The 70479-nt window shown below is 42.9% G+C and overlaps 2 protein-coding genes and 4 non-coding genes across 9 annotated transcripts; 5 read left to right on the top strand and 1 right to left on the bottom strand.

Annotated features, from left to right (window-relative positions):
* Window positions 1-19459: 19459 nt before the first annotated feature.
* Window positions 19460-19531, top strand: TRNAD-GUC (transfer RNA aspartic acid (anticodon GUC)). The gene has a single exon. It is a non-coding gene; the product is annotated as a tRNA-Asp (tRNA).
* A 161-nt stretch (window positions 19532-19692) lies between these two features.
* TRNAD-GUC (transfer RNA aspartic acid (anticodon GUC)) lies at window positions 19693-19764 on the bottom strand. Its single transcript has one exon. It is a non-coding gene; the product is annotated as a tRNA-Asp (tRNA).
* A 405-nt stretch (window positions 19765-20169) lies between these two features.
* TRNAW-CCA (transfer RNA tryptophan (anticodon CCA)) lies at window positions 20170-20241 on the top strand. Its single transcript has one exon. It is a non-coding gene; the product is annotated as a tRNA-Trp (tRNA).
* Window positions 20242-26814: 6573 nt separating this feature from the next.
* Window positions 26815-54695, top strand: TMPO (thymopoietin). Of its 4 annotated transcripts, XM_086480094.1 has the most exons (11): window positions 26815-27120; window positions 39028-39154; window positions 40828-40986; window positions 42536-42636; window positions 49183-49302; window positions 49407-49502; window positions 50061-50171; window positions 51040-51129; window positions 51218-51283; window positions 51440-51534; window positions 52794-54695. In XM_086480094.1, the coding sequence occupies exons 1-11, from the start codon at window positions 26881-26883 to the stop codon at window positions 53083-53085; spliced, it is 1497 nt and encodes a 498-aa protein (XP_086336220.1). In that variant the 5' UTR covers window positions 26815-26880; the 3' UTR covers window positions 53086-54695. The 4 variants fall into 4 exon arrangements, with proteins under 4 accessions (XP_086336220.1, XP_086336231.1, XP_086336227.1 ...); XM_086480105.1 differs by lacking the exon at window positions 49183-49302; XM_086480101.1 differs by lacking the exon at window positions 51218-51283.
* Window positions 54696-60350: 5655 nt separating this feature from the next.
* SLC25A3 (solute carrier family 25 member 3) lies at window positions 60351-69751 on the top strand. Its single transcript, XM_086480086.1, has 8 exons — window positions 60351-60400; window positions 60550-60703; window positions 64531-64652; window positions 67236-67415; window positions 67518-67699; window positions 68436-68608; window positions 69187-69297; window positions 69416-69751. Exons 2-8 carry the CDS (start codon window positions 60556-60558, stop codon window positions 69574-69576), a joined length of 1077 nt encoding a protein of 358 aa, XP_086336212.1. The 5' UTR covers window positions 60351-60400; window positions 60550-60555; the 3' UTR covers window positions 69577-69751.
* On the top strand, window positions 67884-68123 carry LOC147416373 (small nucleolar RNA SNORA53). Its single transcript, XR_015184260.1, has one exon. It is a non-coding gene; the product is annotated as a small nucleolar RNA SNORA53 (small nucleolar RNA).
* Window positions 69752-70479: the final 728 nt, after the last annotated feature.

Below are 70479 nucleotides of genomic sequence, written 5' to 3'. Positions count from 1 at the left end.
TTTGTCAGGTACAGCATTAGCATATAGTGCCCTATAACACATTTGCAACATAATGAGGCTAATGAACACAGAAATATTTTAACAACTTCGTCTATTGTGCTTTCACCCTTTGATAGATAATTGCCATAATGGAGCACTTTACTATTTTGATCCTGTAAAGCATGAAGTCCCATTACAATTGTACACTAATCAGGGCTGTCTATGCGTCCTTGCTCACATGAATAACTGTTTACAGACTGTTCCAAAATACTTTGCCCCATGCTTTCTCTTCCTGTGATTTCTGCTACTTCCACCTCCGTTTTCCTAATCATAAGGTTTTAATGTAATTTACTGAAATAAAACATTAGTTTCTTCCTATGCCATACATCTCAACCCCCTTAAAACCTCTTCAAGTGACCCAAGGAGGGGAATGGAGAAGGAAGTTTTCAGAAATAATTTCATAGGATCGGAGGGTAATGCAGGTTGGAAGGGACCTTCAGAAGATCTCTAGTCCAACCTCCTGATCAAACAAAGGTCAGCTATGGGATCAGACCAGGTTGCTCAGGTATTTATTCACTCAGATCTTGAAAACCTTCAGGGATGATGACTGCACAGCCTCTCTGGGCTCCTGTCCCACTTCTTGGCTGTCTTCATGGGGAAAATGTCTTTCTTTACATCCAGTCTGAACCTCTCTTTTTTCAACTGAAATCCTTTATCTCCTGGCTTCCCGCCATCCACTGCTATGAAGATCCTGACTCCAGCTCCTCAATCACCTTCTTGTAGGTGTGTGGGAAGGCTGCTTTTAGGTCCCCTGAAGCCACCTCATCTCCAGACTGAAAAAGCCCCCTTCCTTCAGCTTCCACTCATGCGGCAGGGCCTCCAGCTGACTGCCATGGCGATGTTTTGCCGAACTTGATCGAGTTTATTGGTGTCTTTTGTTTTGAGGAGCCCAAAATATATACTATCTGGGTGCAATCTAATGAATACTGATGGAGGGAGATAAACAATTTCTTTAGTCTACAAGCTCTGCTCCTGTTAATACAGCTCAGGGTGCTTTCTCTGCTGTAGGGCACACCACTGTTCAGCTTTCTGACTGCCAGTACCTTCAGGTCCTTCTGCATAGAGCTCCTCCCAGCCTGTCAGTCCCCAACTTGTATCCTTGCCAGTAGTTTGTCCTTTCCAGGTGTAGGACTTTGCACTTGTCCCCATTGAGGTTCATAAGGTTCCTGTTGGTCCATCCCTCCAGCCTGTCAGAACAGCAGCCCAGCCCACAAGTGTATTGAAGAGCCCCCTCAAACTCGTGTGATCTGCAAACTTGATGAGGATGCAGCCTGTCCCCTCTACAACTCTAGAAACGCAATCTGAGGGCATGGCTGGAAATCAGTACAGAAAGATACTGCTGGGAAAGGTGTGAAGAAAAGTCATGGGACTGAGAGAAGATTTTAAACTTTGAGATATTCATATTTAATTATTATGTTTGGGACTCCTAAGAGCTACATGTACAAGGGGGCATGGCAGGATGATGGACCTGTTTTTCTGAGGAATTACATATTTTGCTATGTTATTCTGCAGATTTATAGCATTTCAAGCAGGTGAAGTCTGCACCAAGAACTGCTTTGTCTTAACAAATCAGTAAAATTGCTTGAGGAGACGATGAGCTCATTGTTCTTAAGGAAACAAGCAAGACTGTATTTTCTGATCACTTCAGTCTTGTGATGTTTATTTCAGTATCATGGACTAACACTTCAACTCTGTTGTGACCCTTCAGGAGCTCTTACTAGAGGTCATTTGTCAATTATTTTTGTCAATACTCTGGTTCATACACCTCTTTCTTCTCATTAACCATCAGCTTAGCCTCTCCCAAGTATGTTGGGAAGATGATGCAGAAGATTTGGGAAGCTGAAATTTGTATTTGCAGAGAACCATCTCCCTAATGTTTTCGTTTCAGAAGTACTGTGGCAATACAATTAAAAATCACTGGCTAGCGACAGAATAAATTTCACAAAATGTACTTAACCGATATTTCAGTCATGGAGAATTTTCTTATGAGGCCTCAAGGTGTCATGGTTTGTAATGAGAGATAACATCTTTTATTTTTGCAATTCATATAGCTGGAAAAAACTGAGACATTTTCAGACAGTGTAAGCCTTTCTTTTGGTCTGAAATCGTGTTGGCAGAAGACCCCCTGTTGTTGCCTGATGGAGGTATTCATATTTAATGACAAGTTAAGTGTACTTCATTCACATCTTTGACTTATGACACTCAGGCCTCAGATCTCCTCAGTGTGTGTTTCAAGTTAATATTCTGCAATAACACTGCTTTGAAATAATTGAAGCTTACCATCATGTTGTTAAATCAGTCCTTTCTTAATCTCTCTCTCTCTTATGAAAAGAATGTCATCCGTTATACTTGAAGACCAGGAGTCTCCATCAGGAAATCGTATAATCATTCAGACCGAGCAGTATTCACCCAAGGGGAGTGGCTGGATAGTTTGACTAGAGGTGTATGTTAAACCTCTGTCCTGATGTCCTTGGTTTTTCTGAACTTTTTTGCCCACTATCAGTTATTGACTAACCCTGTGCTAGTTTCAGCACATGTAATAATGGTGCTTTTTTTTAGTCTTGGTGTTTTCTCCTTCAGTGGCTGAAACAGGACTAACAGAAACTCTCCATTTCAGATGTCTTAGCTGCAGAGAGGGAGGGACAAGTTACAGAGGCATGCTCATGACCTGGAAGCAAGTCTTTACATTGTGCTAGAGCAATAGGCGCAGCTGACAATGTCTCCTCACCTGCTCTGTAGCTCATACAGCCTTCATGACCCTGCCCTACTGTCAATTATTGTAAATCCTGTGATAAACTTTTCCTGCTGACACTATGTTTCTCCACTTGTTTTATAGTGCCCTTATTGAGTATCTCTCTAAGGGTCCTGAATACATCATCCTTTTGTCTGGGGATCTGGCAGCAGGGCTTGGGGCCAAGACAGAGCCAGCACAGCCCCTTCCCACTGGTGCCCGTGGGGAGAGGCCCCCAGACAGCACCACAGAGAGGCCCTGGCCGGACATCCCAGGGGTGTGTCTAACCCCAGAGCTCCTCACCAGACCTGATCCTGACTCACATCTGTTGGCTGACGTCCCAGCATGGCCTTGGTCCGTCCCCACACAAGTGCCCAGTGCCTGCGGCTGAGGCTGCCCCAGTGTCCCCTGGCTGCCCTGCTCCTGGCTGGGGTGGTGGGACAGGCCTAGGCTGCCAAGCTCTGCCCTGCCACATCCCCAGTCCCCACGGGGAGCCCCCAGCACCCCAGCCCCAGGGAACCACCTGCCTTTGTGGAGCAAGGACAATATTCACTCAAATACAGCTTCTTATCTATATTATCTTATCTGTATATCTATATCCAGCCAAATACAGCTGCTGATCTGTGTTGCAGGGATGGCTTTTCTATGGAATCCACAAACCAACTGATTCATAGAATCGTAGAATCAAAGAATAGTTGGAAGGGACCTTTAAAGGTCATCTAGTCCAACCCCCCTGCAGTGAGCAGGGACATCTTTAGCTGGATCAGGTTCCTCAGAGCCCCGTCCACCCTGACCTTGAATGTTTCCAGAGATGGGGCTTCTACCACCTCTCTGGGCAACCTGTTCCACCATTTCGCCACCCTCAGCATAAACATTTCTTCCTTATATCTAGTCTTATATAAGTCTAAATCTGCCTTCTTTTGATTTAAAACCATTACTTGTTGTCCTATCACAGCAAGCTCTGCTAAAAAGATTGCCCCCATCTTTCTTATAGCCCCCCTTTAAGTACTGGAAGGCCACAATGAGGTGTGTCCTCAAAGCCTTCTCCTCTCCAGGCTGAACAATTCCAACTCTCTCAGCCTTTCCTCACAGGAGAGGCGCTCCAGCCCCCTGATCATTTGTGTGGCCCTCTGGGCCACCCGCTCAAGCAGGTCCATGTCTTTCTTATGCTGGGGGCCCCAGAGCTGAACATGGTACTCCAGGTGGGGTCTCACCACAGCAGAGCAGAGGGAAAGAATCACCTCCCTCGACCTGCTGGCCACACTTCATTTGATGCAGCCCTGGATACAGCTGGCCTTCTGGGCTATGAGCACGCATGGCCGGCTCACGTCCAGCTTCTCATCCTCCAATACCCCCAAGTCCTTCTCGTCAGGGCTGCTCTCAATCCTTTCATCCCCCAGCCTGTAGTGATAAAGGGGATTGCCCCAGCCCAGGTGCAGGACCTCATACTTGGCCTTGTTGAACCTCATGAGTTTCACATGGGCCTACTTCTCAAGCTTGTCCAGGTCCCTCTGGATGGCAGTTAATTGAATGATTGAATTATTGAGTTCCTGTTCTGCACATTAAGTCTTCAGATACAAATTTCACTTTTGATGGAAGTTTCAGGTTCAGTAAAAGCATATGTGTCCTTAGCCACCGCAAATACTGTGCATAGGATTAAAATGTATTTACTGCCATCTTCTCATCTTAGTTCTCCATGGCCATCTCCAAATACAAAGTCAACTGCTGCTTGTGCCACATGCTGCTGTAAATCCAACGCTGTTGGTGATCTGAGTCCCACCATTCTGCTCTGCTCTGCTGTTAGCAAATACTGCTTTACTGTTCACCTTCTTACTGCTGGTTTCACAAGACTGAGTTCGTTCCCAGGAGTTGATGCATTCTGTGCAAGCTAATAACATAAGGAGCCCTTAAAACTAAAGGCTCTTAAAACTAAACTGTAGAACTGTCAAATATTAATGTGAGGTTTGCTTATTTGGTAAATCTTACCTTGCTGCCTGAATTTCACTGTCAGTACAGTGCTACAACCTCTCTCACCTTCTGCACTCATGGTAAATGCAGCTCCTTGGTGATCTCTGTATGAGCTGTAGTCCAGGTCTGGGGTCCTGGAAAGAAAAAGATGCAACAATATTGCATTGTAGCTCTTATCTTCCTTGTCCCTGCATTGAAATTAGGCCCTGACAGGCACTGGCAAATGCAGCACCTCAGCTCTTCCTACGTAAAATGACCAGTACACCCAGCACATGCCCTATGCCATGTGCTTACACCTCTGAGCTCTCCATCATGACAGCTTCTGTATCCTGTCCCACACCAACATGGAGTTTAACACACTAGGTCTGCAGAAAAATGAGAACTTTATAGGACTACTTAAAGAAATGTTGTAAATCAGGTACTCTCGCAGCACACCAGCTGTCTGACTTTCCCATGCCTTCTCCAAACGCCTCCTCCTCTAAGATGTACTCCTCCTATGAGTTCATCATAAATTACTATATCTAGGAGAAACTTATGCTGTTTGCAGAACAACAAAAGTATCCTCTCCCATTGCAGGCTGTAGAAAAGCGAATAGTAGGTATATAAAAGGTCAACTGTTTTAAGGCACTTAAAAAGTTGATGAAAAATCTCTCCCCTTCAGAAAAATCTAGGAACCATAGCTAGAACTATGAAGAACTCTTCATAATAGAAATAATTCCAAGACCTTTTAGAGTCATTCTTCTCATGTTACCTTTTGCTACAAACTTCTTCTCTTTTCCAGTTTATCTATATTTAGAAAGCAAGGAATAGATAGTCATGTAATGAAAGTAAGCCATACCACATCTTTAGTTGCTTGAAAGCAGTCTCATCTATGAAAAGCAGTTCATCTATGAAAATGTAATAGTACTCTATATTTTTACAATTTGCAGAGATGGTAAGATGCATACATCTTTCTGAGGACAAGGCAGTTCAGTGACTCTTCAGTGGCTGCTATTAGGCAGCTGCTGCACAAATGACACTATCACTTGCATAAAACAGTCGGTCCACCAAGCCAGAGTTCGTATGTCCTTTGGATGAGGTCTTTGATGAATAGACTCTCTTATCCTTCATTTCCAATCTATTATTAATAACATTCTCTGTGATCATCCAGACACAAAGAATTAAGACAATAACTCAGTAAGTGAATACCAGAGCTTTAGCTTGCCCAATGGAATAACAGTCATTAAGTTTCTGCCAAAAGACCGTTGCTTCAGACATAATGATGAGCAATTATCATACAGACTTAGAAGGTGTTTATACATAGTATATTGAGTTAAAATATTCCCTTTTCTTGGGAGTTGCCTCATGGTATCACCAAACTTATCAATTAAATTACCTAATGAAACACATTTCAATATAAACCAATCTTCATTCTCAGAGTAACTAAATCTCTTTCTTAATAATATACCAAGAATATAAATAAAAGTTTTTATGTATGACCATCTTCCTGTAGACAAACTTAATGAAAGAAAAAAATGGGTTAAGGTAGATAATATTTCTGTGTTGCTGAAATAATTAAAAACTTTAGGAACTAACTTCTTGGGACAAGGAAGGGGATGTGAAACAAGCAGGAATAACCATTTCCTAGTCAAACAAGCTTACCTTTATCCCACCTGACTTTGGACACTCTAGGCAGCCCAGAAGAACATGCTGCCAGCCTAATACTGAGATGCTGACTCTGTCTCTCTACTGTGTTGTGTTTTAACCCTAGCCGACAACTAAGCCCCACGCAGCCACTCTCTCACTCCCCCGCAGTGGGATGGGGGAGGGAATCGAAAGGGTAAAAGTGAGAAAACCCATGGGCTGAGATAAAGACAGTTTAAAGCAAAAGTCACATGTGCAAGCAAAGGAAAACAAGGAATTCATTCACCACTTCCCATCGGCAGGCAGGTGTTCAGCCATCTCCAGGACAGCAGCGCTCCATCACGTGTAACAGTTACTTGGGAAGACAAATGCCATCACTCCAAATGTCCCCCCTTGCTTCTTCTTGCCCCTGCTTTTATGTTGCTGAACATGAGGTCATATGGTGTGGAATATCCCTTTGGTCAGTTGGGGTCAGCTGTCTCAGCTGTGTCCACTCCCAGCTTCTTGCGCATCCCCAGTCTGCTCGCTGGTGGGGTGGTGTGAGAGGCAGAAAAGGCCTTGACGCTGTGTAAGCACTGCTCAGCAGTAATGAAAGCATCTCTGTACTATCAACACTGTTTTCAGCACAAATCCAAAATATAGCCCCATACTCGCGACTATGAAGAAAACTAATTCTATCCCAGACAAAACCAGCACAACTGACTGTATAGGGAGGGAGTGTTCACAGTATTCCTGTTAGGTATTGCAGCTAGGAGCTAGGAGATAAGTGATCGCAGTCTTCCTGCGATCAGTTATGTGCATGCAGAGTGAGAAGTTGGATGGCACAAGAAGAAGACAAAGGCACAAGAGCCTGCCGAGATGCTGAGGTCTCTGACCAGTAAAATTTTGACAATGTGCATGGCACCCCTGCTGTGGTTGGACTGCCCTGATACCATCACCTGCCCCCATCCTTTCTTTCTACCACATCCAGCCATTTAGGACTAGCCATGAAACTGCCGTCCTTGATGTGCAACTTCATGCTGGTTTTCCTTTCAGAAAGTGACCTGGCAAAGGGAGAGAGCACGCTGCACAGTGACTATCTCTTGGCTGTATCTTTTGAACACATGAAGGAAATGTTGTGGTTTATGGGCTGCAGAAACTGTAGTCGCAGCCTTCCAAATTTCATATCCTCTTTCTGTGAGTTCTGTGCATATTTTCCTGTCTGTGAACATAGCATTCACTGCCTTGTTTCTTCCAAAGCCATGAATTCTCTTTATTTCACTCACCAAAATCTCAGACTAAGTAATCGTTTTACCACAGAGGAAGTTTAAATATGGAACTAGCACAAGGCAACACCCAAATTCTGAATGCATCCTGAAACACAAAGGTATTCAAATCTGAGATATGTATCTATCCACAACATCCTTCTCCCAAATATCTCAGCTGAAGTTCTGCATCCGGTCTCCAGAACTACAGTGCTCTTCTGTCCCTCCCTAAATTGTAGGCAAACTCAGATTTAGATCTAAACTTTACACACAAGCGTGTCTCTAGTTAAGAGAACAGGGGCATTATTAATTGGCTGATTTTTGAGTACAGTTGTTCTTTCACTTCCAAATATAGGGAAAACAGATTGCTGCAAAATGTTTGCTTTCTCTCCTTTGTTTAAAAAAATGCCTTCAGGAAAATATACACTCTAAACGTATTAATCATTATTTACTTGATGGGGAGGGGGGTTACTTAGTAGTAATAATTAACTACTATTAAAAAATACTAATACAATTATTTGTTAGAAGTAACTTTTTAAAGCGTTATGCATCTACATTTTTAAGTCTCTACAGGAAGCACAGTTGCCTTACAAATTATTAGAAAGTGAAAATTTTACCTGCTTTAGCTTCGTTTGCCTCTGATTTTACAATTTGTTGTATCTAAGCAATTAAAACATGTTTTATGGCTTCTAAATACTATCTTCACTCTTCATCCATTTTTTTTGCACTGTACATGCCTCATTAACATGCACCTAATCTAGGAATGTACTAACAGTCAGATTCTCTCATCAGCACATATTGCACTTGACAGTGCTTAGCTATAAATAGTCAAGCTCAGCTTTTAATCATATGATGTAGAGTTATGAATGACTTTCCATTCTTAATGTACAATTTCAATCATTTTTGCCTTTTAAACACAGCTGAAATGTCTTCTATTCTTTCTTGTCTCAGAAGCTAGCTTTATTTAAAAATTGGTAGCTTATTACTGGTTCAACTGATTTTTTAAAAAAAAGGCATTGTCCAAAACTCATGGGTTTTGTAGATGTAAAACAAACACACATTGTAGAAATGTCAGGTAAAGAACTTGCTGAATAATGCAAGACTTCCTCATACGAAGAAAAAAGATTTAGTACTAGTAAAGTTCATATTAAATGTTTTAGAATAACTTGCTGACACTTGCAATATGTTACTTATCTGATGGTATGTGTCTTACAGGTTAAAGAAATGTTCAGAGAACTTGCAGGTGTGCAGAATTATATCAATAGGCCTTAAGAATGCCAAGTTATTAAGCTTAAATATACTAGTAAGTGAATCATAGAAATGCTTCCTTCTGTGGTAGACATGTATATACTGTTCACAGATGTACAGCTCTTACTCAGAATATTGTTGGTTGTGGGGTTTTTTCGAAAACATGAAATAATCTGTCTGAAATAATTCTGAAAAGCCGAAATTTCAGACTCAATAGACCAATTAGTTCATTAAAAAAATAAGTTTATTTAAGTTCTTTTGCTTAAGCAGAAGATTTTGTAGGATCAGGATTTTGCCCATGTCAGACTAGGCAAAGATTCGGTATCTTCAGCTGAATTTTGTCAGAAGTGCAAAACATTATTGATATTTAGCACTGAAGTCCTTTCAAAAAGCTAAGTCTTCATGCTGTTTAGAAAAAAAAAAAAAAAAGGTTCTAAAAAACATCTTCAGCATTTCCTTTTTTATTTTTCTTGAACTATGTCACAAAAGATTGTGGTCCCCTCATCCGTTTAAAAAGAAGAGCCTACACAATTTATTCCAATATGAGTAGTTAATCTACAGAAAAACTTGACTTTCTCTTGTCTTTTCATAGTTTCTAAAATGCTATGAGTAAAAGTATATCAGTGTATCAACCCGAGAATGTTCAGACAGGAGAGTCAAATTAATGAAAAGATACTCTCCCGCTCTGGTTCCAGGCAATAGTCCTTGAACTCTCAGTTATTATTAAGTAAAAGATGGGGTAGGAGCATTCATTCATTTGAGAAACCTACCATGTTCAGTATGGAGGACTTAGGCTGCAGCGACAGGGGACTGGGATACAGTGATGATGCAACTTTAATAATTTTCTTCCTCTCTGTCAGTCTTGCTACACTGAGAATGGGCAACTGCAGAGTTACCCAACTCTGAGCTAGTTTCATCTTTTGCAAAATCCCTAAAATGTGGGTCCTTCCCACATGCATAAACAGGGGAAATCATCTAAGTGCTTCCCCATTTCCTGCTCCTCTTTATCCTTTCTTTCCATCTCTCTCTTTTCTATATTCATTATTAACAACAAATGGACAAAAGCAGGCATTAGCTGCACATCTGGTTCAGCTCTGGCAAGAACTCTCAGGATGCAAGTGGCAACAGCTGCCAAGTGCCTTAATTTCAAAATGGAAATTCTCCTATTAAAACTTTCTGCAGGAGACTGATTGATTTTTGCTGCCAAGTGCAACAGGCCAGTCCCATAGTTAAGACATTGTTGTAACTCCTCTCCTTTCCAAACACATACTAGCAAAATGCTACCCATTAATTCAGTTAAGAGAATATGAGGGAGAGGAAATGAATGATGTTTTCTCCAGCCATTTTGACCCAGATTGCTAGAATTTCATTTTACGAGCTGATTTTGTGTAAGCTGGATTGGATTTTAGAGATATGAGTATTTGTTTCTCCTGGTTTTAATAGAAAAATTACATAAAATAGTAACCTCACATTTCTGCTGTCAAACTAATTTTAAAACAGTTATTTTACTCGACTATGAAGCAGTGCCTTTCAGAATGCCACCAGAGGGAGCCAATGCAATTGCAAACTTGAAATTCTAGTTCTTTTGCAAAAAAACATTCCGGAAAGATTATTATCCTGCAAAATAGTAGATAGCAAAGAAATAAAGATTATTGTTCTGAAGCACAGTGTCTGTGCCTTTTGAAGTAAAAATCTCCACATTCTGATCACACGTAATGAGGAATAAAAATGTAAATGCAAAAAAAAAAAAAAAAAACAAAAAACCAACTGCTTATATTTTTTGCCAAGAATAATTTTTTGCATTATTTTGCATTGCACTGTATTTTAATTGTTTATTGTCACTTTGACAATATCTCCCTTCACATTTTGCCCCACAGCCTTTTTTCATCTCTTTAAATTGACATCTCCCAACCAGTGACTGCAGATCACCAATCTCCCATCCTTACCAACCATGAGAAAGCTGTAAAATAATCTGTGTTCTTGGAATCTGACTCTACCTAGCAATGCACCTGATCTTTTTTCTCTTGCTGCTTTTTCTTTGATTTTACTAGAATTAAGAATCACTTTGGTGATTATCAGGCAATGTGTTGCAGACACACAACAGTGTTAAGCTCTTACTTCAAGCAGCTGTGTTCTAAGCACATCTTTCTCAACAGTTCCTCATTTGTGGTTTTGGCTATTCAACCGACTTTAAATATTAATCCCTTGTTCCAAATTTAAAGTGCACTGTGATTAATTTCTGCTTCTTTTTTTAAGTGTCAGGCTTTTACAATTGAGCAAGATGGTTAACCATCCATCAAATCTTGAACAATCTCTGGTGAATGTGCCCATTTGCTTTTCTCTATCATCAATAACATTGGAAAGGGCAATTAATTTCTGTAAAGGCTTTTTAACATTTTATTTGATACCATCTTCCATCTGCTAAATCTAAAAACTCATCCACTTCCCTTCTATTGCTTGTCCACCCACTGAAAATTGTGTCAGAAGCAAAAGAAGCCAATCCCAGGATCTTCTTCTCCTGGCACGACTGAACAGGACCAGCGGTTCTCTCCAGCCTTCAGGTTGCTCTTTTGCACTCCCATGACTTGGACAAGACATGGGGCATCCTGTTTTTTCTTAAGGATAAAGAGTAAAACAAAAAAAAAAAGGGAGAGGGGGGCAGTGAATCGTGAAAAGAAGGACAAAATGACTGCAGAGCACAGAAGCCAGAAGTAGAAGTAGTAGTACAACACATGGCAAGGATAAAAACCAACTCCTGAAATGAGAATTAAGCCTTACACTGTTTTTTTGTTAGTCACGAGGACCACTTGGGGGTTCTCAAGGTTTCCCTGTGCATGTGGATTACAATGCATCATTGGAGTACACTCCTAAGCAAGGAAAAGAAGTATGTGGTCTCCATGCCATGTGGCCTTTGCATCCTAAGGAAAGGAGAAGGGAGGAAACTATTACCCCATAGTTTTGTCTAGAAAGTGAGCTATTCTTCTGTTCCTCATGCACAATGAAGTAGTAAATGGTGGCAACTGGAGGACCAGGAACCCACAGTGAAGCCAGCGCTACAACAAATTGCTCAAGTGTTGGTAGCTTTGATCTAGTGCTTAGTAGTTAAAATAAATGAGTTGTCAACTTTGGTTTTTGCTGACTATTCTGAGCACTTTTGGTTTTTTAACATTTATCATAATTTTTTTCAGAACATTCGTCAAGTTCTGAAGGCCTTCGCTTATCAAACTCTTGTAGAAAGATTGCTAACAGACATTATAGTGCTCATATAAGCTCCATTAACTCAGATGCCATTTAGAAGATTCCAAACTGTCATTTATTATGCTTTCTACTTAATATCAAATGCTTTCAGAGACAAAATGTACCTTGATGATGCACTATGATGTTTCAGTATCTGCTCACAATGCTGCTTTCTCTCTTGGCTACAGTGTTCTCTAAACTTTTGATCTTGTGAGTCATTAATACATTTTTCAGTGACGCATACCTGTCTGTCATGCTGAAACTTCTCAAAACCTTCACAAAAGCAGCAAAGCATACATAAATCTCCCTTTATACTTCCATGACATGTTGTGATAGTGTTTTCAAGGTGAGGTCAGTTTCCCTTGTTGACTACTATATAAAAACTAAAGTGACTCCTATTCATTCTTGGCTCAGCACACTGACTTTTTTTTTTTTTGCCTAGTGATTTTCCAGTACTACAGCAGTACAATCTGTCAAACTCTGCAAACACCAAGCACTATTCAAGGCCTGGGGCATTAATGAGTTCTGATGTGGGAGCACACAACTTTTTTTCAAGTCTTCTGCAGGATCTTTAGTGTATTTCTAATTTCATACCTATCATAACTACTTGGCCTGCGCTTGTCCGTGATGTCTGTATTGAGTGAGCGTTGGAACGCATAAAAGAAGTTTGTGATGATCAGGTTTCTAAGATAAGGTTAAATTCATTCCCTTATTTATAGCTTTGTAAAACCAATATCGTTAAATAGCTCCCCATGCTATTTGCAGTATAATCAATTTCTTTGTGTGATGCCTTTATCTCATGACATCTTTGTTTCGGATACCTAACTTCAGTCTGTGGTGCTTTTTCCTGTATTACTTTCTGTAGGTATTGCTATCCCGTGTTATTCCTGTCTCCACACTTCATTTTGCTTTATTAGGTCCATGATTCCTTTTTTTTTTGAATGACAGTTATTTACTCCTAGAACTGATATGATGCAAGAGTCAGACCTGACAGTTACATTATAGCCGTATATGACAGTATTTGATTTTTTTCATGTTGGTCACTAGAATTTTCCTTCTTAGGCACTACATGATTGGTCTATTTTGAAGTAAATTATTGACAATTTCAAGATCCTAAGAAATGACGTATTTCAGACCAAGTCAGACCAAAAAAAATTGTTTGGGTCCACTGCAGCCTTTCATCACAGCTAGAAAGTTCTGACTATTTTTGTAGTCATATGGTAGGCATATTCTGCATTACACAGGAATACTCACAGTAGTACACAATCTGTTCAGGTTTTGGAGTGCCCTGATACGTCTCTAAAGGCTTTGCTGCATAAATACTCTTTTGAGATTACTCCGAAACAATACATCCCATACACCAAAAGAGGCGTATTCTGCATACAATCTTGATCAATGTTCTTCCTTTTGATCACTGAATCCTATCCTCTGATTTCTAAGTGGGTCAACTCTTAGTTTTTGTTATACTAAAGTTGAAATTATTCATTAAAACCAGACAGCCTCCACTTTTACAGGTTCAGATTTTCCAGTTTTTTATGGTATCTCTTCAATACATTGGCTGGCAATCCTTTTTGAGGGGAAAAGTGATCAGAATGCGGATTCCCTCTGAGAAGGAGTTTATTCTAATTGGGAGTATCCATCAGATTTAAACCATGCTGTGGGAACAGAAATGGCTAGATTAAACTATTCAACTTTTCTTGCAGAGTGCTCTTTACCTAAACAGAAAATGCAGGTGTGCATGGGCACTTCTTGTCTATTTTATTTCATGATTCATAAGACATAAATTTTCAAGCCCTGAGATTCCTCCAGCAAGTTTTTAAAAGGCTCCATTTATTAGACAGTTCACATGATGCAACACAGAGAGGAAGCTGCCCAGCTGTGTGGCTGCGTTTAGTACTGCATAAACTATAGCAGGCATTCTAATAGGGGAAAGCCCCTTAAGTCCCTCCCCTCCTTAATCCACCAGGCACTGACATAAAATGTCACAGTCCCCTTTACCTTGAATTTCTTCAGCTCTTCAGCTGTCGATTTTACACGGGACATCTGATCACTCATTCCCATAAGTGATGTAAATTGATTTTTCTAGTAACTCCTAAAACTTCATTTTAGCCTGATCAAAATACATTAGCACAGGAAGTCATACAGATCACACAACAAATCCGTTACATTGGACAGAAATTTTATAAGGCCAAAAGCTACAGAGGAAGAAGTCCTGTAACTTAATATGCCATCTGACAACTCAACACACTCTTACTGAAAAGCTCTTTAAATCCTGTGCTGTGAACTTCACAAGGTGAGGGTACAGACAAAAATTTAATGGAAAGTAGAACACAAAGAGCAGATGGAGTGTTGGATATGTGTGAATGGGCAGCAATGAGAGCGTACAAAATAGCTATAAATCAGAATCAAATATATTCAATTTGCAGCAGCTCTTCTGGACTGGGGCATCCTAAAGACCACAGTGAAGGGCTTTGCTTCTCATCTAGGGTTTGTTTTTACATTAATTTACAAGCATTAATTTCTGCAGCTATAGAAAGTTCTTCCCCACCCCCCACCCCCCCAATATAAAATCACAGTCATTGGGCTGAAATGACTTGTGCCATTTTACAGCCTGGCAAGGAGATGAGGGCCTGACTTACTTACTGCTCACAAAACTTACCTGTCAGCAAATGCTGGTTCTGAGGACTGTCCTCATTTCTTGCAGGCCACCTGGATCATTGTGGCAACTACAGCTAGGAGGGAACTGCTGGTGCAAGGAGCTGCCCTAGCAATGTTTTGTCCTACATTTAGCACGTTCCCCCTGCTGACACTTTCCAGATCTCTCCATAAACTGCAGAAGAGGCAAAACCATTTCTGTAGCTTTTTTAATTTTCCTCAGTTTGGACCCCTGACATTTTTCTAATGGTCTTATAGACTTCCGTAAAACAAATCTAAACCAAATGACAGTTGGTTTGCTTTTCCTAGCTTCCTTCATGGACTCTGGTTTCAAAACTCCAGAAGATAACTCTTCTGTATCAGGTCAGGTCTCCAGAAGTCTGTAGTGCTTTGGATGATACTGAGCAGGTGTCACTCAGTATTCACCTTGACTAATCTGAAGCAGATATATTTTTAAGTATGAATATATTTTAAGCTAAGCAAAAGCTACCTCAAGAAAATGGAAAGCAATCACAATATCAAATAGCTTCCTATTTGTATAAACCATGGTCATCAATACAGCTGTCTATGTGAAAAAGAAAGCTTAACATATTTAATAGAAGGTATCATTTTTGGACTATGGTTCAACAAGCAATTTATACTGAGAGATGCCCTGGTGTAAGAGGCTTGATCTGGTTTAAGACACTGCTACATGGCCAAATTTTAAGTGGCTACTTCAAATCAGAGATTGTACCTTGACTTTGTGCCCGTGTTACCCATGAGCATGTTGCTGGTGTCCTGCATTGCACTGTGTCAAACCCACTGCTTATGGACTCCGGGATGCCAGCGCAGCTGCACTGGGAGGATATTTTGTGCAGCCCAGCCTTCTGCCTGGGGCGCCAGACAGGGCTCCAAGGCAGCACTGCTGCACTTCCCAGTTTGAGCTCAGATCTGCAAAAGGAGACCATGGCCCCAGCATCACACCTGGGCAACCATCGTGCTAGAAGCAGTTCTGCGTGGCAGGAGAGGTACACAGAGCTGCCATAGCATGGATCCATCCCAGATCCCACTGCCAAGGATGATATCAGCTGTGCTGAACCTCAACATGCCAATAACAATATGTGTTCCTTGTCAAGGCAAGTAAGCACCAGCAGGTGACACAGGTGGATGGCATCGAATTGAGGGGAGCAACTGATACACTCGAGGGCAGGGCTGTCATTCAGCAGGATTTTGAAAGGCTGAAGAAATGGGCCAACATGAATGTCTTCCTATTCAACAAAGGCAAGGTCCTGCACCTTGGATATAGGAAATCCAGACAACAGCCAGGAGCTGACTGGGTAAACAGCAGCTTTGCAGAAAAGGTCCTGGGTGTCCCATTGAACAACAAGGGTGGACTTGAGTGAGCAATTGCTCTCACAGCAATGAAAGCTAATCGCACACCGGGCTGCATTATTAACAGCACAGCCAGCAGATCAAGGGCAGTTATTACTGCCCACACCCCTGTCTGGCACTTGTGGGACTGCCTATGGAGTGCTGTGCACAGCCTGGGGCACTGCGATACAACAAAGGTATCGACAAACTAGAATGAGTCCCACGCAGGGTCACCAAAAGAACAGGGAGCTGGTGCACATGACAAACAAGGAGACCGTGATGAGAGCCGGTTTTGTTCAGCCTAAAGAACAGAAGGCTACAGGATGATCTAATTGTCACCTCCAGCTACCCAGTGGGAGTGAATAGAGAAGATGGAGCCAGACTCTTCTTGGAGGTGCCCAGCAAAATGACAAAAGGCAACTGATCAAGTTGCAACATGATGAATTCCAAGTAGATGTAAGGAGGGAAAACATCCTTCACAGCGAGGGTGGACAACCTGTTGTGGCAAAGAGGCTGTGGAATCACCCATCTATGATGATATTCAAGACTCAACTGGGCAAATTGCAAGCTGAGCTTCAGCTAAGCAAGCTGAAGGGAAGGTAACTAGCTTCCAGTTGCGATGACGTGCTAGATCCCGGCCCTACTCCTGCTTATGCTCATAAAGGGCCTCTTGCAGATGGGTGTTGCTCCAGGGAGCAGGTCTCTAGTGGCTGCTGAACACAAAGCTGGTGCAATGATGAGAAAAGCAGGGAACAAGATTGTTAGGACTGGACACATGGAATAGCCGTATGCAGGTCCTGGGGAGAAGGCAGATGCTTCACAGACTTCGGAACATTGATACCAATTCCTAGTACCTGTTCTGCTTTGCGCTTACAAGTCTCTGTGACAAATCAACATGGAATGGATTTGCTCTGTCATCGCGAGTCATTGCAGACTTATAATAGTCCATCCACTTCAAAACAGCACTTCTGCTGTGCTGACTCATACTTCAGTGTCTCTCCTTGCTCCCCTTCTTAGACAGCTTTGGATAAGACAACTTCGTGGTTGGGGTACTCAAGGATGTCTTTAAAAGTCTGGCTTCAGAAGTGCATATAGGTTTCACTGAGAAAACAAACGTGCTTATTGTTGTTTTCACAATAGCGAGGCAGCTGGTTAACTCTTCTTTAGGGTTGTTTAAGAATCATCATCACTAGCCCAGGTCATAGTAGGTATTTTCAGTAGATATGCTTGCTCTGCCTGCCAAATGAGAAGTGGGAAGAGGTTGTGCAAGAGCATGATCTGGCATATTGACTGGCATTTTTGGTTTTTGGTTTTGGGTTGCCTGGGCTGGAAGAAGGTGTGGAGACTGTACAAGATGCCTGATGCAGTCAGAAGTAGCTGTCCCAAAATGGGAGTGGGTGTGCAGAAGCAGAGCTGTGAGTTGAGGCATGACCAAGGGCTCTCGTTACTAAACTAGCTGCTTTCTGATAAAAAGACCCTTAGCAATGTGCTGAGCTATTGAAAATGGTGCTTCAAGAGTCTGTCACACCGTAGGCTTTCCCTGTACCTCCAGCGGGTCCAGAACTCCCAGCCAGATCTGCTTTTGCCCTCATGGACAAAGTGAAGAACACAACAAAATGTCTACACAACTTGTTGTGAGCCTGGCTCCGGTATTCTGAAAGTGCTTAGCAATGCCAAAAACTTGCAAGAGATGTTATGGAGATCGCCAACGTCCTGTTCCAAGAGAAGACAGCCCAAGGAGAGGCCTGCGCAGGAACCTGAGGCAAAACCAGCTCTGAGGTACAGAGCAGCAGGTAGGGCAGGTCCGACTGCAGCAAGCACCACCACTTAGACAAGTGGCCACATCTCAGCTACCTGACCGCTGGGATCAAGGAACAGACAGAACCGGGAAGTGACTGGCAAAAAGGTCAGTGACTAGCCAAGTGTGAGTGGTCCCACAAAATGCAAACAGGCAATGGTTGATCCCCCAGAAGCTCTCACAGCTTGAAGTTAATCACAACATCTTTTGAATAAAATTTGACCCTGCACAGCAAGTTTAGACCAGCCGAGCAACACTGGGTTTGATCCTGCCCTAGGAGGTTTAAAGCCTATCACCTGATCACAGCCCTACCAGTTCAACTCATCACACTATCTCTAAAGCAATGACATTGTTATGAGAGTTCAGCTGTTATTTTTCACTTGTCAGGACAAAATTTGAATCTGTTGCATCCATTGAGAAACGCATGTTTATATTCAAATGCTTAAACGAGTAGGCCAATTTTTAGAAATGCTTTGTTACAGGTCACTTATATTTAGATGTCTACGTGCAGATTGGTGTTTGTTCTTTAGCTATGCTCGTCTGGAAAAGCTAAGCTGGTGTCCTTTTATCCAAAGAAATATTAGCAGTAGCAGAGACCATCAAAAGAGAGCACCGGTTGTTACAATCACTTGTTTATCATATGGCATTAATTCTTCATCTAACAAACTAGCAAATTATAGTTTCCTGCCTAATGTCACTGTCATACGAGCTTACAACCATGCTACTGCTGATCGAGTCAGTATCAAGCCATGTGGTCAGTATGTGTCCTTCTGCCTTTTAACTCTCAAATCTCAAAGTAATCGGTTTCCATTTCTCTCGTTCCCTTTTTAGGTAGGTAAGAAGCAGGTGCTCGACTCCCTTCACCCCAAAGACTGCTGACTCCAGGGCTTCTCAGGTTCCCGTAAAAAGAAACTGTCTGCGTGAACGAGATGTAAAAATACAAACGCAAAGACATCCGAGCTGCTGCTTTGCTCCCCGCCGCCTCCAGCCGGGCAGTTCCCTCGCACCGCAGTTTTCAGGGAAGGTGCCGAGACGGCTCCGCTGTGGGGCGGGAGGGAAGACCAGGGCTGCGGGGCGGGCCGCGGGGGGCGCAACACCGCTCCCTCCCCACGCCAGCAGGCAAGGGCGGGAAGAATCCAGACAAACAGGAGCTCTGCGGCAGCCTTGTCTGCTCCCCGGCCTGCCCCTGCTGGACGCGCTGCGGGACACCGGCACCCGCCGGCACTGCCCCTTCCCTTCGCCGCGGCTGCAGCGCGCCCTTGCGCCGCGCTCCGCTCCCGCACGTCGTGCGCTCGCCTCGCCCGCAGCCTCCCCGCGGCCGGGAAAGAGGAGGGGGAAGGAGGGCGTGGAGGCTGCGGTTCCCCCCGGGACCCTCCCCGGGACCCTCCCCGGGACCCTCCCCGGGACCCTCCCCGGGACCCTCCCCGGGACCCTCCCCGGGACCCTCCCCGGGACCCTCCCCGGGACCCTCCCCGGGGCCCCCGGCAGCGCAGGGGCGGCCTGGGCCGCCGCCAGATACCCCACACCCCGCGGAGCGGCCGCGCAGGGACCGGGCCGCCCCGCGGCTCCTCGTTAGTATAGTGGTGAGTATCCCCGCCTGTCACGCGGGAGACCGGGGTTCGATTCCCCGACGGGGAGAGCTGCGCTCGACCGCGCTTTTTTTTTTTGTTTCCCGCCTCCTTCGGCGCCACGACCTCCGGCGGCAAAACGGGGTGGGTGGGGGCGCCGCGCCCTTCCGCCCTGTGTCGGGTGCGGGGAGGCGCTACGGCCGGTGTCAGAAACAAAACAGATAAAGCGGCCTCCCCGTCGGGGAATCGAACCCCGGTCTCCCGCGTGACAGGCGGGGATACTCACCACTATACTAACGAGGAACTGCCTTGTTAATTTTTTCGCAGACCTGTTTTTATGCACAAATCCATCCCCACACGCCCGTCGGCGGTCAATGGTGGCGGAAGGGTTTCAGCGGAAGGACAGGAAGGCGATCTGCGGTCGCGGCAACCGGGGCCCGCGAGCCCGCGTACGGCAGCAATGTCGCGGAAGGTGGGCTCGGCGCCACCGGGAGCGGGAGGCCCGTGCTGCTAGGGGCCAGCGGTGGGCGTGGGAGGGTTAACGTGCTTGCGTGGGAAGGCGGGAAACGGAGAGGGGCCGGCGCGGGGCTGCGGTTGCCACCGCGGGTGATATGGCTTCGCGCCCCGCCCCGGCCCTGTCCCCGTGGGGCGGTGCGCGGCGGCTCCTGGCGGGCGAGTTCTAACACTGCGCGGGCGGCTGCCCAGCAGGACCTCGTGGCGCAACGGTAGCGCGTCTGACTCCAGATCAGAAGGCTGCGTGTTCGAATCACGTCGGGGTCATGTTTGTTTTCTTTCCTCTCTCAACTTTTGCCGGCTTCATCCCAAAGGAAACGGAGGGACGTTATTTTTTTTTTTTTTTTTTGCATAAAGCTCATGGTCTCCTCTTTTCGCTTGAGCCTGGGAGGGAAAACGCAAGTACAAAACAAGGGCCGTCTGGACGGTGCCCCAGGCGAGGCAGCCGGCAGAGAGAAACACCAGAGACAGGTGTTCGGAGAGCATCCGGCTTGTGGGTTTTAAATGGGACAGAGGCCCAAGTAATGGCAGGGAGACCCTCTTTTCAACACAGAGGCTCACATGAAATGGAGTGAAGTCAAGGCAGGGGAGGCAAGCGGTGCGGATGAGCCAAGAGCTCGGACAGATGCTGTGTTAAGAACCCTGAAGGTGAACAAAGCCCAGCCAGGAAGGGAGAGGGGAGCAGGGTGCCAGGGACCCACTGCAGAGGGTGATGGCTTTAGGCTGTGGAACAGAAGTTTTCTCAGAATAGCCATTTCCAAACACTGAGGTGCCAGAAGCAGAAAGGCACAGAAAGTACTGAATTTTGATCTAGATATGAGACAGCAAGTCCTAGACGTAATACTTCAGTGATTTGGACAAGCTGGAAAGTTTGACACTTAGTGAAATTTAATTAGGAGGGAAGAAAATAGTTTGTCAAGGGCCTGAATTTGAGGGACAGAGAGAAACTTACCAGAGATACAATTCTAAGTTTGTAAGAATTTATTATCAGTGTTGTAAACCGTGGCAGAAAATTAAGAGAATACAGAAGTCTTAGAAACCAGACTCTGCAAAGTCATCAAATTATGTGGGTTTTTTTAAGATAAATGGTTTACAGGCTAATATTTGTTCCATATACCCCAAAACCTTTCAAATACAGAAATTCTGAATCTTCCTAAAGTGCTCCATTCCAGTGCTATGCTATCCTTACTGTTATGAAGCGACTATGTGTAGTTTAACCCTGATGTCTCTTTTGCTGTCACTTAAATCCAGCCCTCGTGCTATTGCACTGGAGAACAGTTTATTCCCTTCCTTTTTATAGGTGCTTCTTAGACCGTTGAAATTCGTGAAGCCTCTCCATGGCTGTTCTAGAGCAATAGATTGTGTTTGCAGGGCCTCTGATTAGTTGTATTGCTTGCCTCTGGAGTCTTTCCAAATGAGTTGCATTTTTAAGTGCCCAGAACTGGTCACCATGTTTCAACTGAGTCAGATTTTACCAGGTCTGAACAGAAGAGGAGGACAGCCTACGTGCTAGGCTGCCTGCACTTCCATTTATGTGGTTAGTCTTTTTTTTTTTTTTTTTTTTTAATGCATAATCTATTAGATGGATGCATTTTTTACTGGATGCATAATCTGTCAGATGTTTCCCCGGCCCCACAATGTACCTTATGTCCCTGCCTTACCGTCTGTCAGAGAGCTGGATCTAAGAAGTGGTGGCAATCTGCTTGCACTCCTGTGCCGCTGCCAAAGCAGGTGTGCTGCTCTAAGCGTTCTGGATTGTTGTCAGACAATAGCTCTGGCTTGCAGACAGGGTTCATCTGATGACAATACAGAAGATCTATTAATAGGAGGTGAAGTTTTTTGGGGGTGGTTTCACACAAATATACCTAACATAACGTGAGTGCAGGTTATTACAAAACGGTCGGTCTTGCTCTGCCCTGTCCATCCCTGCTTCCCCCGTTCCACTTGGATCACATCATGCAGCAGCAGCTGCTGGCTCAGCACACAGATCTGGTGGCACAACTATAGATCCAACACAAGGGAAGCGTCGGGAGTGCATGGCCTGGGACAGGATCGAGAGCAGGATCACCCCTTCCCACGACAATCACAGCTACCAGTGGTTCGGTTAAATATTTCGTCAATTGTTCTGCGGAGGGATAGCCTACTGGCCCTAAATCAAAATCATCTAGTCATGTTTCAAAACTAAATGGAAGAACTAAATGCACCTTAGCTACCCGCAAACTCTTCCTCTCAATTTCCTATCCGTAAAATGGGGATAATAATTCTAATCTCACAGCTGTTTATCAAGCTGACTCCATTACCGAGGCGCTCAAGTACGCTGGTGGGTACTCGTCTCTCAGCAGCATGTCTACAGCACGTGTGCTTCTGTGCTTTTCTCCCTTTCTAACTTTTAAATACTTCTTTTTGTAACCTGACTGATCTCTTAATACAGAAAAAACACAGATGTTTTTTCTTATGAAATTGTTACAAGCTAAATATAGACAGTAACTTAAATCCACATGAGGTTCAAAAAACTTGGAGCTGAAGTAATAGCTTACATATGGCAAATACAGCTTCTGCACTATCTGTGTTCACATATGATAAAAACAGATATCCAAATAATTCTTGTTTGGAAATGATTCAGTGTGGGAAACTGCCCTGTAAATTGTCCTTTTCATTTCATTTCCATCAGCATACTTAAGGAGGAGCTGAAGCTTCTGTTTTCAGTCCTTGTTGGTACAGGCCTTTGTCTCTCACAACGTCGGCAGGAAGAAGTTTTAAAACAGAAGTTACAGCACCCGGTGGTACGCGTTCCCTGCCCCGCCTGGGGCCAGCCGGACAGACCACCCGCAGCGCTGGGCGCCCCTCGCCCCCCTGTCTGCCATGCCGGGCGGCACGGGCACAGCAGCCTGCCCCAGCGGGTGCCAGTGTGGTGCGGTCACCTGGTCTGCCCCCCTGGCAAAACGATGTCCGCTGGCAAATTCAGCAGGAGATGTAACTTTTCCCGTAAAAGAATCGCTCTAGAAGCGATGTGCTCCATTATCGCATTGCCATTTCTGCTTGGATTATGCTTAAAAAAAGATGCTTCTGATAAGAAAGCTAGAGTTACGAAAAAGCCACCTAATTTTTCTACATTAATCAAGAACGTGGAGAAGAAATGAATGATTCTAGAAAGTATAGCTACACTGTGCCCTAACGATTAAGCAGCTGCTTATTTTATTTATAGTATTGCTTTCCGGTTTCTGTTGCCTTTCTCAGAGGGAGTATTACTTTCATTGTGAAACTCACTGTGCACCAAGGCTGGATTAATACTTCATATAGATTTTTACATTTCCTTTCACTAAGAAGATCTCCGTATCAGCCCAGTCTAAAGGCAGGTCTGCAACACTTCCTCAAGTGCCTTTGCCATGAATGGATTTATAGCCTTCACAACTTTATTATGTATTATGAGACAAATGTTACACGTGAACAACAAATTATACATCAATACTTCATTATAGATTAAATGTTGTTCAACCTCCACTGAATTTAGGATACTTTTTTGAACATACAGATCTAGAAAGCTCATTTTTTCAGTGTAGCGCAACATAAACAACCTGTCTTATTTTTATGGGTGGCATAAGAGGTTAGGAATCATAAACTTGGGGAAACTAAGCTAGAAATCTGAGATAGTTTAGAAGGCATTCAGTATTTTCATGTCAAAGACGACTGTACGACTGAAAATCTCATTCTCACGCTCAGGAAAGCTAACAAATTCCAGACATTTGGGAGGGTCCTACAAAGGAAGGATTTTTGGCTTCCACTTTCAACATATTTCACATTTTTAGGCAAGCTTACAGCAGTTTTTCAACCACTCGAAACGGCCACAATCTCACACCATTTGCACCTTTTTCCTAAACTTTCCTTTTGTCACCGTTTACGCTGCCAAAAGGTAAGACGTGACTACCTGTTTCTCAGGTAAAGGCAGGTATTCTGGGCTTTGAAAACCAGAACTTGCTGTTAGGGATAAACGTTTAAGTACTGGAATGCTTCACAGAAGGCACAGCAAAGCAAGAGTTTTGTACTCCGACTTTTAAGGCACAAATCATCTAACAGGCATACAGACCACCTCGTGCTTTGGTTTTTTCTCTGTGAAAACACTAGAAAGATCTTTTGAGCTCGTTTCAGAATGAACTCATCACCTTATCCCCTTGGACTGCTGCCTTATGCTACAAAATGCAAGCTTTCTTTCATGCAAACAAGCCAGACAATCAAGGTTTAATGCATAACCTTATCAGCTGTATTTAAGGTCCGATGGTGGTGGTCATTGCAGGTTCCAGTGTCAACCATTACGTACGTGCACATTTTGCACTTTCTCACATTACTTTCCCCGTCTCTGCCTTGCCTGGAGAATGCCTGTTGTTCCCAAGGAGCGACAATGAAAAGCGTAGAACCAGGGAATGAAGGACAGTTTTGTGCCAAGGATCCTTTACAGACTTGGCTTGCCAGAGAAGTCTACTGCTCTGAAATTGAGTGACACTGAAGGGTTATATGACGCTTTTTTAGCTGTTACCACTTTGGAAGCAGCTAAAGGTAAGCCAGTCCAGTGTCCGTGCAAGGGAGTTAATCAGTGTAACAATCCAACGGAGAAAATAATTCACGAAAGATAATATATATTTCTGTCTTTGGGAAAATAACTGTCAAAACATAAATGGACTGTGAATATGAACTATAAGTAATGTTAATCTGAGGCTGTGGCTCCACAACCACAGCACTGGATTTCAAACAAGTAGCCAAAACACACGATGCTGTGTTTCTGCTGTCTTTACACTTCCATGACAGTATGCTGTTGTCAGTCTGCAACTGGTTTCATACCCGAGTAAGATGTACATTCTTAGAGGTGGGGGAAAGTTCTCGTTTCCAAGGCACCTAGAGGCATTTCAAGGTGAAACATACTATCTACACTTCAAATTATTACTATCAAATTTGGAGAGGAATTAAATTTCCTTTAAGCATTTCCAAAAAACTTGTTTTGTGGTACCCATGTTCCAGGAAAAACGTTGGGTAAGGTATGCTTAAAAATAAATAGAAAAAATCTAATTTGTTCTATTCAGGCTTAAAAAGTAAGTGATAGTAGTCAGTCCACATTGGTGTGTGAATATTGGCTTTGTACGCTACCAATGGAAAGAAGATGTTTCTACCTCGTTGTCTAACAAACTGAACAGGTAAAGCATATACAACACCAAGAACCGAATACTTTCAGATCTAAATTACAACAAACTGCTGATGATGGCCACCTCGTCTCACTACTTGCACTAAAAGGTAAATTAAATTCCCCAAGCTAAGCTTCTCCTTTGTATTAATTATTTTGTTACACCACGCCGGTTCCTCAGTTGGAAGCATCAGGCTTTTTGTAGGTGTGTCTTTGATTTACCTTGAAATTATCTTCCACAAAAATAACCCCCAGCACCTTCACCATCGCCAGCCGATACTGTGGCAATGTCTAGGTAAACAGGAATGAACAGCCACCGTGTTTCGTGATGGAGCAAACCCAAAGACAGGAAATCCCTTTCCTCAACAGCAACTTAAAACTCTTTTTGGAACATGAAGAGAAGCGGGTGCGAACACTACCAATCCTGTTTCATGTCCATGATTGATGGGCAAATTAAAATATTTACATTTCAATTCTTATCTCTGATACTACAATACAGTTCTCAAGAGCACAGGATGTACAGTCAGATCGAAATATTCAACCATCCCCATCCTAAAATACAGGAAAATTGATGGCAGTGTATGTTCCCAGCAACCAGCGTGTAAACACAGAAGGATTTAACTCGCTTGCTTCAAGACACTGCAGTCTTAAACTCAGTCCAACTTCCCCAGCAGGGACACACTTGCGAACGTTTTGAAATCAGCTCAATAAAACAACTACACGCCTTTCAAATTTTGCAATACCTCAGAAACGATTAATTTTTTTTTTTTTAATTTTTTTTTTTTTTTTTTTTTTTACATAGAACTCATCACAGCACTAACAGATTAGCTCCCGCTTTTTCCCGGCTGGATCTCTTCCGAAACCGGCCGGCTAACCAACGCCTGACGCGGAGCCAGGCACTCGGCCGGCGGCCGCAGCACGTCCGGGCACCCCGGGACAACACTCCCGCGCTCCCGAGGCAGCCGCTCCGCCAAACCGGCGAGAAGCCCGCGGCGAGCTCTGCGAGCTGACGGCGCCAGGGAAGCCGGTGCCTGAGGAGCAGCGGCGGGGACAGAGCCGGCGGCAGATGTCACCGCAGGTCACAGGGATCACCGCGGGTTACAGGGAGCTCCTTTACCGCCTCACCCGCTCCTCACGACAGCCGCCACGCCGCGCCTGAACCGCCGCCCCAGCGGGGCGCTCCCACCCCTCGTCCCGCCGGAGGGAAACAGCCCGCCGTTTCCTTACCGCCGGGAACGGCGGCGGGCAGACCCCGAGCGGACCCCAGAGGCAGCGCCCGCCCCGGAGGCTGGGGGGGGCGCAGAGGGGGCGGGGCGCTGGCAGCCACCGCCCGGGGCAGCGCCCCTCTCCCGCTCCCGCCCCACGCGCGAGCGCCGCCCCCCCGCGCGCCTCTCCCGCCTGAGCCGAATTTAAACTGCGTTACTAGCCCTCGCGCAAAGCACTAACGCTGGTGGGTCCCGCGCGCCTCTCCCCTCTTCCGCCCGGCAGCCAATAGTAGGGCCGCTTCGTTCTCCTCTCTGCCAATGGGGGTGCGCTTTATTGCTGGCTGGGAGAAGCGCTCGGTGTGCGCGCCCGCCCGCCGCGAAGCTTGGTCCCTGGAGTGGGGCTGGCGAGTCCTCCTCCCTCTCCTCCTCCTACTCCCTCTCCTCCTTCTCCTCCTCCCCTTCCGCCCCCTCTCCCGCGCTTTGTTGGTGCTTCTCTCGGGAGGGCGGCGGCGGCGGCAGCGGCCGGCGGCGATGCCCGAGTTCCTGGCGGATCCGTCGGTGCTGACCAAGGAGAAGCTGAAGAGCGAGCTGATCGCTAACAATGTGAGCCTGCCGGGCGGCGAGCAGCGCAAGGACGTGTATGTGCAGCTCTACCTGCAGCACCTCACCGCCCGCAACCCGCCCGCCGCCGCGCAGCCCGACTTCTCCAGCGACGAGGAGCGGGAGCAGACGCCTTTGGGCGCCAGGAACCGCGGCGCTGCCGCCGGGCGGGTGAGTACCGCCGCTCCTCTCCCGCGCCAGCATCCTGGCCCCCGCCTGCCTTCCCTTGGTTTTCCCGGCGGCCCCGGGCCAGCTTTCCCGCCCGAATGGGTCTGTCCGCCCCCGCCTGCGGCCGCGGCTCCCCGCACGTCCTCCCGTGTGGGGCCGGGGGCGGCTCCGCCTCGCCTTTCTTGAGGCGCGGCCCGGCTGGCGTGAGGGCGCGATCGTGCCCGGCGGGGACCGTCCCCGCCGCCTGGGGCGGAGGGGCAGGCGCGCGCTGCCGGGCGGCGAACTGGGACCCGCGGGGTCGGTGCTGGGCAGCCGCCGGCTTCGCCTCCGGGTCGCGTCCCGCGTGTGAGCTGCTCGGCGGCGGCTTTAGAGCAGCTGGCGGCCGCGGGGCCCATCAGGCGGGGAGGGGCAGCGCTATCGCGCGTGGAGTGTGAAGCGACCCCCTGGCTGTGTATCGGGAAGCCTTTACTGTGATTTGGCGGGCGGTTTCGTAAGTGAAATGCTTACTGGGGGTTGGAGTGTTGGAGGAATAAAGCGAGAGAAACTCTGTAGGAGGCTGCAACTTAACTTCGGAAAGAAGACTCCCATCAGCGGTCTCTGTTGCGCTGGAGCAACGCTACTCTCTGTAAATACCTCCAGATGAAAGGATGAAGCTGTGAAGGAACAGCCTGTTTGTTTTGTTTAGTGAAGTGGACTGTTCAGCGTAAAGGGGGTCTGCTCAATGTAGCTGTCTGTCATACCTCTAAGCATATGTTTTATAGCAAAGCGCCTCTCCTGCATGGTCAGTTGCGTCCACTGTTACTTGCGTTCTTTGATACTTTCTTTTATCATGTAAGGAAAGCGGCGGGGGGGGGGGGGGGGGGGGGGGGGGGGGGGAGGGGAGTGTGCGGAGCAGGTGCTATGTAGAATTTTTTCCCTTTGGGAAAATACGATTTGTTTTTAGTAAGTGGTCTATAAACTTACATATTTTGAGAAAGGATTTTTTTTCTTTATTTATAATTCTAAGCTGTCTGATCTCACACAAAGGCTTGGATAATGAATGCCAGCTACAGCAGTTGTAACGTGTGTGACATTACAAGTATTTAATTGTATCCGAAATACTGTCTTTCAAAGCTCACTTGTATAGAGAGTGCAGAGAAATGGAATCCTTTGAAGGTCTTTTGTACTTTAACTTTTAAAAAAACCCAACAAACAGTTCTTGAATTACAAAACAAAAACCACAACTAAAAGAGGAGGAGATTTCTTACAAAATTGTTTACCACTTTTTAACGTTTGTCTCGTTCAAATACTTAACTGACATTCACTGGAGAAACTTTACAGTGAACTAGACGTGTCTCTGACATAGAGTGGTCTGCCTGTAGCGTTCATGAGGTGCTTTTGAGTAAAATAGGATGAGCTTGAATCTGGTGTGTTTGATCCTTGTAGGAGAAGGAAAGTCCTGTAACTGCTGAAATTCCTAGATCTGATTTTTCCTTTCCTTTCCACAGTGCTTAAGCTTAAACAGTTATGGGTGACTTTTTTTGATGTTTACAGAATGGGTGGTACTCCTCCGCTTCTGATAATGTCTGGAGGTCTCTGTGCTACTTCTGCTTGGGTGTGTTAATATAGGAGCACTGTATCATCATAACTTTCAAAACTTCAGTGACTTTGTAACAGTTGCTTGGGTTTGGGCCCATCATGCCCCCCCCGCCCCCCCCCCCCCCCCAAAAGCTTGGTTGATTGTATACCTGTGGTCTTAAGCAGTGCTTAGGTAGTTCTGAAACTGCTCGTAGCTTGAGTAGCTGTTGTCCCTGTTAATGCTTGCTGGCATAAGGATGCTTCTCTGATCAGCTCTGCTTCTGAAAGAGTAACAACGTACAGGTGTCCAGAGTGACTTGCCCCCGAAACAGCTGGCAGAGAGAGACAGAAGGAAGGAAGTCTTGACATCCAGGGGAGTGGGATTCTGGTAAGGAAACAAAGACAAATCTTGATAAGATGGAGAGGACAGGACAGAAAGCACTCGGACATCTAAAAGAGAAGAAAAAGAGTACTCTTTTAGAGTAGGGGGTAAAGGGAGGAAGCTGGGACTGCAAGACATTACAGAAAGGAGGGATAAAATAAAGGAATCCCGTATTTCCTGTAAGTCACTCTGCAGGCTCCGGAAACGAAGGTGGATTCAGCAGTCTCTGCCTTTTACTCCTCTGTGTCATGCCATTGTTTTATCTTGGGTATTGCTTTTATAGGTACGTTTAAAAGGACCAGAAAACAGTTTGCACTGAGTACTTTATAAGGTGTACTGGTATAACAACATGGCTCTTTTCTGTTACTAGATTGAGACCTGAGTAACAAAGTAGCAATGCTTTATTAGTTCCATTTTAATATCTATTACAGGTCTTAGAAATTGTAGTATTGGTTTGTGTACATTGAGGGGGATTGTAAACCAACTGATTCAAACTTTTAGGCAATCAACTTCTTTATACATGTCTAGAACACCAAAATACTTGACTATATTACAAAAGTATCTAATATGAGATTAAAAAATTTGGACTGCTCCATTCCATGTTTCCTGTATCACTCTAAAAATTTGAGCACAGCTTAACTTGAAAATTGCAGAAGTCCCTTCAATGCAGATGACTCAGTCAAGGCTAGTGTTAACTTGTGAAAACATTTGAAGGACTTCCTTAGGTTTGCATTTTGGAGGGTTCTGTCCCACTGTGCTTTCTGCTGTTCCTTATTTTTTTGTATTTCTTTGTATATAGGTGAATATTCTATAGTCCTTTAGAAGAAAAAAATGAACCCATGAACGAGCAAACAATCAAAAACCAAACAAACTGATTTGGGAGTGAAGGTTCACTCTTACTGTGGGATGAAGGAATGAACGCTGAATGTGTGGAGGGAGAGGTAGAAAAGGGCTGGAATGACTCTTGGCGCAAAAAATTGGAAGTTCTGAATAGAGAACAGCAACACGAGTGAGAGATGTAATATTTTTCTTCTTGAGCTTGTGCTTATTCCACGGTAGTACTGACGACACAGCAGGTGAGCGCTGTGCTGTCCCTGGGCCTGCCTCCTGGAGCCGTCGTGGTGCCTCCAGTGAGCCACCTGCTCTGTTGCTGGAGCCCTCTGGAGGGTTTGGGGTCGCAGTGAGAACGCGGTCTGCCCGCACTTCATGGGCATGGGCTACCAGAGGTGTACGAAATACATTGCTTAATGCGGCTTTTCGTGTGGAGAAATGGATCGCGATCGGGTACCGCATTGGCGTGAGTCGGGGTGGTCCTGGCTTGTCAGTCACTGGTCGCCGAGCCTCCCCCCGTCCCGCTCGGGGCCCGCTCGCTCCTCCCTTTGGCAAGCGCAAGGAGCCCGGTCGGAGTTGCCTTTGCCGTTGCCGTGCCCGTGCCGAGGCGGCCGGGGCGGGGCGGGTACGGCCCTGCCGCCGGGGCGGGGCGGGCTGGGCTGCGGGGGGCGGGCGGGCCGCCAGGGGGCGCTCCGGGGCCGCGCCCTCGAGGCCGCCGCTGCCTCTGCACCCTCCGAGCGGGGCCGGGGGGCGCGGGGCGGCCCGGGGGCTCCCGTGGCGTTTGGGTCGGTACCGTACCTGACCTGCCAGCCGACTGGCGATGCCGCGGGCGGGCAGAGCGGCGCTTTCCTTAAAATGGGTGCGAGAAACAGGTTCGAAGGAGCACCGGCTATCCGTGTGGCAGTCATGCAAAAGGCAGTAAAGTCAAACCAGGTCTCTTGATACTGACCGTTAATTTTTGACGTTGCTTAGTCGTTAGTAATTTTAAACTGTCTACACTGTCATTTTAGGGTTCTTTTTTCTAAGATCTGGGCATTTGATAATGCATTTGGGTGCACATTTTCTGTTGATAAAAGCTCTGCAGCAATTAGGCAGAACCCCATAGTTTTAACTCTACTACAAATTATGACTTTTGAATTCATCAGTCTTCCAGCACAACTCTATCCATACTACATCCAACCTATACCTCCCTCAGAACAAATAAAAACTTTAATATGCTACTGATGTAAAGTTGATGTATTGAGACAAGCATCATGCATCCATAGTGATGCTGCTTTTTCATTTATATTTGTGGGGGTTTATTTTGACCTGTTTTTTAAATTCTGATACAGTAGTGAACATACAGATGACTAACATGCATATATGAGCAGATCAAAACTTGTAGGGGTTTTGTTCTGACCGCATTGTTTTCAGGCCCTGAAGCCATCATACTTTGGAACAGCAAACTGTTTAGGCAGTTAGGAATTTTTTGGCACCTAAAGTTAAAAATTAAAGTATCCTACTATAGTGAGATCTTCCCCTCAGTGAAACTAAGCGTCTTTAAGCTTTGTAATGTGAGGCAGCAAAACCCCCTCCTATTGCGTAAAGCGCAGTGTGCTTTGTAGAAGATGTCTTCAAATGCTGTCAGATACATAAAATTCACTAAATCAAAGTAAGCCCAAACTTTTTTTTTTTTTTTTTAAAAAAAGAGCTTCCTCATGAAATATTTGAAAGTACCATTTTAAATGTGGCCACTTCTTTAGATGTAATACTTCTCTTTTTGGGGCGGTGGGGGCTGAGGGGAAGCACTCACTTTGGCTGTATACTCTTACCAGGAGAAGACAAGCTTTAAAATCATGCTTATTTGGGCCTCAGTCTGGTAGTATTGTCTAGAGGAGACAGCTTCTCCAGTGCTACTAATGTTTTTAAGCAACTTTTTTTTTTTTTTTTTTCCTATGCCTATTTAGCATAGTGATATGTGAGGATAGTGACTGATATGTGAGACACCTTTTGCTGTGGAGGGGGAGCCATCTGCTTCTGGATGCTCCTGGTCCTGGTTAGTTATGGGCTGAATATCAGGACAGATAGCTCGAAGGAAAAATAGCTATGAAATGGCATTCTTGTGCTGCTTTAAAGCACATACCAAGAATATCATCTAGACAACTGATGTTGTCTGTCTGGACTTGTGCAAAGCCTTCGACGCTGTCCCGCACGACATCCTAGTCTCCACACTGGAAAGACATGGATTTGACGGATGGACCACTCTGTGGATAAGAAGTTGGCTGGAAGGTCACACTCAAAGACTTGTGATCAATGGCTCAATGTCCGAGTGGAGACCAGTGGCAAGCAGTGTTCCTCAGGGATCAGTACTGGGACCAGTGCTATTTAACATCTTTGTCAGAGACATGGACAGTAGGATTGAGTGCACCCTCGGCAAGTTTGCTCACAACACCAAGCTGTGTAGTGAGGTTGACATGCTGGAGGGAAGGGAGGCCATCCAAAGGGACCTGGAGAAGTGGGCCCAGGCCAGCCTCATGAAGTTCAACAAGGCCTAGTGCAAGGTCCTGCACCTTGGTTGGGGCAATCCCAAGCACAGATACAGGCTGGGAAATGAGCGGATTGAGAGCAGCCCTGGGGAGAAGGACTTGGGTGTGCTGGTGGATGATAGAATGAACGTGAGCCAACAGTATCTTGGGCCGCATCAAGAGAAGCGTGGCCAGCAGGTCGAGGAAGGTGATTCTGCCCCTCTACTCTGCTCTTGTGAGACCCCACCTGGAATACTGCCTCCAGCTCCGGAGCCCCCAACACAAGAAAGACATGGAGCTGTTGGAGCGAGTCCAGAGGAGGGCTACCAAGATGGTCAGAGGGTTGGAACACCTTTCCTATGAGGACCAGGCTGAGAGCTGGGCTTCTTCAGCTTGGAAAAGAGAATGCTCCGAGGAGACCTTATAGCAGCCTTCCAGTACCTGAAGGGGGCCTACAAGAAGGCTGGGGAGGGACTTTTTACAAGGGCCTGCAGTGATAGGACAAGGGGTAATGATTGGAAGCGGGGAGAGGGCAGGTTTAGACTAGATACAAGGAGGAAGTTCTTCACCCTGAGAGTGGTGAGACACTGGCAGAGGTTGCCTAAGGAAATTGTAGATGCTCCATCCCTGGGAGTGTTCAAGACCAGGTTGGGTGGAGCCTTAGCAACCTGGTCTAGTGGGAGGTGTCCCTGCCATAGCAGGGGGTTTGGAGCTAGATGATCTTTGAGGTCCCTTCCAACCCAAGCCATTCTATGACACTGTTGCCAAACAGGAGCTGTTCAGAGCTCAGAATGTGTAGGTTTTTATGACTTAACTTATCAGTGCATTTCATGTCCTGGAAGAATCTCTTTTAAAACACACTGAGTGATATTTTTGATCTTTAAAGTGATGATTTGAAAAGATCAGTCAGATCTTTCCTCCTTGCTTCTGTTAAAGAAGGTATAATGAGAGCATCTGGACCTGAAGGGCCTGTTTGAAAGGTTATAGAAGAGACCTGTCAGGTAAAGCTGGTGGGTTTTGGTTTTGTGGGTTTTTTTGGTTTTGTTTCAATCAAGTAGCCAAATAAATTAAAAGCCAGCTTCAGCTCTTTAGGGTCAGAATGGTGTGGTAGTGATAGTATCTGTAGCTGAGATAACTGTATGGTTTCAGCCCCTTCCCTATTGGAAAATGGAAGGTAATAGTAAAACTGGTAGTTTATGAAGATTAGGAGTGTAGAAGGTGAAACTGCATGCTCAGATAGATGAAAGAATGTAAAGCATATATGCTACCCAGTGAAGGAAGAGACTCTATTCAGTGTTTCCTATTTAATTATGATGTGCTGTACAAATGTGACCCAGAATGCAGATTAACACCTTTGTGACCTTTCAGATGGCACTCGTCTGCTGTCTGAGTGACAGCTGTGGGCAGTAGGGGTGAGGTGACCGAGTAATTCCTGCTGCAGTGAGAAGTCCTGCCATGCTGGTCTGCGTCTTCAGACTTTCTGTAGTTCTAGATTCATGAGCTAGGGAGACATGCTTGTTAGACCGCTGGTGTAATAGTGGCGGTTATATTTAAATAAAATAATCCTGTTGAAGTAATTTTTGTCTAGCAGTGCATGTCAGCAGGGACACATACACAAGCCAGATCTCCAGGTCAGCATTCAGTTGATTGAGCCATGAGACCATCTGTTAGTTTGGTTTCTTGATCTGTTGGGGTTTTTTTGTCGTGAATTTTTACTCCTTCACTTAGGTTCTCTGGAAACAGCTCTTCATTATGCAGCATTCATCAGTTTTCAGAGTGGGTACATGCCCTTCACTGAGTAACATGGAATTTAGTGTTCAGGGGGAGGAGGGGGTAGAAGGGTTGAGTGGTCCCTAATCTTCCAATTTAGGACTGTTACTGTACATAGGCTTGGAAATTCTAAGTCTGGCTCTTATTAACTAAGGTTAAAAGGTAAAGAATCCTTAAGGTTGAGTGTATCAGTATCCCTGAATTACTGCTGCATAATTTCCTTTCGATTGCCTATTTTGTCTGTCCTGTATCTTTTGTTAAATATTGTCTGGAGGTGTTTGAGGTTAAAAAGTTCAGTAGGACTTGGTTTAAAAAAAAAAAAATAAAACATTCTACTGCAGGACATGTTTGTGTGCGATAGAATAAAAAGTGCAAGGGGAATAGGGACCTCTGTATTTCACAGTATAAGTCTGTTATTGAGACTTGGTATGTGCAGTTCCTTATCTTCCCCTCCCCTAAAAGAAATACAGTTATTTGTTATCAGAGAGGACACTGCACAAACTGGAGAATTAAAGAGCATTCTGTTGGTGTGATTTGGGCTTTCTTAGCCTGTCTTAACCTCATTCAGAGAAGTAGTAAAGAAGCCCTGAGCCTGTCTGCTTCTAGTGATGAAGCTGCACCTGTTTGGGATTAAAGTCCTTGAATATCCTAATGTGTGTACCATTTAACTTGGGATTTGAAAATGCTTCTTTTGATGATGTCCCATAGTTGTCTGTTTTATTATTTAATGGCTTCTTCAAGATGTTACTTATACTTGTGTTTGGTGGAGTATGCTAGAACTAGCCAAAGTATCTGTAAAGTTTGTCTGATGAACTGGTCTGTGGCTGCTGGATTTCTGTTCAGCAGGAATGCCAAAGATGAGGTGAGGGATAGCTTCCAGGTCTGAATTCTTGTCACTTGCATTTTCTGCTCCTCTTGTTTTTGAAAAGAGGTGAAAGCTTTTTGCTGTTGAGAGATGACCCTCTGAGGAAAACTAACTTCTCTTATGCTCTTGTTTTCCTGTGGCCATAGGACTGACAATGCTGTGTGGGACTCCCATGCTTGTAGTTCCCTTCAGTACTTGTTTGAAGGGTTGGGTCCTAGTTAGTCTGAAACTGAGCCTGGCAGATACCACTACCAAGCTGCTATCTCTTTGGTGTGAACAAATCTCTCTCAAGTGAAGTATGCAGATCCTTTTGCATCTTCTGTTTTCTAGAAAATGACAATGAGTAGAAATATTTCCTTAATGATGCTAGCTCTGGAATTAGAAGATCCTCTGGTCTGAGTATAGTGTTGCAAGAGTATTTACATTATGTGCAGAGTGGTTGGCTGCAAGTCCTGGTGTTTGGCACAATTTAATTTTAAGTTGGCCTCTGCATGACAGTAAGACAACTTTATTTTTACTAATGGTCACCAGCCCAGGAAAATGTGAGTGTGGGGTTTTATTTGTTTCGTTTTAATTTGCAATTAGAAATTTCAAAGTGAGCGCTGTTGATCTGTCTCACAGTGTAGTCCCATGGATAAGTTGTGATGATGCACAGGAAGTTTAGTGGTGGTTTAATTACCACTACTATTATCGTATAAAGCTAACATTATTGCTGAGGTCAGTGCTGTTGTACCACAGCCAAGGTATGAGAGAAATTCTTCTTTCCTGCCTTATGCTTCTAGGGACTGATCTTGTGGTCCAGTGAGTGGTTAAATTGCAGCTTTCTGCTTGTACAAGTGAAGTAATTTGCTTCTGCTTTAAGGAGAACAGTTATTCAAAAGTAAATGTTGAAGACCTCACAGAACACAAGGTAATCAATGCATCTGGCCGTATTTTTGAAGAACGTAGTTTACCTTCAGTTTTTCATCCCCTCCCTGCCCTTTTTCTCTGCTGAAACTGATTATTGTGATGGTCTTAATGTGTGATAATACTGCAGGAAAAAGTGAAATGGTACTTGGAAGGGGAAAAAAAAGATACTATGAGATGTGTGAATTTACTTGTGTTAGAGGACTCTGTTACTTGTTAGTTGCAGTTAGATTTCTGACAGTTTAAGATTTCTGTAAAATGTCTAGTAGAATGCTGAGTAATTCTTCTGGTGTATATTGTTATAGTCTCTTCTGTGGCCTCTAAGTGATACAAAGGCAGAGATATGTTAAGTTAGGTTTTCAGTTTCTCAAAAGTGCCATTGGAACATTGATTTCCTGCACCATGGTGGTAGTTTTCTTCTGAAATAGAGAAGTAGCATCTTGGTTAATCTGCTTAGTGATGTGTGCAAACACCAGAGCTGTTGACACTCTAAACAGAACCCAACAAGAAAACCCAGCATGTTTTTTGGAACTCTTTTCCACGGTTGGGACAGTTCAGTAGTCCAGAAGAAAAATGCACTGAATGTGATATTCTTGTTAATGTGATACTTAACTTGAAATCGTGTTGACCACACATTCAAAAGTAAATACAAGTGCCCTATAGCTGCAGTTCGGTTGGTTTTTTGTGTAGTAGGTAAGTGGTCTCAGTTGCTTCAACTAAGTAGCTTTTTATATGAAAAAGGAACAGAGTGATTGATGAAGTGAGTTGTAAATCTGTCATTAGTCAAATCTGCCACTTTAGTAATCCTTTCTTCAGACTGCTTGGAGTCTGTTTGTTAGAATTAAGAAATAGCATGAACTCTTAGATTCTGTTGCTTTTCAGCAGCTGATTTTTAATTTCATCATGCTGGGATTTTCACAGTCCAGGAGTTAAGAGGAAAATCTAATTTCATTAGAGAGTCAGTTACCTTTGGGAAATCCTCGCACAGTCCATGTTTAGCTTTAAACATCAAGACACTTGAGGCAAGACCAAGCTTGCATGCAAACCAGTACTAACTGGCACTAATGGCTAGGAAAATAATGTTGACTAATATCAGCCATCCTACAGTCTTTTAGTGCTATCATACTAAATACAACAAGGGGAAAGAAAAAAAAAAACCAAACATGTTAAATGTGAGTGTTATAACATACTTGTGTTTTGAATTTTAATCTTTGGTAGGTACCAGAAAACCCAGAAGCATGTTAAGTGTAGAAATGGTATTTGTTTATATTCTACATATTTGAGATAAATATGACTTATTTCAAAGCAGTATCAAGATTTTTCTTAGTTGAGAGCAAGCAGTTCCTAAGCATATTTTTTTCTGTCTTACCTCCTCACGTTTTTGCAGATCTTGGAGCTTGAAATGTCTGTTGTAGTAACAAAGGCTTCCCAAGTTGAACAAATGTTTTGATCACTTTGTTTGGATGTAGTGGAAACTGCTAAATTAGGAGTAGCATCTTGGCAGATTATGTTGATAACTGTATGTGGTAGTGGTGTGTGGCCAACTGTTCAAGTCGTGTTGCCAGAGTTGGGTTTAGGATTTCTGAGAGCTACAGTAGCAGAGGCCTAAGCTGACAGGCAGGATTTTGAAAATTTGAGGGTGTTTCTGGTTTTGCATTTCCTGCACTCACTTTGTAACATCACATAATCTTACAGAGAACGTCAGGATAGGTGGGAATGGGGATTTTGGGCACTTAGTTGCGAGTGTGTAGATACTGAAGAACTTGTTCTGTATCATTAGAGGAAGAAGTGTTGATCTATTAGAAGAAAAATGTGAAGAAATGCCAATGGAAGTATTTGTAGCTTAGTGTAGTAATGGTGAAACAGCTAGAAGCTTACCTCTTCAGTCATAGGAAAGACATCCTCTCCTGTTGTATGCTTGAACTTCAAATTAGAGCACAGGATCAAAAAACTGGGAGGAGTGGCTGACACACCAGAAGGCTGTGCTGCCATTCAGAGAGACCTGGACAGGCTGGAGAGCTGGGCAGAGAGAAACTTAATAAAATACAACAAGGGCAAGTGTAGAGTCTTGCATCTGGGAAAGAACAACCCCGTGTACCAGTATAGGTTGGGGACTGAGCTGTTAGAGGGTAGCGTAGGGGAAAGGGACCTGGGGGTCCTGGTGGGCAGCAGGATGTCCATGAGCCGGCAATGTGCCCTCGTGGCCAAGAAGGCCAATGGCATCCTGGGGTGGATTAGAAGGGGTGTGGTCAGTATGTTGAGAGGGGTTCTCCTCCCCCTCTACTCTGCCCTGGTGAGACTGCGTCTGGAGTATTGTGTCCAGTTCTGGGCCCCTCAGTTCAAGAAGTCAGGGAACTGCTTGAAACAGTCCAGCGCAGAGCCACAGAGATGATTAAGGGGGTGGAGCATCTCTCTTCTGATGAAAGGCTGAGGGAGCTGGGTCTCTTTAGCTTGGAGAAGAGGAGGCAGAGGGGTGACCTCATTAATGTTTATAATTGCCCGTAAAGGACGAGTGTCAGGAGGATGGAGCTGGGCTCTTCTCGGTGCTGTCCAGTGATAGGACAAGGGGCAACGGGTGCAAGCTGGAGCACAGGAGGTTCCACATTAACATAAGGAAAAACTTTTTCCCTGTGAGGGTGACAGAGCCCTGGAACAGGCTGCCCAGAGAGGTTGTGGAGTCTCCTTTTCTGGAGACATTCAAAACCTGCCTGGGCGTGTTCCTGTGTGATCTACTGTAGGCGGTCCTGCTCTGGCAGGGGGGTTTGACTAGATGATCTTTTGAGGTCCTTTCGAACCCCTAATTCTGTGATTCTGTGATCAGAATAATGAGTAAGTTTGGGATTTTTTTTTCTGCTATACCGGAGGCTTGTAACAGGTATTTCCTTATATAAGTAGGAAACTCATATAAGCTTGTTTAGTAGGTGTAAATGTTTGAAGGGTTTCACGTAGGCTTTGGTGATGGTGAGGGAGAATATAATTACTTTTTCTGGTTTTGTATGTTTAGGACTCTCACATCTATCTGTTCCCTTAGAAGAAGATGTGTTTGGTATTAACTGGAAACTCTTGTCTCTTGTTTCTCCCTTGCACACTCACAGAAAGCCACGAAGAAAACTGACAAACCCCGACCAGAGGAGAAGGATGACCTGGATTTAACAGAGATGAGTAATGAAGATCTTCAAGAGCAACTTGTGAAGTATGGACTAAATCCTGGCCCGATTGTAGGTAGGTCAGCTGAACTAGCAAATATTCACCCGTTCAACATATTTCTCACTAAACTTCAGTTCTGAGTGCTCTAAGCTTCTCTGATACAGTTACTAATTAAGTTTACTACCAATACTGTTGCAATCCTACTTTCTACTTAATATGTTTTCATTGAACTATTTGTATTTACATTGAGAAGACTTGAAGCATTGCAGTGTAGGCAAGTCCACAGTTTGCTTCTCTTGTGTTCTAGGCCAGCTGGAGATGTTCCAACTTCTGTCCTGAAGCTGTGTAACCATTAGTTAAAGTTCAGTGCTGGGGTAGTTAGGTCTTCTGATACAGAGGTTGAGATCTGGGGCCTGCTTAAATAGAAAATACGTCTTACATAACAACCTAATAGCTTTGTGAGCAGAATGAGAACATGGAACTTCCCCTTCCCTAGAGCGTTTCCTGCTCACTGCATTGTGCAGTAATGTTTTCCTTTGCTGATTTTTTTTTTTTTTTTTTTTTTTTCCCCTGGCCCCTTAAACCTAACATTCTATCCTGCATGCTAACCTACGTCAGGAGAAGTCTTGACCCCATCTTAATCTCCTGCCTTGGGCGTTCACGTGTGATGTGGAATAAAAGCTTCTTGCCTTTCAGATTGTGCACTAGCCTGATGGCAAGGTACTTTGATTTCACAACTCTTCACATACAAAAAAAAAAGATAGTTACCTGTAGCGTGCTGAGCCTTCTGTGGAATGTCCTTGAAATCCTGGGTGGATGGGAATACCAGTGATGGAGCCTCAAGTCTTGTGTGTATTCAAAGTCTTGTGCATAATATTTTCTGTTAGCTGATTCTGTATGCCTTTCCGTTCAACCTGTTCCTCTTGGACAGCGCTCAAGTCTTCTGAAGTATTCCAGTTCCTGTGTAGTCCACTGGAAAGATGTTCAAATTTGATCTAAATGAAAGCCTTAGTTCTTAGAGGGTATGGAGTCAGTTTCTTGTGAGAGTCTGCCACTTCTTTTTAAAAGTGGCTTCCTCTTGTCTGAAATCTTCTGAGGTTAGACTTTTCTGCAGCTAACAGCTCAGGCACCAGTTGCCTCTACAGATTTTTGCTGGCACAGGCGTGACGTGGAAGTATGTGCTAGACTTGATACCTTTGTCCTCTTAGATCAGGGGAGGCAACCTGATGGCTAGGTGCAGCAAATGGGAAGTTCTGTTGTTCCTGCTTACTTGCACCACCTCTGATGCTTACTGAGCTGAATTTGTCATCAGGGTAAAGTTTAAACTAAAGGGGAAGGGGCATTAATTCCAGGGTAAAGTGATTAAGAGGATAATAGTGGAATTTTCATGGAAACTATTGCCCTTGCAATATCAGTCTCACTAATTTTTTTTTTGAGGGCATAAGACTTGTGTATAACAGCGTATAAAACAAAGTATCTAAGAAGCAGGTAGATTCCCTTTCAATAGATGGTTGTGATGGATTAACAGGTCTAAGTTTATCTTAAGAATTATCTTAAATCAAAAAGTTAGAAGTCTTAGAGGTAGAGATAGATACCTAGAGGTATATTCTTTGGGCCGTACAGATGGATTAAAAATAAAAAACCATAGGTTCAGAGATTCCCAAGGAATATGTAACAGCCAATTTCTAGCAATCAAGTCAGGAAAGGTGAAAACTGTATCTTTAGCATGTATCCTTCCTTGTTTACAGCTACTACTAGGAAACTTTATGAGAAGAAACTGTTGAAACTGATGGAGCAAGGTCCAGAACTGAAGGCACCTGTGCCTCTCCCAGCAATTTCTTCAACTGCTGAGAACACCAAACAGAACGGAAATAATGATTCTGACCAGTACAGCGACAATGAAGAAGGTAAGACTTAAGTGGAACTTGCATGTAAACTGTTCAAATTATCCATCAGTAATAGTTGCAGTAGAAGAAATATCTAAAGAGGGCATGATCTTGCTATTCGATGAGGCTTTAAGATACTCTGTAGGCCATGTGAGTTGTGTACTTGATCATGCAGTACTAGCCCAGCGATCCAGGTGCCTGTTTTGGGAAAGGATACTTTTTGCTACTAAACTGTTCCCTTTTGTTCATTTTCCCCAGATTGGAGCCTGTGTATCTGATAGGTAGGAGAATTGCATATTAAGTGTTCCAGTGTTCTTTGCACTTCATCTTTAAGTGCAAGTGCAATTTTGTCCTACAATGCTCCCAGTGATTATTTACTATGTGTATGAATGTTTGTTTATGAAACTTTGTACTTTTTTTATGTTTAATGTGTCTCACGTGTGACTCAATCCCTTTTATGCTCTGTTCCTTATGGACTTAGTTTGGGGTGGGTTGATTGATTAGTCATGGATGTGGTTTTTGTGGTTTTAATATCAAGTTTATATCAAAAAAGTATAGGGGTGCAGGAAGTGGAACCTCAAACACACCATCATACATCTTACAAACAGTAAAAAAAGTGTAGACTTTAAAGAGTGTCTCGAATGGGATGTTAGAAGATACTTATTTTGTGTGGTTTGTTTTTTGGGGGTGGGCGGGATTTTTTTTTTTTGTTTTTACAAGAACTTCCCATGGAGACAGGACAGAAAGGGCTGAAATACAGCTGGGAACTTGATGGATCTCTCTTGCATATTTGGGCTTCTTTTTAAACTTTAATCTCTTGCACTTTCAGGTGGGGAAAGGATGTTAGAGATTTAATTATTTATTTAGTTTTAGGACAGCCAGAGAGCCCAATCACAACTGACAGCTATCTCATTATGTTTACATCTGCTTCATGTGATTACCAAACTGTTCAGACTCTGGGGAGGAACAAAAAACCCACAACAAAACCACTCCCCCTGGGGCAGAAAAAAAAAGGTTTCTACAACTAAACTCTACATATATTGGAGTAATGCTCTTGGAATTTTAGAAAGGAGGTGGAAAATAATACATCCCCTTACTGGTGTGATGACTACTAACCATTCATCCTTCTGCATCAAAAATGATTTTTATGTAAAAGGACTTATTTTAAAGGAAACAAAACTAACAGCCTAAACAATGTTGAAAAGCTTCAGTGCCCTTACTACAATCTATAGTGTAATGGTACTTCGGTTAAAGTAATTGCAACTTGACACCAGTTTCTAAATGGAACTGCTGGCTGGTCAAAGCTAATCTCAAATGTAGGATTTTTAGGACAAAATGGAAATACTAGGGTCAGTGTTTTAAAATAATTTTTCAAGTTGTTCTTCAAAAGTCTTTGTTCTTTTACATTCAGTGGAGAAACTTGCCTGTATCTTACCACTTTTTAAGGGAATGGTAACTCATCACAGTTATGTTGCCTCTTTAAAACAATTGTATTTTAATAAAAATTCATTTTAACTAGTACAACAACCAGTAGTATTATAGAAACTAGTTATATTAAAACTGATTACAGATCCGAAGACTGAGCTGAGGCTTGAGAAGAGAGAACCATTGAAAGCCAGGACGAAGACTCCAGTAGCACTCAAACAAAGAAGAGTTGTTGAACACAACCAGGTATGCTTAATTTAGTGGCATCTGGAATGGCTACTAACTGCAGGTGATGTGCTCACTAAACACCTTACTACTTTTAACATAATCACATTTGACTAAGTGGGCTATGCTGTTTTTTTAAAAGTTCTTTCAGAAAGCCTGTTCTAATACGGCATGAACACCTTGTGAATTAACTATAGCTGCTGTTTTTAGCCTGTCTGATAGTATTTGAAACTATGGTCTGCTAAAAGCTGTTTGTCTGACTTGCCAGCTACTATCGCAGCTCTGAGAGAAAAATAATAGGCAACCTTAACATGTTTAGTTTTGGAAACCTGACAGGTTTTTAAGTCAGATGGGCTGATGTCATCCTGCTGGGTGTTTGTAAACAACTTGGTTCAATAAAAGAAGCAGTTTCTTAAGGAAAAAAAAAAGTTTGGAAAAAGGTTGCTTTTTTGTTTGTGTGGTGTTTCAGCAAATGTTATAAAATACATATACATAGATTATAAATATGATGTATCTGGTTTGATATCTATAGATATGCATTTTAAATTAATCTGTTTAATGACTGTGATTTAAATATAATGTGAAGTGATGTACTTCTGTATATGCCTATATTTATATAGAGGAATGTGTATGTATGTGCATTGTGTGTTACACACATGCACTAGCTATCTATATAATATTTTGTCCTCCGTTGTGCTTGTAGCAGCAGTACTAGAGTAGACATTAATTTGTTGGAAAGCTTCTTCTAATAAGAAAAATAATAAGTTTAAGTCTCGCTCTATGTACCACTTGTGCTTTACTTCTAAAGAATATTAGCTGTGTTGTCTTGGTGAAAGAGGGATTTTACAGAAGCACCTCAGGATTTCAAACTGCTGTCCAAATACTGCATTTGGTGACTGGTTGGCAGATCTGCCCTTGTGATGTGATAGTGTCACTAAATATCCTGTTCCCCAGCTTAGGTTACTTAGGATCTTTACAGTGTTATTCATCTGACCAGTAAATAGTGGAGTTGTGGTACAGTAAAGGACTTGTGTGTAAAAAAAAAAAAAAAAAAAAAAAATTGGTTCAAAATATGACCTGTTAATAGTTTCATGTATTTTAGCAGATCAGTGGCTTTTCTCACTATGTTATGGTAAATGCCAGGTATTTCCTGTGCATATGTATAAACATGCTTTAGCTATGGATGTCTCTTAAGGCAGGTGACATGCTGCTGTGTGAGCTCAGGTAATACAGCAGAGTTATGGAGATCCGTAACTAGTTCTTATTTTTAGTTGGATTTTTAGGGTACAAGTAGAACAGATTTCAATTCAGCACACAAAATATTCTTTACTTTATTCAGACAACTTCTGCTTATGATGATCTTTTATAATGGACATCTGAATCTTGGGGTTCTTGTATTTTAAGGATTACTTTTTTCTAAGTTGGTGTTCACCCAGAAATCCCTGCCAGCCTCAGTGTTATAGAAGTATTTAATTCAGCTATCAACAAACAAAGCTTCCTAGTCTTCAGGAACCCACTTACAGAATAAAGCAGGAGATAGTGATGTATTTTTATGGTGTTTTCAAGTGATGAGTGCTTACTCAATTTTTTGTAATCAAATTTCACTGTAATAACATTAGGTCATTAATGTGTTTTGTTTTGCAGTCTTTTACATGTGCAGCATAGATGCAATATTTTGTGACTTGCATATTTTAATTACCAGTAGTTAATCAAAGGAGTATCACTTGATTAATCCAAAAATGATCCAATTTCAAAATGATGCCAAAATCTTCAGGAACTCTAACTCTCTAGCTTGTTAAACCTTTTACAAAAAAAAACCAAACCAAAAACCCCCAAAGAAAAAAAAAGAAACCCACAACAAAAATTTACAGCTGCTTGAAGCCAAGAGCAACTCAGTGTTTTTTGGCTAGCAAATGTGTGTAGTCATATTTGCTGAGAATAGAAGTGGAAGATCTTTCTCTCTTTCTTTCCCTCTCCCTGTGAAAGTGGATCTTAAGTCTGCAGCTAATGTGTGAAGCGACCATACTCATTCTGCAGAATTATGTGCAACTGTCATGCACTGTGTGGTGTCAGCTCAAAGGCTGTGGGGCTATGAAGAGTAGTGGGGCTGAACTGGTTAGTAGTGTGGTGTGGTGAACAGGCTTGTTAGTCACTTCTAGGTCTCGTGCAGCACTAGTCTTAGTCCAGATGTACACAGCTGAAAAGATTGTCTGTCACTTGGCATGGATAGATGTTGCTGTTCTTGTAAGAAAAAGTCTTTAAGCACACTTGTGCAGAAGCAGTTGGGTGGGGAGGCTGAGCAGGCTCATGGGTCTTATCAGTCGGTTAGCAGTGGAGGGCTGGACGAATTTGAGCTCAGCTGTTTGTGTTTAATTGCCTCCTCGTAGTGAACTGGAAAAGTTGGAAGAAAACCCTAATTTGAATGCCCTCCTCCAATCAGGCAGGTGAATATAGGGTTAGAGTTCAAAACTGAGCCTAAGGCTTTATAGTAAATAGCACTGTACAGAAAGAGGCAGGCTAAACAACGTAAGTTTTAAGGGGTCCTAGCAATGTAGAACTACTCTCTGTCCTTGGGACTTTGTGTAGAGACATTATGCATTTGCGGTATTCCTCTACTCCTCTCTGCATTTTTTTTTTGGCTACCTGTATAGCTGGGCTGCTTAAAAATAAAACATGCAGGGTCACAGCTGCTGCATACAAATTTCATGTGACATACACCAAATAAAAAACTTGGTAAGTGATAGCTGAGGTAAACTCATAATCTGTATAGCTTCACTGCTCATGAGTAACGTGACAGTTAAAAGCACATGCTGAACAGTACTTGTGTACCACGTATTGTGGCTTTCTCTGGTTATATACAAGGTGTCGGTGTACCTAAATGTGAGTATTACATTCTAATAGGGTTAATTTAGTTCAGATATTTGTGGGATATCAATTGATAGTGAGGATGACTATAACTGTAGACAACAATATGTTTTGGGCTTTTTTTTAAAAAAATTTTTTCTGTTGAATATGCTCTGCTGAAGTCTGGGTGGGTCTTATGCAGTAGATTCTGTTTTTTTTCCTAGACTTTTCCTGCAAGAAAAAACTTGAAACTTGGTTAAAACACGTAACTGATAAGCATCTGACTAACTAAGGAGACAGGTGGTTATTTACTGAAGTATTTCTGAGTTTTCATTAGAAGACTCACAGAATGGCAGGGGTTGGAAGGGACCTCTGAAAATCAGGTGGTCCCACCCCCCTGCCAAAGTAGGTTCACCCAGAACAGCTTGCACAGGACTGAATCCAAGTGGGTTTTGAATATCTCCAAAGAAGGAGACTCCACAGCCTCCCTGGGCAGCCTGTTCCAGTGCTCTGCCACCCTCAGAGTAAAGATTTTTTTTTTTTTTTTCCTCATGTTCAGGTGGAACTTCCCGCGCTCCAGTTTGTGCCTGTTGCCCCTTGTCCTGTTGCTGGGCACCACTGAAAAGACTCTGGCCCTGTCCTCTTGATACCCGCCCTTTAGATATTCATAAGCATTGATAAGGTCCCCTCTCAGTCTTCACTTCTCCAGGTTGAGGAGCCCCAGGTATCTCAGCCTTTCCTTGTGAGAGATGTTCCAGCCTTCTCATCATCTTTGTAGCTCTCTGCTGGATTCTCTCCAGTAGTTCCCTGTCCCTCTTGAACTGGAGGGCCTGGAACTGGACGCAGCACTCCAGGTGTGGCATCACCAGGGTAGAGCAGAGGGGAAGGATGACCTCCCTCGACCTGCTGCTCACATTCTTCTTGATGCACCCCAGGATGCCACTGGCCTTCTTGGCCACAAGGGCACAGTGCTGGCTCATGGGTAACTTGCTGTTCACCACGACTCCCAGGTCCTTCTCCGCAGAGCTGCTCCCCAGCAGGTCGACCCCCAGCCTGTACTGGTGCATGGGGTTATTCCTCCCCAGGTGCAGGACCCTACACTTGCCCTTATTGAACCTCATCAGGTTCCTCTCTGCCCAGCTCTCCAGCCTGTCCAGGTCTCACTGAATGGCAGCACAGCCTTCTGGTGTGTCAGCCGCTCCTCCCAGTTTTGTGTCATCAGCAAACTTGCTGAGGGTGCACTCTGTCCCTTCATCCATGAATATGTTGAATAAGATTGGTCCCGCTACTGACCCCCTGGGGAACCTGGCTAGTTATAGGCCTCCAACTAGACTCAGCACCACTGATCACAATCCTCTGAGCTCTGTCCTTCAGCCAGTTCTCAGTCCACCTCACTGTCCACTCATCTATCCCACACTTCCTAAGCTTACCTGTGAGGATATGATGGCAGACAATGTCAGAAGCTCTGCTGAAGTCAAGGTAGGCAACATCCACTGCTCTCCCCTCGTCCACCCAGTCAGTCATGCTGTCATGGAAGGCTATCAGATTGGTCAAGCATGATTTTCCCCCGGTGAATCCATGTTAATACTCCTGATCATCTTTTGCTGCACATGACGAGTTACAAATCAAACAGCCTGGGGCAGCAGAGCTCTCCATTAGTTGGATGAGAGAATTGCCTTACTGCTTTCTTGAGGGGAATGTGTTTGAGTGGAATGACTCAAATTAGTGTTTTTCTCTGAGCTTCTAAAGAAGCACACCTCTCAAATAGGTGTATGGGGGTGAGGTGGGGCGCCGTGATTGAAGGTTGCAGGTTAAACTTTTCTTAATGGGGAAGAGAAGCCAGTGTCTGGTGAATTTATAAAGAGGGTTTGGGAGATCTTTTGTCAGAAGTCTGTTTATTGACTTGAATTGAAAAGAATATTAGAGGCTTAGGCTGAAATCTACAATTTTATACAAAGCATCTGAATCTGTTTGGACTTCAGCTCTCTGAATAAACGTACGATGTTTGATTTTTGAAGTATTTCAGTGACTTTAGACTGAAACACTTGTGCTCCCTCTGCTGGATATGTAGCAGCTGTAATACAGAACTTATGTTAAGAATCATAAAGCTGCTCAGCTTGTTTCGCAGGAGTAACTTTGAAGATACAAGTGGGGAATAGATAAGGTCATTGTTAGACCTTTCCTTCCCTGCCCTGGATAAATAAATACTTTTCAGCCTGCACTCTTAACACATTGTTTTGGGACTAATACTGTTCCAGTGAAGTTATTTCTGCTGTTGGACCTGTAATTGACAGTTGCACCAGTCTATGTAACTTCTATCAGCACCAAGTGTAACTTCCAAAAACTTCGTAATACATGAATGCATGAGGTGTTAATGTGCAAAGATTTCAGTATTAACAAAGTAATAATTTCTAATTTTAAACTTAAGCAATTAAAAAGGAAAATCTTGTATATAATCTAGAAGAAGCAGGCCTTCATCTCCAGGTCTATGTTTGGAATTAGTTGTGAGGATTTTTTCTTTGAGCATAAAACTTGCAGTAAGGCATAGGGAATGATCTGTATTTGTTAATAGCTATGAAAGTTTGACACTTCATGTCGTTACTTGAATTTGTAAAGATCTGTGTCAGGCTTGATCATTTAAACCTACTGTTGGTAAAAATTGTGTGCTTCATCTCTGAATGCGGGGACGTTTAAGATTATAAAACATCTCTGCGTCCAGTTCTGTTGTCCACACCATAATAGGGACATAGATCTGTTGGAACGAGTCCAGAGGAGGACCACAAAGATGATCCAGGGGCTTAGAGCATCTCTGCTATGAGGATAGGCTGAGGGCACTGGTATTGTTCAGCCTGGAGAAGAGAAGACTCCAGGGGGGACCTTATAGCTGCCTTCCAATACCTGAAGGGAACCTACAGGAAGGCTGGTGAGGGACTTTTTACAAGAGTGTCCAGTGATGGGACAAGAGGAAATGGTTTTAAACTGAAGGAGAGTAGGTTTAGACTACATCTTAGGAAGAAGCTTTTCAGTATGAGGGTGGTGAGACCCTGGAATAGGTTGCCCAGAGAGGTTGTGGGTGCCTCCTCCCTGAAGGTGTTCAAGGCCAGGTTAGATGAGGCCTTGAGCAACCTAGTCTAGTTGAGATGTGCCTCTGCTCATGGCAGGGGAGTTGGATTAGATGATCTCTAGGGTCCGCTCCAACCTAAGACATGATCTCCCACTGCCCCCTATGGCTAGAGATTAGTTCCTGTTGAAATGTAGGTGGCTGTGCCTAAACCATTCCCAACTCTGCTTGAGAGTATAGTCCCCTATCTGCGTAGTAAACAAAGTGATGCTTTCTGCTTATGCTCATGGATTATTTTTTTTGTATGTGTAGGTAGGTAATGTCGGCCTGAAAGTTAGCATGTCTGCTGTCTGTGACTTGATGTAACTACTTGTTGTGCTACTCAGCTCACTCTATTGCAGTGAGCAAATTGTCAGTTTTTACTGTTGGCCATTGTCTGATCAGTTCTATATTTGAACAATAACGTGCTCTAACTTAAGTCTGGTGGTCAACACTACTAATCTAGCTAGCTATTCATTACTGGGCGTATTAGGATCCGCACTTTTTTGGATTGTAGACACACTGCTTCTGGAGTATGCATGCTATTCTGGCTTTTGGTTGTGGATATCCAATGTTGAGAGCTGGCTTTCACGTGTTTGATCATGTGTTTGATGCTTGAATAGACCTATTCTCAAGATGAAGTTACTGAGGCTGTCTGGACAAGTGGATCTTCAAAAAGCGGACCTCTGCAGGCATTTTCTAGGGAGTCTACAAAAGTGTCGAGAAGAACACCAAGGAAAAGGGTGATGAGAGGCTTATTATAATAGAAAAGCTTTTTTTAATCACTGTTTGGGTCTCAGTGGCTATTTTATTCAATTGTTTTCTTTTGTTTGTTTTAAACAAACAGGTGGAAGCTACAGCACAGTTGCCTGTAGATGATGCTGTAATATCAGAGAGTACTCCCATAACTGAAACTATATTGACTGCAAGCAACGAGACCCTAGTAAATATACTTAGTAAATATGTTTAATAAATCATGCAAGTGGTATTCTTCTGTAATGTGTCTTTACTGACAGAATCATTCTGTTTTGAACAGATGGAAGACTATTTTAAGGAAAGTAAGACTATTCAGTAGTCTTTGAAACCCATAATCAGTATCTGTATTAGTACCTAATGCTGTTCGCTTTGAGATGGGACTAAGCAGACACCTAGGACCCATCAATGGCTTTGGGTGGGGGGAGAGTTGAAAAGAACTATTTTAAAAGCTTAGATCTTTTCTTAATTTAAGTACGTGAAGAATATCTGCTTTTAAGTTTGGCTTTTCTCTTAACTAAATAGCTCGTATGTTTCTAAATGGCTTAAAAGAAACTACTTGGAATGATAAGCAATGTGTTTCCTGTGCTTATTTCAGAGTATCTGTTACGTAACCCTCTTGAGTTAACTCCTAACATGCATATATTCAGAGCACATAAAGGTTTTGTTGTTTGGTTCTGCCACCTTCCCCCCCTTTTACTTTGTATTTTGGCTGATTCTGAGTTTGAACAATTTTGAATCTTGGCAGGTTGTCAATAGGGTGCCTGGAAATTTCAAGCATGCAGCTCCTACGCTGTCAGTCAGTGAACTCTCAGACATGCCCAGAAGAACACCAAAGAAACCATTGATGACAGCTGAAGTAAATAAATTAAAACTTAGATTGCTCTTGCTTATTTTCTGTGAACAAGATTCTTGTGTGTATGTGCTTACTCCATAGTACAGAAGGGGTGAAGGATGCTATTGCCCAGGTGGCACTAGTCAAAATAAACTAGTGTTGTCACATGGCATAAAAGAAAGAATATAAACTTATTTGTCTTCACCTTTCAGATGTGAGGGGGTGGGGTGTGTGGAAATCCTGGTTTTTTTTTTTTCTTTTTTCTTTCTTTTTTTTCCTAAACCAAATATATTTTGGTCTGTTATTTCTCTTTGTGCTGCTATTTTTCTGAACAAGATGTAGGGGTTTTTCTTTTAAATTCTTTGATCTTGTAAATCAGCCTATCCTGAAAAATCAAAATGTGCCTTAATTTAGGGAATTAAATAATATTACTTTAGACCAAAAGCCGGAATTTAAAAAGCATCTGTAGGTTCCTGTCAGTTATCAAGAAAGAAAATAATTCTTTTACTGTTAACCTATTCAAGCTGTTAAAATTATGTATCTGTTGGAGACCTGTCTAAAGCACCTGCAAGTATATGTAATTGTGTTAACACGTAGTACTGTAATATTGTGGAATTCTACATTACAAGATAACGCTTGGCTGAATTTAAATGGAGTTCATTGCTTTGTGTAGTTACTGTAGGTAAAACTTCTGTTAACACTTGTGAAGCCTGTTCTACCAGTGGGTCTGAGATTTATGAAATGGGCTGCTTTATTTGTTTATAATGTGAGTGGAATGTAGGCTTAGTTGTCAAATAGAAGGTTGTGGAAAACTTTTAAGCAGTTTGAAATAGAACATAATTTTTTTTTTTTCAGTTAGTATCTTACTGTCCTGTGGCATTGTTTATTACAGCAAGAAGAGACAGATTGTGCACATCAGTGCTTTTTTAATCGTGTTGGCCACAACCACTTGTGTGATCTGCTCAACACAGCCATGATAGAGGTGATGGTTAAGTTTTTTTTTTTTTGATCATCTACATCATCGGCTGGCAGGTGTATTGTATTTATACAACATATTCTTTGTCTTAAAGGAAACTGAGGAGAGCACTGAATGCTTTAAGACACCAAAAGTGACCAGACAGCTGCCACAAACAAAGGTCACACTAACCTCTAAAACCCAAGAAGTAAACTTCTTGAATGTCACTGGGTGACTCATTCTTACAAATTGCACATGGTTACGGTCACTGAGATAGCTGTGCAGGAGCTGTTGGTTTTGTGGTCTGCTAGGCCTGTAACTGATTTTGGTTTCCTAGGTGCTGGAGAGGACTCCTGCAGAAGAACGAAGAGTAGAAAGGGATATTCTTAAGGAAATGTTCCCTCATGAAGTATCAACACCTACAGGAATTAGGTACGTCTAAGGTTTATGGGGGCTTGTTTCTTGGTTCTTGTAAACCTGTTTAAGCTGTGATGTATCTTTTGATTTTATTTGTAGATTTCTGAGGAACAGTTTTTGCACTCTGGCTCAATGACAGCTGAGACATCCACCTAGCTCTTCTGTTCTATATACATAGTTTTGTTAGCCAAAAGAGCCTCTTCTTTATTTAAATTGGGGGTGGGAGAACAGGGTAGTACTATAGTAGGAATTATTACTGAAACTTCTGGATGGTGGAATTTAAATGGAAAGGGCTTCTCTGTGGTAGTGGCTCACAATATTTAAGTTTGTGGCTAGATGCAACTGCTTTAGGCCTGCTGTTAAAATAAGGAAAGATCTCTCAGCGTATACTTGAGCTTTCTTCTTGAAAGCCAAAAAGAATTTTCAGATACCCTGTTTTTTTCCTTTAATAGCAGTCCCGTTGCAGTCAAAGATTACTTTTAGCATGGATAAGATTGACGTCTAGGAAGGTCTATTACATGTTTCTTCACAAGTTTGTATTTAAACAAAAATTGAAAAAAATCCTCTGGATAATTAAGTGATTCACAAAACTTTGTCCTGTTTAGAGAACACGAGAAAAAGTTTCTCTATGTTAAGATGTGAAATCAACTCTTGTGTTTCCAACATGTTAGTTATAGTTTCAATTTGAACTACAGTCGCATGAAGTCTTACCGTAAGGAGAATACATGGTACTGCTACTGTGGTGTATCTGCTCACCACTCAGCTTTGTTCTCTCTTGTTTTGAGGTCTAGTTAAAACTATGCCACTTTTTAAATAAAAATCATGCATGTGTCCTCCTTGTATATAAGGACTTGGCAAAGTATGTGGGTTTCTTAGCCCTTACTGCTTTATCTTCTGGCTTTGTGTATTGGCTTAGCCATCATTAGATATTTTAATGGCCAGGGGCAATCTTAGGTTTAGAAATCCCAGTGAGGATGCATCAGTAATCATTAAAGATGCAAAGAGAGAGACACTTCCTAGAGTTTTGTTGCCAGTTGTGATCCATTGTTTGTGTGGATAAGGTGAAGTGGCATTTGAGGTGGTTTGTTTGGGTTTTTTTTTTCAGGGTTTTTTTTTTGAACACTGAATGATTAACTTCAAAAATAGTAGTGATAGACATGTTAGAATTTGGTATTTCAAGTACTGCATTCTTTTTAGTTCTTGAATTAAACTAAAACTCTAACTTTGCTCTTTTCAATATGCAATATTTTAACCTTTTTTTTTTTAATTAACAGTGCTAGCTGCCGTAGACCAATCAAAGGAGCTGCTAGTCGGCCTATAGAGCACAGTGACTTCAGAGTGGAGGAAAGTTTCTCGAAGTATCTTTCAAAATATGGTACCTCAACTGACATCAAGTCAGAGAAACCACCAACAAAAAAAGAACGCTCCGTTCCCCTGTGGATAAAAGTTCTTCTCTTTGTGGTTGTTTCGGTCTTCTTGTTTTTGGTTTATCAGTCTATGGAAACTAATCAAGGAAATCCTTTCTCTAAATATCTGAATATGATCTCTCAGGGCGATGCCAAATAAGTATCCTTCTGAAAGGCACACCCAATTTGATCTCCTATTTTTAATTGTAGAGAACTCTTCTGCCCTCTCATCGGCTCAAGGACTTCTTACAAATAATGTGATTGGAACCTGATAAATTGGATAAATGAAGAAAGCTAATATTAAATGGACGTCGGTAACTTTCCGGACTTTGGACTAGCAGGAGATCACTCTGACATAGGAGTAACATTTTTTTAGATCTTTGAACTTTTTGTAGGCTTTATTTTTTTAATGTGGACATCCTTTAAATTCGTTTTTGAGAAACTGTATATTTGTTTTTTGCAAGAACTTGGAAGCTGAGAAGGGCAAAAATGTAGTAAAATGTGAAGCTGTGTTTTTAAAGCTTTTCCTTTGTACAGAAAAGAAGTTGTACTTTTGTCTCTATAGAATATTGTGGAGAAGGATTTTAACACAGGTGATAAAGGGAAATGCATTTTTGTATGCATTTTTTCAGTAACAATGTAACTGAATTTGATCTCTTTTTAGGATGTAGGGAGAGTACAACGACAACTTTTTCTGTAGATTACTGTAACTCTTTAGTAAATGTAACTGTAAACCTGTTTGCATTTCTGTAAAAGTCTTAGTATCATATTAGTAACTCCGTTTCAGCGTTATGTCATCTAAATGTATCCCTTCGTTTTAGTGCTTAATGTTGTAGGAGCTGAATACAAATCTAATTGGCAAGAGATGTCTTAGAGGAACTTATTTATTAGTAATATGTGTGGAAAATAAAAATTGCATCAATACATCAGTATAATTTGCTACTAAAATAGAGTTTTGGGTCAAGGTTGTTATCTGAAGTAGTCTAAATTCCGACTTTAGCAGTGGTCTCTTTTTTTTTTTTTTTTTTAAAAAGCGAGGTCTTTCCAACACAGCTTTATGTGATTATTCATGTAGAGAAGTATTGTCAAAACGTGAAAATTCCATATGAAGTTTTATTCTTGTATGAAGAGGGCATTGCTGCATTTTCTGCTACAGTTTCATCTTCTAAGGTGAGATTTACTACTTTCATGCAGTTGAATATTTTTCTCAGTGGAAGCATGCTGAAACACTCTATATTGTGTAACATAGTCAAGCAGGCAGCTGACTTCACTACTACCAATGAAGAGTGATAAGCAACAATGTTTTTAAAGTGAATGTATACATTTTGGTGTGCTTAAATCTGCAGCATACAGATGTTCAGTCTTAACTGCTTGGTACAAAAACGCAATAAATCATACTACTTATTCTTAAAGTGCTACTTATAAAAAGCTGAGAACATTAGTTAATAGTCAATATCTTTTTACTCTAGTTACAATTATTGTGTAGACTATAGCTATGGGGAAGGTTTACTTTCTGTGAACTTTGGGACAAACATGGTAATTCGTAGCAAAGCAATAGTTTGGTTTTTTTCTGTTAAGATTGTTTTTTTCCTTTTAATCTGCTTTTTTGAGTAATCTAAATAGCTAAACTTGTGTCCATCCTATAGAAAATTGTAACATAAGACATTCACTTTTGGTGTCAAAATGCAGAAAAATAAAAATGATTTTAATGTGTGTGGATTTTCCTTATCAAAATAAATGCATTGCTGAAAAGCAGCAAAAGCAAGACAACTGATGTATCAGTGGTATCATTTTGTGCTGCTACAGTCTTCCATGTTTAAAAATAAAAATATCTGATGGTAAAATGAGAGCAGTTCATGTCCACACTTGGTGGGAGGAATATTAGTCATAATTGCACTATTATAATAATAGTTTTGCACCATAATCCTTTAGCTTATGTTAGGCCTTTAATTTGGATGGAGGGAGAAACCAGTCTTCATTTGCTTTTCAATGCTTAAGGGAACTTCCTCTTCACTTTAAATTATTTTTCACCTCACTTTGCTATATGTTTTAACATGAAATATATCTTTCTTTTCTAGTTCCATGAAATACTTTCAGTTGACCTCCTTCAGAGATACTATTAGCATCATGTAAAAACAAAACCAAACCCCCAACTGAACTGCAATGCAATTAAATGTTGACATTCTTTCATTTATGCATTGTTTTGAAGAATCCTCTCAACTTCAGTGTTACTTCACAGAAGGTAAACACTTTTCTACATAAATCCTCGAAGTAAGGACCTCCTACATGTAGGTTACTGTTGTAGCTGGAAGACAATGCATCTGCAAGAAATGAATGAGCTGCTTACATTGAGGCATTTAATGGTATGAGAGAGCCCTGAGAGTAATCTTTTCCTCCTTTATTCCCTTCCTTCCTTCTTCTCCCAGCCCCAAATATGGATTTACCAGCATTCCTAAAGACAGTCACGTTGTTCTAAGAGTAACGTGTAGTAACAGTGCTACTAGCTGAATGGCTGCATGTGCTTAAAGCCTTGTAAATACTGCTGTATAAGTTAGACTGAAGTATACTGTAGTCGTTGTATCAAAGTGTTGAAGCAATAGGACCTGGTGCCCTTTTTTTTTTATGTTCCATTAGTTTATTTTGGCTTCTAGACAGAACCAGGTTAAACTTTCAGAACCAATCACAAAATAGAGCAATTTTATGGATTGGTATTAGTATCCAAATTCCAGTTGCAAAAATGAGTTGAGTTCTGACGTAAATATTGCTTAAGTCCCTTTTGGGGCAAGGGCTACAAAAAGTCTGGAAAAAAGCCTGTGTGAGTTAATAGGCACGACAATGTTTTGGGTTTGGTGGGTTTTGTTCTCATCATTGGTCATACTGCTTAGAATGCTGTGCTGAAAACATGGCAGATCTTGGTTTGTCTGTCAGAGCTTTTTAAAGGGAAAACCAGAAGCTCTGTGTTAAACTGTGCTAGTCTCTTAACCTGCACCCACTCTGAGGAGTCGTGTCAGGCTGCAAATCACTAGAGGGTATCACTTGCAGTGTTGAGACTTAATTTTATGGCACCTGATCCGTAGGGAGGCTGAGAGCTTACGTAGTGTCTGAGAGAAGAAACTCTCAAGGATGATCTTAGACTTAAATTCTGTGTGCGTGTTTTGAAACCTTGATTTGTAGTAGGGAAACACTGAAGGAGCTGTTCCTTCTCCCAGTTTACTTGCTAGCAGTATGCTCAGTGCTGCCCTACAGAATGCTTTCAGGTCCTTCCTAGGCTTGATCTATGTTTGTTTTGGTTTGTTTCTTGTGGTACAACTTACAAAAACTTTCATGGTATTAAAATCCTCAGTTCCTGCTCATTACCTTCTCAGATGGTTCTGTGGACAGAATGTTTTTTTTTAAAATGCTAACTAGTTTGTGCAGTTAAATCAGAAAAGCTGAGTATGAAAAGACTGCCTTCAAATAACAGAGCTCCAAAAGTAGACTGTTCAGGAAGAAAAAAAAAAAAGTATAATTGCAAATGAAGCTTGTAAAATTGTGTGGCATGTCTTGTGCGTGGTATATTTGGCTTGCTTTGATATGGCTGAAGTTGCATATTGGACTGAAAAGCTTTTAAAAAAATTTAAGAACTTCATTGGACTGATCAAGATACAGGGGTGGGTTGTGATGTACAATTTTAAATCTCGCGTTTACAAACTTAGGTGTTTCAGCATACACTTTGTTGTCAATACAGCTTTTACTGGTCGTTTAGTAAGTCTACCTATCTTTGTCTAAAACTTTCCTATGACTTTTCTTTTTCCATAGGGAGTATACCAGGCTGCTTTGCACCAGTGCAACAGCAAGCTACGACAGATGTGTAAACACATGCATGTGTTCATATAGCATCGGGTCTACAAGTTAATCCGGCTTGTAAAATAGTTCTAAAGTGGCATATACACCTATAAGTACTATGAGTATATTGATATTGAAAAGAATAATTCCTCAGATTTTCTGACCCATCTCCTTCAAAATTCTTTGTCAGCATTGGTAGTTTGTGGTTAAAAATTGTATCTGTGTTGCCTTCTTTATTTGTTATTTAGGAAAAAAAAGTGAGGTTTTATAGAGGAAAAACATGTCATGTCTGGGGAGAACTTAGATTTAAACAGATTATCAGATGAGGACCCTTATGGCAGTGACTAATAAGAGTAGGAGAGATTTCACTACTTCCTGCATCCAGAAGATGTGACTGCTGTCATTCAACCTAGCTAGTTTGGGTCCTGTTGAAGGAGGTGCTGCAGGGTTAAGGCTTCCCTTGGCCTGTGAAACCTGCTCACAGCTTGAATTGATCTGTTGCTGATTCTCTACAGTCATGGTCTAGTTGTTCTGGTGTTGGTACAATGAATGAGTATGTAAAATACGTGCTTACAACAGGAGCAGATGCTACTTGTGCTAACCTGTTTATTGAAGTTGTGGATGGTTGTTTCACTTTGTCATTGTATATTTTTGAAAACAATAAGTCACCTGGAGAAGAAGCTTCTAAGAGCTTTGACTTTACTTGCAGGCTTCACCAAAAAGTTAGAACTGTGAAAAGTTATTGAAAGACAGGAACTAGTCTGCAATTACTTGATTGTGTGCTGTGGTGGGCGAATGGAGGAGGAACGTGGTGGGTGTAGGAGAGATGTAGTTAGGAGAACTTTTGAAGCTGCCAAACTGACATTTTCCCAAACTCACAAAACTTGAAAAGCTACCGGTTCAAAAGAGAGATTTTAATTTACAATAACTCTTTTCACTGTGAATCTGACAGAAGTGAACATCAAAAGGTAACGTCTTTCAAGTCGTCATCTATTACTACCCTCAGAAATCAGATTAATCTGGATGGTTCCAATTACAGGTTATTGCTATTTTGTTCTTTCACATCTGGGAAAAGTTGAAGAGATTTTTCTAAGTAAAATTATATGTGTTCAGCAGGAACACGTATTATCCCTGTATTTTCATGGGGATATGTTACTACTATTAAACAGTCTTGTTAACAGTACAGCTGTTAGAAGTTAATTGTCAGCTAAAACCAAAGAACTGATTGTTCCACAGACTGTAACTGTAAATTCATGTATTTAAATAAATATAGTGACGTGGGCATCCTTCATAAGGAAGGAGCGGAAGTTTTCTATATGTTAAAAATCATAAGTCTGCAAGAATTGCAATCATTTATATGTAATTTGAAGATTAAGAGCCCAAGTCTGTCAGGCTTAGGGGTTATTAGCTAATTAAAAATCAGTATCAGTGTTTGGCTTTTATCTAAAACATTGCTGCCAACAATTGTTTAGATGGAAGTAAGCAGCACAGAACAAGTAATGGCAAAACCAACCTTTCTGGCCTGTCTTCATTGCTGCCAGTGGCAGTGAACAGCACTCTAGGCTCCGTTGCTCAGTGAAAGTATTTAAGGAATGCAAGTTTCAGCTGACTTTTTCCTGCTTGGCAGCTGGAGTCTACTTCATTCAAGAGGGACTTTTAGCCAACCCAGACTTCTGTGATGGTCCTGTTAGGGTCGTGTCATTTCTGCCTGTGTATGACAGTCTGCCTGCATCAGCTTGGTTGTGAAATACAGCTGGTAGGGCCAAGTCAGATGGTTGGTGTGGCAGGTCATCCTCCCAGGAAGCTCAATGGGAGCTGCTGAGCTGACTGAGGGGGTGTTTCTTCAGTGTGGTGGTGCAGGGGCACCTTCAGCCGCATTATGGCTCTGTGCCCAGAAGTTGTAGCTGGGATGTTCAGTCTGTGCCTCCTGCTCTGCTGTCTTCTGTGCTCATGTTGTTATGGAGCACTGTGATAGAAGGGATATGATCAAGGTGGTGAAAGTTCCACCTGTACTTGGCACTGGTGAGGCCACACCTTGAATACTGTGTTTGGTTCTGGGCACCTCAATACAAGAAACACATTGAGATGCTAGAGAGTGTGTGGAGAAGGGCAACAAAGCTGGTGAAGAGGGGCTGAGGGAACTGGGGCTATTCAGTCTTAAGAAAAGGAGGCTGAGGGGAGACCTTATTGCTCTCTACATCTACCTGAGAGGACATTGTAGAGAGGTAGGTGCTGGTCTCTGCTCACAGGTCATTAATGATATAGAACAGGAGGGAATGGACTCAAGCTGCACCTGGGTAGGTATAGGCTTCACAGTAGGAAAAATATTTTTACTGGAAGGGTTGTCAGGCATTGGAATAGGCTGCCCAGGGGGGTGGTTGAGTCACCATCCCTTAATGTGATAAAGGTCGTTTAGATGTGGTGCTTGGAGATATGGTTTAGGCGTGTACTTGGTAGAGTCCAACCATCAACCCTACTCAAAGGTGTCTTCCAGCCTGAATGATTCTATGAAAACTTGGGAGTTCTTATCTCGTCCATAACTGGAGAGCTGAACTGTGCTGTGCCAGTTTGGTACTAGGTAAATCCACTAAAATGGGTGAAATCATGCTGTATTAGAAAAGGCAGAGTTCAAGGTGTTAAAGGCAAGATGTTATTTAACAAACCCCTACCCAGCGACTCTTCTGTGAGTGGCTGCAGCTGCTGTAGCACAGGCCAGGCACACCCGGCCTCCAAAGGTGGAGTGCAGCTGTAGAGGCAGCAGCCAGGGCATTTGGGGGCCTGCCCCCTGACCACGCTTGGCCTTTACGGTGCTGAGGCGGGAGCCTGGTGAGGGGGGCGCACCTTCTGTTAAGGGAGCTGCTTCTTCACCGGTGATGAGGTGGTATTACTACGCGAGTAAACAGAGCTGGAATCTGGGGCGATACTGAGCACTTCTTTAAACTCGTCTTAAAACCTGGCCCTTAAACCAGGGCATGAGGCTGTGCCTGTGGTGCCCGGGGAGCCGGAGGTCGGCAGCGACTCGGGTTTGACAGTGCCCTGGGCTGTAGCGCGGCTGCCCGGAGGCTGCGGGAAGCACGTGCGCGAATTGGCAAGCACCCAGGGACGGGCAGCGGGACGGAAGGAGCAGGAGTCGGGGCACGGGGTTAGACGCGGGGAGGCTGCCCCGGTACGCCCTGACGGCTGGCGGGCCGCCCGCCAAAGGCGGCTGCGGCGCCCGCCTGACCTCGGCAAGGGCAAGGGCGGCCGCCGACCAGGCGCGGAGCCGGCGGGCAGCCGTGAGCCGCAGAGAGCCCACCCGCACCGGCCTCGTTCCGGTCTCCAGGGGTCTGCGAGCGCTCAGCCCGCCGGCCCGTGGGGCGGCCCAGCGGTCCCTGGGACTTGCTGTGACTGCCCCTCCCCCAGCGCGGGGGCGCGGTGCGCAGGCGTGAGGGGGGGGGGGGGGGGGGGGAAAGGGCGTTGGCTTCGTCTGCGCGTGCGCGTGACAGTGCCGGTTCCCGGAGCGCCTCCGCCAATCGCCCCGCAGCTTCTTGGGCGCTGGCTCCGCCCCTTGCGTCGGCGAAGGACAAAGTGACGGAGTCGGGCGCGCGGTCAGCCTCTGCGCCGAGCTGCCGCCCGAGCAGCGGTTCCGCGCGCTGCCGCCATCTTAGGAGGTGAGTTGGGGCGGCGCGGGGGCGCCCGCACGGCGGGACCCGCTGCTCGCCCCGGGGCGACCGGCCGCTTCCCGGGTGCGGGGCCACCCGGCCGGGCCTGTTGCAGGCCTCCCCGTCCCACGCCGCTCTGCTCTTCTCGCCCGCCTCAGGTCGCCATGTTCTCGTCCATCGCGCCGCTCGCCCGACTCAACCCCTTCTACGCCCCCCACTTCCAGCTGGTTCAGGATGGGGTGAGGAAGCGCCCGGAGCCCGCGGAGGCGCCTACCACCCGGCGGAGCTTGGCGGCCGCCTCCGCCGCCGAAGGTGAGAGCGGGAGGGAAGGGGTCGTGGCGGCGGTGAGGCCTGCGGGCGGTGGAGGCGCCGGTGCCGGCTGTGCCGGTCGGGGTGGCGGGGGGAGGGTTAGCGCTCGGCGGGGCTCGGCCGGGCAGGGGAGGAGCCGGCGCTGGGCCTACGCGCCCGCTTGGAGGACGAGGAAGGGCACGGGCGGGGGAGGCGCTGGCAGCCTCTTCCGCTCCCCGTGCGGTGTGTGTCGGGTGGCAGCAAGGATCTGGTGTTACCAGGAAAGGAAACGGGAGGGTTCTAGTTCAGAGTAATTGCAGAGACCACCGACGGAGTCTGTCTTGGGGATAAGAGAGGTTTTTTTCTGGCCTTGCGGGGCCTGCAGCCTCGGGGACTGAGGCTGTGGGCCTGTACGTGTCCCTTTCGTGGAGAAGAACGGCACGTGAATCTGGATCGATTTGAAAGACCAATTCTCCCATCCTTTCTTTCTTTCCCTGCTCTGCCCCACCCCCGCACCCGCATTTATTTGCAGCTGGACATGTGAACATCCAGACACATTAGAAGTGCCTGCAGCTGTTCTGGTGTTTTGGGTTTCTTTTTTTTTTTTTTTTTATTTTCCCCTTCTTTGTAGTTGTGGGACGTGTGCTAGATAGCTCTGTTGTCTAAGATACAGTGATGCATTTTAAAGTGCAAGTCCCTCCTCTGTTTTGTGATCACTTTTGTGACTTCAGAGGTCAGACCTTGATGATACTTCTAATAGTAGAGGTAGATGTTAAAACTGATTCTCTTAAGCTATTAGTAACTTAAAAGCATCTTTCTACCTTTATTTAAAAAAATGAAGTGCTTTCAGCAAGATACCTCTTCTGAAGTACTGTGGTTATCGAAGTATGTTAGTGCTCTTGCGCGAACATTCATGTAAAATGTGACAGAGAGGCAGAACTCAGTGTTGGGTTTTATTAAGTTTTCAAGAAAGTACTATTGGCTTTCAGCGTAGTAATCTCGTTGCTAGCTAACTAAAGCCCTAAATCACCCTTTGGCATGCTAAATATATTCAGTAGGTGCACTTGTTTCTTAAAAGCATTATGCTTAATCTTCATCCTGTTTGTAGGCACATGCGGTCAAAAGGTGACCAGAGTTTCTTAGTCTTTGTAGTCTGTTCTGCTTTGTTCATTATTTCACATACCAGTTGGTTCTGTGGCCTTTGTGTTGGGAGAGTAACACGTTGCAGAAGGTATGTGAGCCTGTGCAAGGTCACACAAAGTCAGTACAAACCACAAGACCTTTTGAGTTCAGATCAGGGCATCAGCTGTAACACAGCTCAGAGACAAAGTGTTTTATAATCAGCCCTTGGAATTTGTCCTTGTTAACTGTCAGATCAGAAGCAGAGAAATGAAATAGTAACAATGTAGTTGTCTTAACAGAGTAGACTTATTTTTGTGCTTTGTGTTTGAGTAGCTTCAGGGTGTTTGTCTTAACTCAGTGTGTAGGTGTATTAGAATAACTTTCTTGCTGTCTGTACTACATGTTTAGCCTGTTTGCTTTTCAGGTAACAGTTTTTAGGAAGTTTGACTGTACTTCTGAAGCAGAAAGCCATGTCTACTGTGGCTTTTTTTCCTAATACTGCTATATCACTACAAACTTAGGTACCTGTAAAGAGCTCAAGCCTAATTTGGTACTGGCTTGCTTTTCTTAATTACTGTTTTTGAACACCTAGCCAACAGGTCAGTCTGAGTAGCATTGTAATAAAGTAGATACACAAAGCTCTACTTTTCTGTGGCTTCTATAAATGTCTGTCGGTTGAGGAGTACGACTTCTAACACTAAATTGCTGTGAAAAAGGAAGTGTGAACAAATGCTTCTGATATCTGGACAGCATGGTAACTACCACTGTGCTGTTGTGCTGCAGGCCAAAGATACAGCTGGACATACCTGCTCTGTAGTACAGACTCCGGCGTCTGTTCTCTGATTACACCTGCACAGAGAGCCTTGTTTGTGTGTGTTTAACCAGTCATTCTGGCAAGTTGTAAACAGAGTATTACTGCTGTCTGCAAATCTGCTAGCGTAACCAAGCCATTTTAGAGGTACATGTAACTCCTGGACCAGCATATTTGCAGTCTTGAGTAGTACTTCAATGAAAAAAAAAATTGTCAAGGTTATGCATTATTCTGACTGTTAACTGATTTCTTGCTTTAAGCTGAGGCTCAATACAGTGTCTGTGGTTTGCTGTTTGTAGTTTTATAGAAAAAAGAAAAAATTACATTTTTGTTGTCTTGGTGATTGATTTTGAAAAGTAAGGTGAGAAATGAGATTGTAAAATGTAATGTAAAATCTGGAACATTTTGGGGAAGAAGTTCCCTTGCAGTAGCAAAGTTATGAGTTGGATAAGCCTGCATGTGTTAACTGATGCTACGTAGATGCTGTTGAACGTAATTGTAAATTTCTGTTGGTGTTCATAAAGGAATTTATTTCAGAACAAAAAAGACAGGGCAAAAAAGCTCTGAATAGGATAGGTTTTCACTGTCTTTGTCATTAGTGCTTCTCTGGAGATAGTTCTTACGAAGTTGGTGTAACGCTATTCAGTTACACTGAAGTAACATCACTAGGTGTAATAGCAAAAGAGCCTAAATTATCCCTTTCTACTTTGAGGAATATTTTCTACATAGTATGTTATTTTCTATATGCTTATTCAGGATATTATTAAATGTAAACTTGAGTGTTTTCTGGTTGCACCTGGTCATACCTTCTGTAGCTTCTTCAACAATGGAAGAGGGAAACCAATTCTTGTTTTTTCAGCTCCAGTAACTTTGCTCTGTTGGAATTTGCAAACATTAATAACTTGTTCTTTTAAGACTGGATGGTCTTATGACAGTACTGTATGGAGCAGTACAAATGAAGTATCCCTTGATTAAATGTGGTCTAAAAGATTATTTAATGAACCTTGAATGTAACGATTAATAACATTTGCAATTTCATTAAACAGAAGCTGTATAAATTAGAATTTCTGTTTTTTGAAAGAAAATTTAAGAAAAAAAATCTGTATAAAGAATCTGAAGAATATGTGAAAATACATCTGCATAAAGAAAAATCCAGCGTTGGTCTCGTAGATCTCTATGGTCTCTACTTAAATGCAGAACTTGCACTGTCGCAGAATATTTAACCGAAGAAGCTTTGTCTCCAGAATACTAGAGAAACACTGTTCTTGCTTTATTCCTTGATATAAGAAAATGTTGGATGTTGCAACTTGGAGTCATAATTTCTACTGTCAGTTTCTGGGATTAATTTCTGTGGTTTGTGCCATGAGCTAAAACTTAACTGTTTCTTCCATTACTTTTTTAAAGGAATAAACTCAATTTGGAAGGCTTAGAATCAAATTTTGTCAGTCCAAAAGGTATTAATTTAAAGCAAGGGAATTTTTGTTATATCACTACAGCTGAACAATATAGCATGGGAGGTGATATCAGTTTAATACTTTTGAGAAGGTAGCACTCTGTCGATTTTGTTTCTTTTCTGATCTTTGTTACTGTTTATGATTGATCATATATATGTAATTTCTTTCAATTAACTAGAATACAGCTGTGCATATGGCTCAGGCAGATTCTTTGTGCTTTGTGGCCTTGGTGGGATTATTAGCTGTGGAACGACACATACGGCACTGGTTCCTCTAGACCTGGTTAAATGCAGAATGCAGGTTTGTTCTGCATGTTGGTATGTCATGACATTGACAAAGCATGTTTAGTGTGGTATATTTAATCTACTAATGAATTGAAGGCATAAACTATCCCCTGGACATCATTGTCCAACAGTGCATGGAGTTTATGTAAAAGCATGGTGTGTCTTTATTTTTTGCTGCAGAATACAGTTGTGAATATGGCTCGCTCAAGTTTTATGCTCTCTGTGGCGTTGGTGGGGTCCTAAGTTGTGGCCTGACACACACTGCTGTTGTACCTCTGGATTTAGTGAAATGTCGTATGCAGGTTTGTATCGACTTAAACATTTCTTGAACTTTTTCGCTATGTAGCCAGCATATTAAGAGTTCACAGTAGGGACACAGTCTTTTCTGGATGACAGGAAGTGAGTGAACTTGAATGCTGCTTTAGCAAATCTGCTGTAAGACTAACAAAACACCACTTTCAAGAGAAGCAGAGGCATTTAGGATAGTCTGGATGAATTATTTTTTTACTACATTTAAGGCACGTTTGACTATATGTGCTGAAAGGCACTCATCACAATGTTACTCTTTGCTGGCTGGTAGGTTATCTAGCACTGGTCATGTGCTTTTGGAGAAAGTAAATAGTATCTTTGGTGTTTTGAAGAGCTACAATATGTAGCCTGGAGTGACATGCATGTGTAATTTGATCCATTAACATTGTGGATATCAATGCATGGCTTACGGATTGGATACTTTCTAATGATGCCACTTTGAATAGAATAGGTAAAGCTTGAAATAATATTGGTAAGGCCATCAGTGCTTGTGGTGGTTGATTTGGACAACTTTCCTTGACTTGATTCTTGATTGAACTGAAAGGAGTGTCATCACGTTGCACTTAATTTGTGATACCAGCTGCGCATAAAATCATCTAGTGGACAGCCATGGTTGAAAATATACTAATGGATTTATTCAGGTAAATTTGTGCCTCAAGAATGGAGCAAATGAAAGCACACTTCTAAATTTCTGGAAATACAGTAGTTAATGACTTCCCTGTTGCATAGGCTGACGCTGATTATATAAGTGGCAATTTTGTAATGGTGGAACTCCTGAAATTACGAGGGAACTATGAATTAATCAGACCTGCTAATTGCACTGGGGATACTGCATGTGATACTCTTTAAAATTGTGTTCTGCTGGATGGCCTTTATTTAGCATTCTTACAAGAGAGGCTTTTTCACATACTTGAGAGCGCCTGAAATTCTGGTCTCAAACTCGTCATTCTGTAACATATTGGACAAACACAGGGTGCATCAGATGAGGGCAACATGCTGCTTTCTACAAAATTCACATTGAGACCAGGCTAACTGTGTAGGAATTCCCTATTTCTGCTAGTAGGGAATAGCTGTATCTGAGTATGTGCTTTATTTTTGACAGTGTAGCTCAAGTGCATTCTTCTGTTGCCATGGACTTCAAAATCCTTGACTACTCCTGCCTAAGGTTGAGTTTACTGGGAAGAAGGAGATTGATCATGGGTAGAAAGGATGTAGCATGCCAAACAGTTCTTAATCTGACTGCAAATTGGGATAGTGGGCAGAAGGCCTGAGAGCTGTACGATGCTGCCCATACAGCTGGGAGCAAGGCCTCATACTTCCCAGGCTTGGTAGGTGTGCTTGGCTTGGGCTAGCAGTCCTGGGCTGCTTATGTGGTACAGGTGGTGATACTTCCCCTTCCTTCTCCAGCGTTTAGAGAAAGTGCAAGAAGACAGTTCCATGTGGATGCCAGGTGTGACCTTGTAAAACCTCTCAGCATGTAATCTCTTTACAGATCCAGTACAGAGTATGTTACTAATGCTTCCTGGATTCTCCTGGAAGAAATGCATTGCCTGCCCTCTCATGTCTTTTCAAGAAGAGGTCACCTTTTATGTAGATGATAATTAAGCATGGTTCTGACATGAGCATAGTCTCATTTTACAGTGCCCAAATAAATAGCCAATTTTCTGAAATGCTGCAAAACAAAATGTCAGTCACTGCAGGTTGGGATGCATGTCCCTTAGCTCTTTTTGAAAGGTCTGGTTGACTTCTACTTTGATATCTTCCTCCTTATCCTCTGGGGCAATGTTGGATGGTGTCAAATATGAAAAGTAACAGTGTGATGCGATGTAAAATTTGTCAGGGTGACCTGTTTAAGAATTTCTGTTAAATGGTTTCCTTTCACGTGAAACAAAATTAAAATTGGTCTTTTTTAATTTCTGAGAAATTTATTAATAAAATCTCACTCCCAAGTTTTGTGTGCAGAAATTAATTCATATGTAGCCTTTACTGTGAAGTCAAAGTGCAAGTGTACAAGTTCTTGAGTACTCTTTGATCTGCTCTGCTCCATCTACCTGTCTTAAGTCTGACTGTGTGGAGGGATCTAACAGTGGACAAATAACCTTTTCTGATTAAAAAATCAGGTGAATCATCAGGCTTGGTTTGTGGTGACACTTGAGGGTATATAGGTATAATGTGTAGAGTGGATGAGATTGCTGACAAGCTGTCAAATTTTTAAAGAATCTGCTCTAAACATAATTATACCAGTATACTACTGACAGTGTTAGAATAGTGTTTTTAGTAAATCTTTCCCACATAGAAAGTCATATTGTTGATTTGGAGAATAAATATAAAGAAAAATTCAGACAGTTTGGTGGTTCTTGAGTATTGAGGAGCATACTGGCTGTTAAAGTTAGGGTTTGAGACTAGCAAGTAACTGTTGCAGTTACATTAATGTAACCTTGTGGTAAATTTGTCCTCTGTCCAGGGAACCGTAGGAAGCCAGCTGTATGAAAAATCTAAGAATTTTATGTTTGGATGATGGTGTGAGAAGGGAAATACTAAGCTGTATCAAGCAGTTAACTGCCTATTCTGTTTAGGTTGATCCACAAAAATACAAGAGCATCTTCAATGGATTTTCAGTGACAGTCAAAGAAGATGGCGTTCGTGGCTTGGCCAAGGGATGGGCCCCAACCTTTATTGGATATTCCATGCAGGGGCTTTGTAAATTTGGTTTCTATGAAGTTTTCAAAATCCTGTATGGCAACATGCTGGGAGAGGTAAGCCTTAAGTGAGGCTATATATCTGCAACATAATAGCAACACAGAGTAATCACAAAAGCATGATTCATTAATAAAAATGTGTGTTTAAATTCACTTCAGGAAAATGCATATTTGTGGCGTACTTCACTATATTTAGCCGCATCTGCCAGTGCGGAGTTTTTTGCTGACATTGCTCTGGCTCCAATGGAAGCTGCTAAAGTTCGTATTCAGACACAGCCTGGATATGCTAACACTCTCCGGCAGGCTGTACCTAAAATGTTTGGAGAAGAAGGCATCTGGGCGTAAGTATCTCTTGATTTTAATTTTTATTTATATTCACGTTCCTGATGTTGAGTATTTTTTCCTAATGAAAAACTCTCGCTAAAACTAATGTGGCTTTAGCTTAATAATGCTTTTTGGTCTTTGTATTTCAAGTTAACAAGTTAACGTACTTCAGTGAATATGTGCTGAACAGGCTGTTAATTCCACATGCTCCTTAGATCCATCTTTGTGAGTATCTTTGTGCTGAGTTCTGCTGGATAACGTCCATTTCTAGCAGTTCCAGTCAGAGATACTCAGCAACTTTTTGGTTGTACAGTCAAAGATGCTTGAGTCATTGGCATGTAAGAGTAATATAACTGCATGTTAGCTTTCTGTTCTGATAGAAGTGGCTGTATATATACAAGTCATTTATCACTATCGGGACTTGGCTGGTATGCAGACATGAGCCTTACTGCAGTCATAGTATCAGTACTGCATTACTGCAATGTATTGTAGTCTGAAAAGGGACTACGAAAACAGCTGTGCAGCGTAGGGATCAGGTAAATTCTGATTTGTGTTGCTGTTTTAAGTTAGTACTTGGGAACTAATAAAAGCTAAATTTCTGCTCTGTAGGTATTGAGACGTTTAAGCCTTATAGTGTCAGTATTTAGAAGTTGTATTCTCAATAGCAACAATAAGCCAACTAATTTTTTTCAAGTTAGAAACATACTTAAATAGTGTGAAAATGAAACTGAGTTTCTCTCTTCTCTGGTTAAGTTTCTATAAAGGTGTTGCTCCGCTATGGATGAGACAGATTCCATACACAATGATGAAATTTGCCTGCTTTGAACGTACTGTTGAAGCTCTCTACAAGTATGTTGTTCCCAAGCCGCGAAGTGAATGTTCGAAAGGAGAACAGCTAGTCGTCACATTTATTGCAGGGTATATTGGTAAGGAATCCTACCCTTTAAGTCCTACCCTTCATTAATGGAATACTGTAACTCTAGAAGCCTATCCCTTTTCAGAATATCCAACAGGTGGAACTAGAACAGGAGAATTTACTTGTAACTTTAAAATGTGCGAGGGAAAAATACATTGTCTGCACATGGAAAATGGGCCTGTAGTAGGACAGTACTCTGTTCCTATGTATTCCCAATGTTAATGTCCAGGTTCAGAAACTGCAGCTGATTTAAGTGCAAAAACTTGCATCTTTGCTAGGGTGGGAGAGGTTGAAGGAAGGGGAGAGAAATCTGGATGGAAGGGGGATTTTCAATATCCAAGGGTTCAGAAGGAGTTTTGTTTTAGCAGAAGAGGTGCTGCAAGAGCAGAACCGAGGTGTTATCCAATATTCACATCACATTATAAGTGTGTACCTGCTGTTCTTTTAGGATACCAGGAGGCTTGATATAATCTCTGTGCAGTTTATTGGCAATTTATTAGAAGGTGCGGTTTCAGTTGATTGCATTTAATGTGCCCAGTAATGGTACAGCTGAAACACCACAGAGCTAATGTTAAATTATTCTTTCAGCTGGTGTGTTCTGTGCAATTGTTTCCCATCCTGCTGACTCAGTGGTGTCTGTGTTGAACAAAGAAAAGGGCAGTTCTGCTTCACAGGTTCTTATGAGGCTTGGATTCAAAGGTATGTCCTTACCTTCATGTATTTTGGATCAAGTGTTTGTGGTGTTTTGTGTTTTGGGGAGGATTTGGGTTTTTTCCTAGCTGCTTACGCTACTCACGCTTTATGTTTTACTCTACAGGTGTATGGAAAGGTCTGTTTGCTCGTATCATTATGATTGGTACCCTGACTGCACTACAGTGGTTCATCTACGATTCCGTGAAGGTTTATTTCAGACTTCCTCGCCCACCTCCACCTGAAATGCCAGAATCTCTGAAGAAGAAGCTTGGTCTAACTGAATAGACAACTCATGGACTGACTGTGCTGGCTGTCCCAGTGATGAGTTTCATGAAACTTTTATATTATTTGACTATGTAGAAAACAAACTCTATATGATGTCATTATTGGCTGTGCCCTCATCCCACATGAGGGTTTAAATTCTACCACTGTCATTGCCTGAAATAAATGAGAAACAGAGTGCTTAGTGTCTGTTTACTACTGCATATGTAAGCTTCATTTCATAGCAGCAAATACCTCAAATGCTGTCATATCCCCCCCCCCCCCCAGTTTTTTTAAAATTAACCTATTCTGTGCTTCAGGAACTAGAGAATTGTGAAACAGCTGTAACAAAAATAGGTTTTCATTGTTTCCAGAGGAGTGCCAAGAGCCTGTACTTGCAGATCTGCAGAAACTGACTGCAGTTCTCTGTGCTTTGAGCCTGCTGCTTTATTTGCCGACAGTAAGCTGTTACTGTAAAACAGCTGAACCGCTGAATGGCTGAGGTGAGACTCCGGTCTGATAGGCCATCTGGTCACAATGCTAGTGTTCTCCATGGAGATAAAAGGAACCTTACACATAACAGAACTGTTTCTGCTTTGGGCTGGTCATCCCAACGTACCTAACTTACGCTTACTTGCCTAATCTCTGCTTCTGTTGGCTTTGAACCACACCAAAGAACTCAGTCCTTTTGGTTGTACTGTGGAATTAAACAGTAGCTGCTACCTTAACAAAAGAAAAGCTGATGTTAATAAAGAGTCTCAGAGATACCTGACCACTAAAAACTTACTACAGCTTTACAGTAAAATAAAAATGGCTTGCCTTTTCTTGGAGAGTTTGACAAACTTGCTAGCTTTTCCTTACCCTTGGTCCTCCTGTAGTTGGATTTTTCTTTTGGGGGGGTGGTGGTGGAGTGGGTTCTGAATTAGT

The sequence above is a fragment of the Leptosomus discolor genome, chromosome 1 (genome assembly GCF_034619465.1).
Source record: "Leptosomus discolor isolate bLepDis1 chromosome 1, bLepDis1.hap2, whole genome shotgun sequence".
Taxonomy (NCBI): domain Eukaryota; kingdom Metazoa; phylum Chordata; class Aves; order Leptosomiformes; family Leptosomidae; genus Leptosomus; species Leptosomus discolor.
The sequence above is the reverse complement of the archived record's forward strand: the minus strand, read 5'-3'. Positions and strand labels throughout refer to the sequence as shown.

Bases quoted from the DNA above. Each gene is read 5' to 3' on its own strand.
- TMPO (XM_086480094.1), top strand. From the start codon at position 26,881: ATGCCCGAGTTCCTGGCGGATCCGTCGGTGCTGACCAAGGAGAAGCTG. The intron at 49,303-49,406 runs GTGATGAGAGGC...TTAAACAAACAG, and splicing joins GAAGAACACCAAGGAAAAGG to GTGGAAGCTACAGCACAGTT. The intron at 51,130-51,217 runs GTGATGGTTAAG...TTTGTCTTAAAG, and splicing joins TCAACACAGCCATGATAGAG to GAAACTGAGGAGAGCACTGA.
- SLC25A3 (XM_086480086.1), top strand. From the start codon at position 60,556: ATGTTCTCGTCCATCGCGCCGCTCGCCCGACTCAACCCCTTCTACGCC. The intron at 60,704-64,530 runs GTGAGAGCGGGA...TTTTTGCTGCAG, and splicing joins GGCCGCCTCCGCCGCCGAAG to AATACAGTTGTGAATATGGC. The intron at 67,700-68,435 runs GTAAGTATCTCT...TCTCTGGTTAAG, and splicing joins GGAGAAGAAGGCATCTGGGC to TTTCTATAAAGGTGTTGCTC.